This window comes from Parus major, chromosome 12, assembly GCF_001522545.3.
Source record: "Parus major isolate Abel chromosome 12, Parus_major1.1, whole genome shotgun sequence".
Classification (NCBI taxonomy): Eukaryota; Metazoa; Chordata; class Aves; order Passeriformes; family Paridae; genus Parus; species Parus major.
The window spans coordinates 12,716,446-12,782,145 of NC_031781.1; the positions used below are offsets into that span (position 1 = coordinate 12,716,446).

The window sequence follows — 65,700 nt, forward strand, 5'->3', positions numbered from 1 at the left end:
GCCATCACAGCACTTGTCATACTGGGATTTTATCCCACCTAAGCAAGTATTCTCAAAACAAATCAGAATTAACGTGACATGAAAAGTGTTAATATATCACAATACTAGAAAGCAATTCTTTTCCCTGAACCTGAGAAAGTGAAAAATAGGATAACATATTAACAGAATTTTTCCAAGTCAAGTGTACACAATGCTTGTGGTTTTGAGGTTTTTTGTTATAAAACATATTCTAATTCAAATACTCAAACGTTTCTCAGTTTCAATATTTTCTTAATTTTTCTTAAATCACACTGTCATGGCCTAACAGCTACAGCTTCAGTTGCAGAACTGAGAAGGCTACACTTCACAACAGGTATAAGACACTAAAGTTAATTAATGGACTAGGATTCAAACAGAAAAACTGATGAAAAGCTGACACAGAAATCTTTCTCATTGAAAACACTTAGGTAAAGAGAAATGACAGTGCTTGCTACCAGAAATAATGAATCAGTGGAGGGAAGCTTACAAATTATACTAATTAGTAAGAAGCAGGCAAGAAAAATAAGAGCCTCAAAGCAGGAGCAGCATCTTGGCAAAACTCACACAAGCAAAGGCACCCAGTCGAGGCCCCACCATCTTCTGTGTCCTTCAAAGGAGAAACCCAGCAGTCCAATGTTTGCCCCACGGAATTACAGCAACCAGCCTGGGCAAACGCCCCACTTACTAAAGCAGTTTTTAAGCTAAAAAGAAACCAGTGTGACCAATCTGCTGCTATGAATGGCCAAGCTTGGTTACATCCACAGAGACTGAAGCAACTGCAGATAAAATACACACAGTCTCTGGCAAGGTAAATGAGTGTTCTGCTTACAACGACATCTATTACTTCTGAGAGCACCACAACTGCTCACGTGAGATTTATATTCTCCTACACATAAAAAGACTCAGAACAATTTTCTTAACCTCTCATACAACTGCAAAATTTACCCATCCTTCCAGTAAAATGTGCATTAACACAGAGTTTTGTTACGTTTCCGTACTATGTTCATTCAATCAGCATGTTCTGCCTCGTTCAGATTTCACTTCCTTAAGTCAGAAAAGAAAATGTCAGAATGCACTTGACAGGAAAATCTGGTTTGGTTAAACAGCTCAAGGCTTTCCAAGTGAATGTAAACCTTGAAAAAGATACTAATTTTTAGTGAAACCACTCTTATTGTTTTGAAAATTTCTTCATTCCTACGAGTATCATTTTAAAAAAAAACTTTTTAGTGTCAAACAACCCCAAATATTTCAACCATTCTAGAGACAGAACTGGAATGCAAGTGGGACTTATATAACAGCCTCTTTTAGGACAAAAATCAGGCTCTTACAATGCAGTTCTTTTTGTATTTAATAGAAGCCCACTTCCTTACTAATTGTCACTGTTTCTGTGACTGAAAACTGCAATTAGTTACACTTCACAACACACATGAACCACACATATTGTGGTTATATTATTCAACCTGAACATTAATAGTAGGACTGTTATAAATTCTAGAGGAATTGCATCACCACACCTATTTTATTAAACCATTTGTGGCAAGAGACAGTTGAATGCTGTGTATCTTTTAAATACATTATTCTAGCTAGGAAAAGAGTTAGTCTACCAGATGAATTAAAGAAGCCAAGAAACCAAAAACCAAGACTACTATTTAATTTGTTCAAACAGTAGTTAAGTTTTAAGATCACGTAAAATATGAAAAAAATAAAATGCATTACTAACACTGTCCTATTTTCAAATGGACCTCATAGTTACAAACAAGTTTCACTAGAAAAATAGAACTGACAGCAAAACAAAACCAACAAAGGAAAACAATTTTCATTAGTTCAAATGAAACTAACCAGGACTACCAGCAGTAAAAACCCAATTCTTTTAAATTCCGAAATGAATCTCCTCTCCTGACCTTTATAGAGCTCAAGATGCATACGTACACAGAATAAACAAAATAATTTGAAAGCAAATTCACTGAGTGTGCTTGACCTTTGAAACAGCGCAGATAATTTTAATCAGATTTGCACAATGTTAGTCTGTCTCAGGTTCCTTGTAGTAACACAAAGATGATAAAACTACTTAAGGAAAATAAAAGCCAACATTTTACAAAAATAAAACCATCTTTAAATATTTTTTTTTAAATATACCTAGGAGTCTCAGATTCAGAAAAGATTCCTCTGAAATTCTACTCCCTCAATATTGAGCTAAGATGCATAACTCAGCTGTAGAGAGAAAAGCCCTTTCTGCCAGTTATGCAGGTTTCTGTCTCAGTTAAGATGAAGAGCTGACATCTAAAAGAAAAAAAAAATAAAGTCATTTACACGAACATTTTAAAAATCGGGTTTTGTAGGAGTGGCCTGTAGTTGCCTCCTTGATCACCTAGCTTGCAGTGGTTGCTTAAAGCTTCTGAGTCACATTGATTATCTTAGCTTTTTCAAAGCTAATGACTAAAAAATATCAAGATCTGCAGCACAAATAACCTGACAAGCAGTGCTGACTAGTAAAAAATCTCTAGTTACAAAAAGCAGAAGTTGTCAGAAGTACACACAAATGAGCCTTAGCTGAACTAGCTGGCAGCACCTTCCTTTGTGGAAGGACAGATGTTACACCAGGAGTTAAACAGCATTTAGAGCCACCAAAGCTGACCATTGCTTGCAGTGCTTGGAAAAAACAAGGAAGGAAACCTTATACTTCATACCAGCCCCAAAGCAGGTCACTGCAAGTGCTTCTATTACTTGTGCCTGATGAAATGAGAATAATTAGCGTGGGGAGCTGAAAGCCTTCTTTAGGTTCACAATGTTCAACCTCCATCAAATTACACCTTCCATGCCAACAGCAACAAGAGGGTTCTACCCAAGCCGGAAAAGAGAGCATGAGAATAAAATGCAACTAAACAAAGACACTTTAAAGGCTGAAGTTTGGCTTTAGTATTTTTGAGAAAAAGCAACAGTGAGTAGGACATAGATACTCATTAATTGTTTGCCCAGTTCAGGGACACAATAACACAACATAGCTCTGTCAAATAATGCACTTTATCTAACAGCACCAGTCCAAATTACTCCTGGCCTAGTTGCTTTTAAAGCTTCACTTCTTACTATTTCCAGAGAGATGTTCAGTTTAATAAACCACTTAGAACAGGTGGAAAAGAAATGTAAAGTAAATACTATTAACTACATGAATTTTTATGTATTCATGGCTCACAAATCAATTTTCTCTATTGGCTGTTTCCTTGTAGAACCTCCACTACCCTTGTAATTCTTATGAGCAGCAACGTGAGTCAAATGTGTTCCTAAAGAACTTGGTCCCCTTATCCACACTTAGACCACTGTGAGCAAACCTGGTACTATTTGACATGGTCTCTGAGACAATAACCAAGAGAACAGAACTCTGAAAACCAGCTTTTCTGAGAGCTAACACATGTTGAGGTGGGATCACGAACAACACAGCTTTCCAGAACAGCATTCCTCCATTTGCGTGTCACTGATTCATTCTCTGAAACTGCTGCAGGCCAGCAAACCCTTTCAGATTATGGCAACAACCACATTCCTCTTCTGCCACACTGTTTTGGTCTTTTTCTCTCTCTTTTGCTCACAGGCAATTTTACAGCTTGTCTGCAACAGCTATCTGATATCCACATCTTTTCCTATTAAGGAGTTTAATTTATTCAGCTTATCAGGAAGGCTGAGAAGGGAGCTGATCACTGTTCAGAGACACTGGCACAGTCTGTCAGTGTGAAGCATTCTGACCTTGCAAACAGAGTCACAGAGGCCCTGGCACCTGGAAATAAATCATACAATGATGAGCACAATGGGTGGTTCCTTACAATACTGGCAAATATTATTGATATTTGCCTCATCCAGCCTCAACACACGACAGAACCTGTTACAATGTGAGTGCTATAATAACAATAAAACATGTAAGAAATAATGTAGAATAGTTTTATCTTTCCTAATAAAGTCTTCATATTCCTATATTTTCCATATGCAATAAATGCTCACACACATGATCAAAAACTTACATTACACTAGAAAAAAAAAAGGAAAAGCAGCTGCTAAATGGAATAGAACTTTAAGTTTGATATTTTCCTTTCAAATTTTAAAGCAATCTTCTACATCTTTAGGCAAACAAAAACTTTTAAAAAGACTTGTTTTCCTGAGAAATTTTCGTTTATTTGAATAGTCTTATCAAAATATCTATATTAAAATGCACTGTTTTATCTAACCTTCAAATACCTCAAATTGTATCTTGAGTAAGATTCTTTGCACTGTTTATCTTCAATATCCAAACACCTTCTTCCTGATTTAAATCCTCTCATAGAACTTCAAACAATCCTGATTTTTGTTACAAAGCTGCAGACAAGCAGCTATTCCCAGCCCACAACTATTTGTGAACAGTCACATTTCTACAATTGGACTGCCAAGAATATTCTCCATATTCTCCCTTCTCCAATTCAGTCTGTAGTAGGACAACTGATAATATTTGCATTTATAAAAACTTCATATATATATATATATATTTCATTACCAATATTTCATTATTGTTTTTAATAAGCAAATAATCAGTCTTACACCAGTCTGTAATGAAAACTGAACTGAACACTTTAGTTGACAATAGTTTGCGGCAATACACGAACAGGCACAGTAGTTTGACAATCAACACTTCCCCAAACAATAACATCACTGCATTTTAAATCCAACTCCTATAAAGGCTTGCAAAGCAATGGAAGCTGAAGTCCAGGGTCATAAAATTTTCTAGAAAAATATTAGGTAGACCATGAGGTCTTCATTCGAGTTCTGTTTGTCTACATTTTGGGTTTCCTATTAATACGTGAACCTAACCATATTTTTAAACAAGACTACATATTTTCTTCAGCAAAACACCTGCCTAATCAAAAATAAGACTTAGAGACTCATAAACCCCAGATTTAGGCAAGCTCCCTTCTGTCCTTCCCCCCTTTCTTTCTAATATTGAATATTTTACAAACAAATTTCACCTGAAAATTTCCATGCAATGAACCGAATTCTGCTATCCTGAAATAGGATTCATCACAACCATGTAGTTCTTAAATACTTAATAACACAACATGTACTAAAAAGAGACTGAAAGCCTGAAATCATTAGAGGTCTCCAGCACAAGAAATAAAAAGGAGACATATATTTCTCTGCAAGTATAATTTTAAAGTCCTTTCAGAGAGGGAGAAAGGCTGTCAGCTTGCTTGTTCTGCAAGCAAGTAATGAAGCTCTTGGTTATGATTCATGGAAATGCCAAAATTATCGAAGATAACGTATACAAAATTAATTTTTTTCTTTTCTTTTTTCTATTGTTTCTTTCTTCTTTTTTCTTTTTGAAAGGTGAGTATCAGAAAGGCAGCAAAAGTCAGGTAAAGCATCAAAATGGGCAAAGTAGTATGAACAGAAAACAACAAAAGCAAGCACCTTTTCATTTTAAGTGACCATCTAGAAAAACATTACTGCATTAATGCTATTCAGAAGCTATTTCAAAATCCAAAGTCCCTATGAAACACTTTACTTCCTACTAGTTTAAGGAATCATTATTTTGTTTTCACTAACAGAACACTGATGTTCATTCCTAATGCCAGCTAAATGCAAATTTGAGCCTCATGTGTTACCTACTGCTTTCTAACAGACCTTCATTATCTCATAGTTCTCAGTTAAGACTTGTGCACAAATCCAGCAAAACAGTTTAGAAGATACTTAATTTTCAGTATTTGCATAATAACACTGAACAGGATAAATAATATGCATACTTAGTGCCAAGAATCAGCACTATGCCAATTTAAAGCCTTATTCTTTAACATTTCAGAAGTAATTTTGAAAGCAAATTAAACGACATATATAAAGTATTCCAACAAGTCAGTATGCAATGACTTTTGAACAACAAAACAACTGCCAAGGCCAATACCTACAAGACACATCCGATTTTTAGTGACTTAAGACCTTGCTAAATCTCTGCAAACATTAGTGCTAAAAACCCTTTACATTCAGAAGAATTGATATAAATGTTTTTGACTCCTCAAGCAGTAAGACAGAGCATTATTTTGATAAAGTAACAGGCATCACTGCAGTGCCAATAGAGAAATTCTGTACTTTGGCATATCTACAAATGTGAAGCAGACAAATGCAGCTGTTATGTGTTACAATGCAAATCTGATGAGCTACACTGGGAATATTCAGTATTGCAGTGCAAATTGATGAGAGGAGAAGCACAAAGTCTGAATAAAATAAAAAGGTTTATTTAAATCTCACAATTAGGACATTTTCTTTAGTATTGTCCAAAGGATTAAAACCAGCTTTTATTTTAAAGACCTCTTTACAATTTTTCAAGTTTGCTACTAGAATAACCACCCCACTTGTAAGAGGAGTAGAAGCACTCTATAGATTTGAAAAATTCTACCCTGTTCCTGTAACAATCTGGAGGGACCTGTGCAAAGACCAGCTCCCCTCTGCAGGTACCCTCAGCCCTCCCACCCTGACACGTCCCCATCAGGGATCATAGTCTGAGGAACCTCCACTCTGGGGCCTTTTATAGCTTGGGATTCCCCTCACAGTCAGAGCACTGGCAGAGATCTCTTTCAATCATTTTCAGTCTGTACCTTGTAGGAATACAGTTAGCAGACTACCTTGAAATTTAAGGAAAGGTAGGACGAATTTTTTTCAATTAAGAGCTGCTGCAGAAACCCTTTCAACAGCTGAGTCACTGAGAGAACAAGTGAAATCTAACTGCACAGTCCTCAACAACACTGCATGGACACTGAGGGTGAGGCACAATCAGGGCCAGACAAAATGCAAGCTTCCTTTTTACCAGTAAAGCTTTCTAAATGCTGATTATGAAGCTGCTTTTCCCATACAACCCAATTTTATCCATAGTTTGTGTGCACATTATTATGTGGAGAGGTAAACCCTTCAATACAAAAACTTACATGTGAATGTGAAAGGCCTCAAATTCTGAAACTGGATGTTTACCATGGATACTAAGAATTATCCTGTAGCTTTGTGACAATCACATTTACCTCCCTGGTACCCAAAGGAACCCAGCAGGCATTTTATCAGCAAACAAAGCAAACAAAGATCTGGTTAGGCCTTAAAAATAAATAAATAAATAAATAAATAAATAAATAAATAAATACCAAACAAGCAAACAAAAAAACACAAATTACACACTCATTTGAACACTGCACTTGGAAAACATGAGTTATAAACTACAAGGACGCACATGGAACACATTGCTCCAAACATGTCTTAGAGTTTTATTTGATAAATTACTGGTGGAGTAGAGAAAGACAAAAAGAATGAATGTAATTTATTAAGACTTTCTTTAAAGCGTCCATCTCCCCCTAGAGCTTATGTAAATAACAAAGCAACAAAGCCATGTAGCCCTAGAAGAATAACTTAAATCTAAGTGAGAAAAAATTTATGGAAAGGCAAAAAAGACACTTGAGATATTATTTTAATAAGGAGAAAATATGGATGATACTGATCAACTTAGATTGATGCACAAAAAAAACACTACCTGCACAGCACCATAATATCTGAAAGCAATCAATTTGCATTTTGTAATCATTCTCCTAATAGGATTTGAGCTACAGAAGTCAACAGGTTTTTCTTGGAGACTTAATATATCAACATTTGGCCCTCTGCGGTAAGCATGGCCAATTTGTCTGAAGTTGTCACACACTGAAGACATTCTGTACACAAATCAGCTGACAGTGTTGGAAAGTGACAATATTTTTAACCTTTGCAAAAACAGGCAAAATTATAAATATATGAAATAATATAAATAAACGTAATTGACATAATTGAAGCTGCAGATACTGTAGAAGAAAGAATGACTGACATGTATAAAACTGAGTAATTCAATTTTCTGCAAATTCACAAAAGGATTCATGTGACAGATGACAAAATGAATGAGAGGATTATACATTGTAACTATAAAAAGGCAAATCCTATAAAGTACATACACAGTTGTAATATGCAAGACAAGTGGATAATCCCATGTTCAACGTTAAGTTATATGAGTTGACCCATTGTTTCCGACAGCATCTCTATATCCTCCAATTTTCCCAGCATGTAAAAGTATTAACTTGGTCACTAGCAAAGTCAATGGAAACTGCAAATACATAGTTCAAAGGCTGTCAAACTGAAATATTTTACTATGATTACAGGCTTTGGGTAACACATTCTTCTCATTGCACTCTAAGACGGAAACATAAACCATAACAAGAAAACAAAATTATAAGAAGCTGAATAAAACCATCTGAAAAATGGATCCAAATAAATGTTTAATAAATAAGTGTAGGCTCTACAGCTTTCACATATTGCTGCCTTAATTCTTCTAAGTTTTCTCAATACTACAATGCCAATTAAATTAGCATTATTATAATAGCATATTCTGAAGAGATTGAATTAGAACTTGCATTAGAAGTGCTATACTTGGCAAAGTAACAGCTCCCATTGAATGAAACTAGCAGCGCCTCTGACCAAATGTCTCACAAGGGGAAAGGAAAAGAAAAACAAGCTGCAAGAAAAAAACTGAAGGTTTCATAGTAAGTGGTAGAATTGACAAGCAAACTAAACTCAGCTTTTGCCAGCAGTCTACCTAACACAGGAAAAAAGCAGTGTGTGTGTATGCGCAGAATATTTCAGCACACAGAATGTAACTTTTAAAGATAGGAAAAGTACTCTCCTGTCCTTCAAAGATTTAAAACTATTCAGAATGTCTAAAAGTGCACTTGAAGGAAAACATGAAAGCAGATTATCCAATCAGGGGGCCTGTGATTTATTGGAGATAAGAAACATCTTGTCCTGAGGAAAAAGGCAAAATATTTAATGCCATCTTTCCATTAGACAATTCAGTGATTTGATTTAAAATTACGGTCTTAGTACATGCACTGTAATGTCTTATTTGAATCACCAACATCCAACCTTCAAAAATTAAATACTTAACTGCTTACAGGTGGACATATTGTGCAACTGTTCTTTGAACTGAACTTTTTATTTTCCTCTTTTTGAGATTATGAAGTCATGTAAGACTTTTTACATTACACCCCTGAAAAAAAAAATTAAACCTAATTTTTTTTTTTCTCTCAAAACAACTTTCAGCTGAAAATCCCTGATCTCACACTTTAGTCTCCATCCTACAATCAAGAAGACTGCTTTTGGGAGGAGGTCGGGAGTGGGGCTATTTTTTGTCCTTCATCTTGATTTTATTAATTTGCAAAAATCTGCAATATGAATCTATTCCTTGGACACGTGATATCCTCGGAAAAAAACATAACTACCTTTATCTACTCTATGGTATTGCCACGCAGCCTACGCATGTTCAGCTAAAATCATTTAGGAACTGGTATGAAAGCACTTGATCCATCACTTCGACAAAGCCCGTAAGGTTTCTGAAATGGTTTTAAGTTTTACTGCCTTACACAGAAATTTAAACTTAAGCGATTGCTCAGTCTCAGCGATCCAAACACGAGCTCCTTGTTGCAATGACTGCCTCGCGTTTTGCTGGAGCATGGGAATTAATGGATCTGCTCTAACACACCTGCCTCTCACCAGGGGACCACAGCAGCGCCCACGAGGGGCAAATAAAAACATTGAATTACGCGAAACGTCCCCACGAGACATCTCAATATCCGGCGGGGAGGGACGGGAGGATGGCGGGGCAGCGAGGGGGCGGCGGGCGCGGAGGGCACCGGGGCGGCACCGCCTCAGCAGCGGGGACAGCGCTACCCTCGGGCTCCCCCTCAGCGCCCGCCGCCCGCTCCTGCCGCTGGAGCGCTCGGCGGCGGGGACGGGGAGAAGGAGGGTGAAATGAACACAAAATGGAGACTTACAGTCCCGCTGTGACACGCCTGCGCGGCCCCGCCTCTGGCGGCGCGGGGCCGGGGCGGGACCGCCGCGCTGTCAGGGCCCGCCGGGACGGGGGCTGAGGGGCCGAGGTCCCTGAGGACTGTGGTCGGTTTAATTGCCTATCGCAAATTTTCTCGTCTATCGCTGGTTTTCTCGTCTATCGCCGGTTTTCCCGCTTGTGGCGGGCACAGGAGGATGGTGAGGGGAGCGGCTCCGTGGCCGCCCAGCAGGTGCCAGCCCCCCCGGAGATGAGGGGACACCTGAGGAGTGCAGCAGCAGCACCGTGCTCAGGGCAGGCCGCGCCCGAGGTGGGCCCGCAGCGAAAAGCCTCAGCAGTTGTGTAGACGCTTCTCTTGGCGATACGAGTCGCTCACACCGTTACAAGTGGGAAAAGTAATGTTACAGTGTGTGCTGTGCTTGTGCTGCTGCCCTGCGCATATGGTTTAGACCCTATTGGAGAGAAGAGTTGCGATGCTATCGTCCATTTTGCTCTCATGTTGCCTCAGTTTTTAGTTCCATGTAGCAACAGTGAGACTGTGACTCTGCTTCCGTGCAGGCAGTGATGTCCCTGCTGAATTCCCTGGCACAGACTCGGGTGCTGGAGCTCCTTCAGTTCAGGATTGGAGCCACACAGGGCTCTGTAGCAGCAGCTCCTTCCAGAGCAGCACATCCAGTACCATCATCAGCTTCTGCCATTATGTATTTTGCATTATGCCATTTAGTACCTTGCTTTCATTCAGTTGGACTGAGCTTTTTTTTGGTGGTCTTAACAGCCAAAAGCCAGGTTTTCATTGCGTCTTTGGTTTACAGAGAATTAGATTTGGTACCCAAGAAAGATCTCTTATGCAGCTATTTTAGTGTATATCCACTGTAGGGGAATGAAACTGCTGAACACTACTGTTACTCCAGCACTTCGAGCGATCAGCAATGCTGGGTTCAAGCCCAAACCTTGAACTTTATTTTATATACAAAAGTACATCAGTATGAAGGACGTGTTTGATGTATTTGCTGGAGCCAGTAGCACTAAAAATGCAAGACACTCTTACTGCTGTATTCATGAACACTGCCAAAAATAATAAGCAATACTCCAGCTATCATAGTTTATCCTGTAAACGCACATTGAAGACGTTGTCACCAACCCATGAATGTGGTAACAAGTGTCATTGCTACTGAATTCCAATAGGACACCAAGATTGCCTTTTGATGCCACTGCTGTGCATTTTGCCTCAGTATCTGTACTTCCATACAGCAAAGACCCTTGTCCAGTCCCAAAAACCACTCTGTGCTGAAGTGACAGCATCAATTCCCTCTGCTGTTACACATTTTGTCAGCCCTTTGTGACACTGCACAGCAACAGGTCCCTTGAGACATTTGTCTGCAAAGCTACCCTGGATATGTCCCTTTTACAGTGTGTACACCTGTCTTCTAGGATTATGCAATTGAGTAGTGGCTGCTCCTCTTATATGCACTTCATCCTGAGAAACATCCTGACCACTCATTTTGTTTACAAAAGCAAATGCAATGGGAGCAATTCCCTTATTAGTACAAGTGAAGTATTTTGCCTATCACATGCTCACTTTCTTTCTTAATGATCACACTTTCCCCTTCCTGACATGTTTTACTGTCATTAATTGTTAAGGAGACCATATCATTAGTAAAAGCAAAGACCGTCAGACTTGTATATGGACAATTTCACTGGCATTTGCAGATGGAAATCCATCCAAATCAAGGCATGCTGTGTGAGATGATGTGCCCATCACACCCTGATGAAAAATACACTCGTTTTATGTGAGTTGTCTCCTGTTGACTTATGTTTTTAAAAAGGATTCAAAAACATTTCCTCTTTTAAGGTCGGCAAGAAAAGGTAAAAAATTAAGACAGTTTTGTTGTGCCAGGCACACTCATGATACTGTGAAAACACTGTACTGAAGTATATGCTGAAAAAGCAGACACTTCAGAATAGCAGCACATCAGAAAATCTGATTAAATATGTCAGAAAGCTTTGAAACCAACAAAAAAACACCAATAAACAATCCTGAATGTTATTCAACACTGTTGAAAACAAACTGCAAATTCTAATCTCTTTGAATAGCTCTAGCCATAATTCTCCTCTTCTACCTCTGCAACCTCTCTGTCTGTAACCAGAGATTATGTATTACATAAATACTTGCAACTGCTAAAATATGTGAGAGACATAAAAAGAGGTGGGCTACTGCTACATCAGAAGCCTTGGCTTACCAAAAAAACAGCTTTAATATTCTATTATTAATAGAGCAATATAATACATAAGCAGAAGTGAAGTGTGTTTCTAGATAATCTCCTTCTAACATTCAGCTGAGCATGAAATCTCTTAAAGAAAAGCCTGATAGTGATCCCAGGAAAACATTCCTTTAGCTTACTGCTGCTTCTTTGTTCGATGGGGCAGTTCACTTTGTTCCTTTATGCTGAGCTACTTTATATTTATGCTGAAAGTATTCTTCTTCCCTCTAATCCTAAGAGGAGCATGAGCTCTTAAAATCTTGACTTTGCCAATTTCACAGTTTCAGTAAGTCAAGTCCTTATAAAAAGTGTTTTACCTGCAAGATGATACATGAGAATCTCTCTTCTGTGATGCATGAAAATTGTATTTATTTTTCAGTGAATTCTATGGTTTCAAATATGTAACTGTCATAAATTATATTAAATTACAAGCCTTAGATTTGTGATGTTACATAGCATGTATTTTCAAACAAATTTTCTATTGTCTTTTACTTCAATATTTGTTGTGTATCCAAGAAGTAGGGACATAGTAGTTCTGAAGAAGTAAAAATGGCATAAGTAAGTGAAAATCCTCCAGTTTTGTTGTATAACAAGATGATTCTTCTCATGGTCTCTTTCTGCTGGGTTGTGCAATTTAAAGTGTGTTTTTATCTATTTTTTTTGTGTGAAATGGTACATCTCACAATCCAAAAGCTTCTGTGAGATCTTCATGTGTAGCCATCAGAAAATCAGCAAACTACCACAGGATTTTTTTAAGAAGTTTTCACTTCTTTCTTTGGTATTCAACTCTAAAGCTTGTTGGTTTTATTTAGATGGGATACAGAGACTGTAATGTGTTGGATTAGCACTGTTCTAAGGAGGCTGGGCTTTGTGTGCTCATGCACAGTTTCACAGCAACTTCTTTATAACTGTGATGCAGGTTTGTTCTCACAAAGTATTTTCTTCAACTCACAATGTATTTTCCACTGGTTAACTCATCAGCTACTTAGGACCAACTAGCTGTTCCTTCTAACTTTGCTTTTAGTCATTAGTCTTTTCCTCAAAACCAGGAACAATATTCATGTTTCTGGCAGAGTAACAATGATACTGCATCTAAAAAACCAGCCCCTTTTCTGAAGCCAGGCATTAATTCCTCTCACCCACCACCAGATGTCTGCTGAGTTTACACCCTGTGCATTTCCCGTAACTGCACCCACAAGGCATCCACAAATGACTCTGAATTTTCAATAATAGCACCACATCATTTTTTGAGCTCTCATTTTTCCTACCTCAGCAGCTGCAGCTGACCGCAGAACTGCAGCTGTTCTTTGTGTTAGGTGGTGTACCTCTGTCTGGAGTGAAGGACTACAAACAGCACAAGAGTGTAAGATTGCTTTTACTTTCATAATAAGCTTCATCTCTCAGGGTCTTGGGAAGTGAGTTTTGCACAGAAAGTAATGAGAAATATCCTACATCCAAAACAGAAAAACATTTCTGGGTTTATATCAACAAGTAAAGTACAGAATGTTCTGGTTTCCCACAAGAAGCATTGGAAGTGGAGCCTACCCTTGCCTATAAGGAAGCACATCTAAAGGAGGACTCAAAGCTCTATCTAAGCACAAGGAGTGGAAGCACATTTCCCTCCAGAAATCGGCACTCACTGAACGTGCTCACCAGCTGTAGGTGCAATTAGCTGTGTCCAATTTACATTTGGAGCACAAGGGACCAGCTTTCACAGCATGCTTAAAACAGCAAACACAACAAGCTGGGGTTTGTCAACACAATGCACAGTTTCTCAGTTCAATGGGAAACTTTACAAAATGTATGTGCAAGGTATAATTACAGCATGCCACAAATAAAATTTCAAAAGGATAATTGAAACAACACTCATATCTTGGAAAAATAAGCTGGTTAATTGTTGTAGGTTCACAGACGTGTCACAGCACACAATACAATTAATAAAATATAAACACCAATTTTCAAATCAACACAGCTTGATCATTTGAATTCAAGTTTTAAGAACAGCAAAAAAACTAAAAACCACCACAAGTCTTTCATCTCTTTCCTTTTTCATGCTCTGTAGCCATTGAGACTAGTAGGAAACCAGCCAATTTAGTCAGAAAACTTTGCAGCATAGCAGGGAGTTTCATTTGTTGTCACATGCAATAGCAGCTGTCTCCATCAAGAACGAAGTTAATCAGTACAGACTAAATAAATTATGTAATTCTTTAGATTGTTAACATTGTACTTTTGAATGAAGACCAATCTTTGTCTTCTGATGCTGGAAAAATTCTCTTTCAAGTAAATCAATTTTGTGGTTTGAAACTAAGGAGCAGTGAAATTCCTCAATGTATTTTTTTCCCAAATATTTTTGGTAGCTGAAGATACTCAGTTTACACAAGGGACACAAAGTGTTAAAATTGTAAAAAGCAGAAAAGCAAACAGGTTTATACACAAAGACTTCAGTATTTACTTTACTCTTATGATCACCGTTCATTACCCATTTCTAAAAAGCAAGTAAAGCTTTTCACTTTGTTTCAGTCTTTCTACAATGCTTGAAAAAAAGATGGTGTATGGTTTACTAAATTATTTAACTAAAGGAACAACAAAAACCTTAAGAGCACTTTAATATAAAAAACAATAGATCTTTATCACAAAAAAAACAAAAAACAAGCTTTCATGTAAAACAGAAAACTCATTTAACCTTCAAAATCTACTAGGCAAGTTTGTGAGGAACCAGAGCAACTAAAACACATATTACTATAATTAAATGTAAAAAAAAAGGTTGAGCATCACATATGTTATCTACAGAAGTTGTTAAACAATAGATGGGAATATTAATGCAAAGAATATTTATATTGTGATACTATCTAAGGCATACATCAAAGTGGAGTACATTTTTGCAAAATCAAGGGAAAATTGCTTTTGTTTTGGGACTTGGTTTGACATGTAATGTCAAAAATGTTTTCAAGATATACTGAGAGTATTACTTAGAAAATATTGTGCTTTACTAGGAAGGAAGAAGCAAAAGGCAGGAAAGTTGTAGGACACACACAGCTCTTAAAGCAGCATTGGTAGGCGTGGTTGCAACCCTTGGTCTTTGGCAAACTAGGCCTAGTCTTACAGACAAGCTCAAGGTGAGAAATATGGTTTATATGGATTTACAGGACTTTCATAAAATTCAATTTTTTTCCTATGTGAAGGGGTTTCATTTTGAAAAACTTGAAATTATATTTTCCTTTTGAAGATTTCATAAGTTAAGTTGATTTAGAGCTCTGTTTTACAGAGAAAAAGGTACTAAATTTCTCTTGTAAGCATTTCACTGGAAATAAAACCAATCACAGGTTTGCTCAAATGTATTTTAAATTGTTTGATGGACTAATGTTGAAGGGCTCAGTATAGCTATGGAATAATGTTTCTAAAATTTCCATATGCCAGTGACACAATGTCACTTAAGGACCTTTTTTTTCACATAAATCCAATTTAAATCAGTTTTTGTTTTTAATCAAATTCTGCTGGCTTATCTTATGGCTTGTCCTTTGAATCCATAGATTCACCGAAGGAAATTTATGTTTAGAAATGATACATATGATAAAGTATTGATAAAAATGTAACTTATCCTTTGACAATTTTTGTGCTTGTGAAAAACATTCAGTGGTTGAAACAGCTGTGCCAGCAGCTACTTAAATGCAGTTGCAGTCTTGACTAGGCCACAGAAAACTGACAGAATAACTTTCCACACTCCTGACAGCTTAAGTATTTTTTGTTTTTCTTTTTATGCTCTATTTTGAGTAGGTAAGGGATATTCTGATATTCTTAGATTTATTTTTGTTTGGTTTCTCTAGAAAATGCCTTTTTTGGGGGGATGAGGGGGTTTGAAAGTGACAGTTCATAAACTGTGTCTGCACCTAACTCTATGAGCACCCATGCAGTCAGCAAAGGAGAGGAACTAAAAAACACAGGAACAAGTTTTAAACTGTTCTAAAATACTCTCTCATAGTAATTTTTATTGCAGCATATTCTGACCTTTTAAGTCATAAGGAACTGATATTATTACAGTACTTTTGGTAAATGGGAGTCATCAAACCACTGTTCCTCAAGATCATTCGGAACAGTTGCAAGGACAGTTGATCTCTGGAGCTGCTGGTGGGGAAGGAGTGCACAGAGTAGCAGTCTCTCCCTGCTCCTGTGCCATGCTGCCCATGTCAGATAAAGCACTGGAAACAGCTGACAGCAGTGGTCCTCCCCTTCTGACTGCCAAGCTGTCTCTAGAAATCTCCTGTAACTAAGAGGGTAGAGCGATCCTCCACAATGGAAATGCCACAGCACAAATACCCAGTGCAAATTCAAACTTAGTGTGACTTCTGCAGGAGGAGGCTTCACACCAGATAGCACAATTCAAAAAATCAAAGCATATTTGGACATTAAGAAACTTGGGTTTGGTGCCATTTCTTGACCAATATAAATCACAAATATGTCCTGGAAAATCCTTTATTTGGCAGCAGTAGCCAAACAGTTTTCTCAGCCCTGATCAGAATGTGTAAAAACTATTACTTTAAGCATTAACTAGATGTCAGTCTGCTTTTGTTTGCTGACATAGGTTTAGGATCACTAGTAGTTTGAGTAATATGTCTTCTTGTTCATATTTGGGAGCTTTAATAAAGCATGTATGGCCCTGTCTTACACTTCTTTCAATAAGAAACCCATGAAGTTTTTAGGTGTCCATTGACTAACAAAAGACCATGACCAGTTTTCTCTGGCATTAATCTGGAAATATAGTCTGCAAGTAGGAAGGCAGCACTAGAAGCAGGCATGGCCCTGTGCAAAGACTGACAAAAATTCACAGCACTCAGTCTCGCCGTCTCACAGTCTCAGCACAGTCTTGTCACTTTATTCTCAGCTGTATCACTCCTTTGGGGAAAGGAAAACATTCCAAACTGGGATATCAGTAAAGTGCCACTACCACTGGTTGGAGAGAGGGAGAATCTAAAGGGGTCTGGGTTTATTGATGATTCACAGTAACTGAAGGCTGCCACTCTGCTTTCTCCTGCATCAGTACTCTGTGGCCATGGCTACTGTGGGCTCCCTAGCAAGAGTTTAGAAGTGAGCCAAACCAGATGAGACTAACCTTATAAAAATACAAGCTGCATGAATGAATCAAGAGCTATATTGCTAAATTCCAGGGGAAGACTGAGATATTTGAGGTTTCAGATCAGTCCTTTATATGCCTCCCAACTGGATTCATTATGAAACCGCTTGTCTTCTAGAACATAATAATTCAATAGAGAAACACAGAGATCCTTAAATTGTTGTTTTGCTTCATATCTTTTTTTTTTAAAAAAAAAAAAGATTAGAGTACAAAGCAAAATTGCATACCTATCACAAGAAACTTCCAAGCAAAGCAAAATTAGCATGAGAGGCAAATAGAGCAACACACAGAAAAATGGTAGCACTCAAGAAACAGATAGTACTGTTAAGATCCCTTAGTTGGCAAGACAGCAAGCCTGGACTGATTGCCAACAGAATGGCAACAAAAACGTTCAGATAAATTCCAGTCTCGCAGAAATGAGGCCACACAGGAACATTTAAATGCAATGTAGTATGCTTCCCTAAATAAGTGGTGAGAAAAAATCCCTTTATTTTGGTAGAGGAGAAATTTCTGTTTGGTAGAGGAGAATGACTGTAGGCTATAAGCAGAATTTTAACCTAGATTGGCATTCACTCAGACAGTGAGTAGGCATAAAGACTTGACTTAGCTGATGCGTTTTATGATTCCTGTAAGATGGGGAAGGATTTTCTAGTCTTCAGTCAGTCCTCACTCTGTCTCCAAAATGCACTCTCTGCTTAAAAGCAAAGCAGGATGCAGTTGGATCTGTTAACACCATAGCACAATACAATGGATAGATTGGGAAGAGGATATAGATAATAGGATATCTAGAAACTCAGTAAAAGACCATTCCATCTTGCAGCTGCAGTGTTTGAAGGAGTGCAACCCTATCCTTGGGCACTGAGGTGAAATTATAACCATCTTATTGTGCTGAAAAATGTTACCATGTTTTTTTCCTAATACCTATGTTCTCAATTGTACCCTCTGCTATGATCTGTCTCCACAGGGAGCAGAATCTGTCTCTGGCTGCCCTAAAATTTTTATATAATGTTTAATAAATGGCTCTTGGTTTCAGTCTCTTTTCCATAAGATGTCATTTGAATTTGAATATATTTAGCATAAAATATAAAGCCTGTCCCTGTGCAGGTATTTTCCCTATTACAAAACTGCAGACATTCAACTTGAATGCTATGGGGGATTATACCTGAAGAATACTAAGATATGTAAATATTTGTGCACTGACATCAACTTAAGCAGTACAGAAAAATTTTGCTAAATCAAACAGAATCTGATGAAAAATTTCAGTATTTAAAGTTCATATATTCGTACCCTGTCTTCAGTTAAACAAGCCAGTGAAAAAGATATCACTGGAGTCTAAAGGATAAATTTGACCTAAGTTTTTCATGTCAAATTCACATTTAGCTTTTTTAGATTTGTTTTCTACTTAAAATATGAGGAAGCCTTTCAAAGCATGCATTGCAACTCACTTTAGAAAATCCCCTTTCTCTGAAATATCCAATATGGTCACCCATGACTTAGAAAAACCTGAAGAATTTCATGTAGGAAGGAGATTTTTCATAATCTTGCCTGATAGGAAGCACATTGTGTTCAGTGTCTCATGTGACGAGCTGAGCATAACATTCAAGGGCAATGAGGGTTTTAACTTTGAAGTCCATACTGTTTCTGTAATCAAACATGAATAATATTAAATATGAGAGAATGGTTATCATGTTGAAATTTTCCACTTTCAAATAAACATGCTTTTAAATATGGTGCCTAGTGCAATTTTACTGCACAGCATAAGTTGTATCTGCTTTGTAATTTAGTATTCCGTAAGATTCAACATGAGTCTGCAAGAAATGGTTTGTAAGAATTCACCTGCATCAGTTTCTCCTCTCTTTGCTTAGCAATGAGATGTCTCACTTTCCAGACATGTGGAGGGATGTGAGGTGAAGAAATGATGGCCCAGAACCAGAGAACAGGGTTTGATTTGGGGTTTTAAACACTATACTTTGAAAAAGAACCTGTTACAGAGGAGCACCCAGTAGTGCAAGGCACCACTCTGTTTCCACTCCTTCCCTTTATGGGAACAGAGAACCTCTGGCAGCTGCTGGGCTTGAAATGCAGCAGTAATGCATTGCCACACTGGAGACAATCATGGAGATAAAGCTGCAGTGCAGTGGAAAAGTAGTGGGGATTCTGTTCTTCTTTCATATGTGTTTGTCTGTTAATGGTGTGAGCCATGTTGGTTGATTTACTTGAATAATGCTGCCATTTTGCAACAAGCCTTTAGAAAATATAAATATTTAGGAATATTCATTTTATATTTAGTTAGACCCAGTAATGTCTGTTTATTACTTTAATTATTCTTGGTATGAAAAGGCTTTTATATACTTAAGAAAGACAAACAAATTGGAAAGTGTCCTGCTGGCACACCAACATTTGGGAAAGGATAAAGACAATACATCCTTAGACATTTGTATTTATTTCCAAACTACAAACCAGCTAAGATATTTTATTCTATGCAAACACTGGCAAGAGATCAATATAAGCAAAATGATCCCAGATGAGCTCCAGTTCATTGTTACGGCCATTTCTCCTGCAACTGCCTGCTTGAGCTATTGAACAATTGCTGGTATTTCTGACTTGAAAGTATCTCTTACTTTCCTGTGAAGAATCTTGGAAGCATGGAGTAAGTGACAGTGGAAAATTGTGTACTGTGATGATATAAATGATACAAAAAATCATGGGGTTGAGGATAAATCTTTTATTCATAACTATAATTTTCATGCTATTGCATCTCTATTTATCAGCCTTCATTGCATGTCAGTTTTCACATTTGTTCTTTTGGCACTACAGCTCCAAGCAGCTCTAGCCAGTAAGACAGATACTCAAGATCTCTATCTAAACTTCCATTTTCTAAAGCATAAGTTAAAACCAGATGGAATTTGAATTACAAAAATACAGTAATCTCAATCCATATTAATAACCTATAAAACCAGACTTTTTTGAAATGTAGTCTGCATATTGTCCTTTTATGTAGTGTTTTGTTTGTCATTATTGATTCTGAATGAAATGATTAAGATAGCTTTTACAATAAAAAAGCTACAGCTAGAGCCCTGATATTTGCAACAAACTTTGGCTTTAGTGCAGTTAACATAATACCTTTTTTTTATGCTTAATTTTTTAAGCAATTTTAACTTTAATTTTTAAGAAATTCAATGTTTCCATATCTATCGAGTTGGCAGTAAGAAACTTCACAAAGAACTTGAAAGGGTGAGTACTTTCTTGTCATTGCTATAGAGAGACTTTTAATTGCACATTACTGTGCCATAGTCCCCCCATTGCAAACATGTATCACCATCAGCTGCATGTCCTGCCTGCAGAATTCCCTACAAATAGAAAACCTCTCCAGGCCCTAAATTCATATTATACTCCAAATAGGTACATGATTCAAGTTCTGATTCTGTGGAATAATCATTGTTTAATAAACACTTACGTACATACCCACCCATACTGTGAGGGTAGTAGTATTTTTAGGAATTTTTGTTAGCCATTACCCCAAACTTCAAACACAGCAACCTGCATCAAGCCATGTCAACAATAAAAACTGAAGTCCTTCCAGTTTTGAATTAGGGTTGCATAATGTCACAATTTAAGGATGATTTTTATTACTTGATGATAATTAATAAAATATTGTTTCAATTGTTCTTTGAAGAGTATTGTGGATGGAGCACTGCAGGAAAATACTGGAAAAAATGGGACTGTGGTTATATCAGATATTTTTAAATATATTAATATTTTGATACTGTTTTTTGAGCAAGTGCACATGAAGGATTCAATCAAGTTGTTCATTCGCTATAAAAGAGAAACATCTTCATTCTACATGAATTTGTTCTTTATGTGAAAACACTTCTTACCTGAAAAATATTGCCCAGTTCAGCAAGCTCTTAAGCAGAGGAATAATGTTTCTATGTTGCAACTTCTGCTAAAGGCATCAGTCTAGTTCCAGGCTTAAAGTTAAACCTATGTACAAATGCAGAATCAAAATAAAATCCTAACCCAGTTGAAGCCAGTGGCAAAATTCCCATAGGCTACAATGATGCCAGTATTTAATCACAGAGTTTTCATATTCAAACACCTGCATCCAACAGCCCTCCTTAAATTGCTACTTCTAATACCACTGTTTCAAATTAGCAAAAATGAACAGGCATAATTCTTATATAGCTGCATATATGACAAATATGTAAAGCATGTATTTTAATATTTTTATGAGGCAGTCTACAAATTCTACATAGAAAATCCCTTAATCATAAATATGGCAACACTGTCCATTTACAAACTGACAGAATAAAATATATATGAGATCTAAAAATACAAGCAGCTACATCTGTAATACAGAAATATAGAAATAATAAGAATGGAAGAGGACAAAATAGAGTTCAAGTTAATGGAGTAAGTTGGGAGAAGAAATAAAGAAAATAAATGCACTATGGATAAAAGAAAACAAATATCTCCTAAATCAAAAGAAAGGTCAACTGATACTGGGCAAAGAGAAAAAGGATTGCTCAACATCTACATTTTTTCCCTATATTTAATATAAAAGAAAAGGAAAGCATGGAGCTCAGTGAGATAAATATTAATGAGGTTTGGGAATATCTAGCAACAGAATTAATAAAAAGCAAGTAAAAGAATATTTAGATAATTTAAATATTTATTATTCAGAAGATCTAAATCATATTCAACCAAAGGATCTTAAGGAATTGACTGAGATGGATCTGACAGACATCTTTGAGACCTCACTGAAAAAAGGTTAGGTACCAAAGGATTGAAGAGGGATAAATCCTAGGAAGCAAAAAAAGGTAAAAACCAGAGAATTTCAAGCAAGTTCCCACTTTTTTTCTGCCATACAGAATGTGACAGTATATAATGTAAATAATAGTGCATTATTTAATGCAAAGCAACGTCTTTTGAGGCTCTAAATTTTGTGTTTCTGTCCATCTCTATCTATTTTGCTAATGTCATTCAGTCTTAGTCATTGCTGAATAACATAAAAAGTTAATGGGTGTCAAAAAAACTCAACCCAGATTAAGATTTGGAGGTAAACAGATTATTTGCACTATAAAACAGAATATTTAGCTACAAATTTGCAGAAACTGAAAAGTTAAAGAACAAAGATTATAAAAAGAAACAATCAAGAGGAGTACAAATAAAATTACTTAGAATTACATATTTGTTTTAAAGCACAGAAGTACTATGTGCAAAAGATCAGCCCCAGTATAACTCAATGAAATGGAAACCAATATGAGTTCTCATGGAAAGTGACACAAGACATGACACAAGTCTGTCTGAGTCGTGTGACCGTGTTCTAAGATCATGGATCAGTCACTCAGAGGTTAGTTAGTAAGATTACTGTTCAAAATCTGTTATTATCACATCTGGGACACAAATGGATTCCCATCTTGGGAGCTGCCACCACTGTCTCCTGTTCATCCCACTGAGTGTTAGAGACCACTTGGTGTTTGACACTTATTCCTACTGGAACTTGTTCCAGTATGTCACTTCTCCAATGGCCAAAATCTCCTAATTTTCAGCTACAACAAATGTGTTGCCCTTGTGAAATATTAGAAATACTTTTTAATTTAAACAGTAACCCTCTATGTTACATGTTTACCTCTCTTCATTTTTAGCAGACATTAATCAGAACCTTTCCCAGCCTTTGTTTTTTTGACTAGACAAATCAAATTCTATACATTTTCTTTAATCACATTACTAATCCTGTCCTTTCAGGCTGTAATTCCCAGTTGTATTCAAGATCAGGTCTTACATCACTGTCTAAATGCAATACTGTTTCCCATACCTTCCTGATGCATCCTAAGATTAAGTTGTCTCTACTGTATTTTACATTAGTTGTTACAGTTGTCTTGCAGTGTTCTTTTGTAGACTTTCACCACTTAAAAGCAAAAATCCTCTTTTTTGTCTCTGAACTAATGACTTTGCAGTGTGCAATATCAAATATCTTTCTATTTGTATTTCTGAGATCATCAAATCATCTGACTTGACCCATATGTTCTTCTAGTCCTCTTCTGCAGTTGTTATGTCTCCCAATTTTCTGTTTTGAGGAAATTTCATACCACATTTTCCTTTCTGTGTCATGATCATTAATGACAATATTAAATGAGTCTTTGAAGAACTCCATTAGCATGCTCTTTTCATTGCAATGCTTTCCCTTTAAATTGTTATCTCTCCTTTAAATACTTCCTTGCCTACTTTAGATTTCCTCTACTATTCCCCAAGTTCTCTTGCTTAACTGGTAATTTCCCAAATGGTATTATATCAAAACCCTTTATGAAGTCCAGATGAATGAGACCTGCTTTGTTTCTTTTGTCAAAAAATCAGTTACTTTAGCTGGGAAAAAGTATCAGATGCTGCTAAAGTTGTATTTTGCTGGTGGTTTATTCTGCATTCTGATGAAACTTACAGTGCTGTGTTCTCAATTTTTAAAAACAACTGTATGCTTCACTTATCCACTATCTGCATATTTCTTAAATTTTCATGAGAATTTCTAGTATGCAGAGGCAATACTTGTGCTTATCAGCCACATTAACACAATGGCTCTTTTGGAGCCATTACAGCTGATCGTGCCAATGATCCATGGATTATATACTTTTATAAGGTCTGGTGCACTTGCAAACAAAAGGGTTTTTTCTTTGTGTTTCTGTTTCTTAAGAGACACTTTTTCTTCCTCCTCAAATCATTCTTTAATATTCATGCAAAGCAGCCAAAGGAAACCAAGCCACAAAAATTCTAGCTAAGATGATGTGGTGAATCCTGAAGCAAAAAAGTGATTTCTGTCTCTGATGTAGGATTTTTGTGGCTTTCCTGTTGTGTGCTTCTGTAGTACAGAAAGACCCTGACCCACTCTGGGGATCATAAGCACATGTGCAAATTCGGTCCCGTTTTTACCCACACATCCAAGGGAGAGATTGTTCCCTGAGAAGCGCAGTTGTGCTTTTGTCTCTTTCATACCAAATGTTGTCAGTTATCTCTGACTCTCCCCATTCCCAAATAAAACTGTTCTCAAGCAGGTCCGTGTTTGCTTCTGACCCATCCTGGCAGCATTTGTCTCTGACCAGAGAAACCCCTGGAGACTCAGATCATGTCTAGCAATGCCAAGTCTTGAAGGTGTTTGGGAATTTGTTTGTCCTGCCTAAAGGTAGTTTTCAGGCTATGCTCTAAAGCTGGGACAAACCAGGAAGGGAATACAAGAGGAATGATGCCATTAGACAGCTTTTCCTGGATGTCCTTTCCTAATCCTTTCTGGTGACATCTGTGAGTGTCTTGGAGAAAAGGCCATTCTAGACCCAATTGAAAGCAATCCTGTGCTGAGTGGAAGGATTCAATTAGCATTAGCTGCACTGCTGTGTTGATTCATCTCAGTCAAAGCCTCCCCATTGTCCCCAGCATTTACACACTCGTTTCTTACTTAACCCCATCCTGGAGAAAACCAATTCTTTTGCTGGACAGGGAGACCCTAGTATAGATTAAAGGGCAGTGTTAGAATGTGTAGACAGTGCAGGCTGGGGTGGGTTTTACTCCTTCCACACAATACAGAGCTCAGTGGGAACTCAGTCCACACTTGCAGTTCATCCCAGATTCACTGCAGACACAGCCAGCCTGCACCTGCAGCATTTCCTCTGCTCATTGTGTGCACAAGCCAGTTACCTGCTGCACACATGGGGAACAGAGTCTTAATGTAACTAAGGACATTTGCCAACAACAGGGAGATAGGGAACTTTAATAAAAACAAACAAAAAAAAATAACCTGGAGGAATTCAGGTAGGGTTCATCATACACAAAACCAAAAAATCCCAAGCTTGGTAATAATACAGGTACTGAATCTGCAATGATGAGTCTGGAGATGATTAATTAGGATCATAGAAGATTCCCATAAAAAGCCCTGTTGTAAGTTGCTTAAAAGAGAATTTAACAAAAGAGCTTTAACATCCTTGCAACTCACAGTTCATAGACTCCTCACCAAAGAGTGAAGGCTTTGTTTGGAACACGCCTGTGCCAAGGACCTCCTGCGTGACCACAGGAGTGTATCTTACTTTCCCTGAACCTTTGTTACTTATCTATAAAATGGATAATATATTATTCCTTTCTCCATCCTTTATTTCATCTGTTTAGATGTTAGTTTCTTTAAAGAAAAAAGTTGCCTCTCACAGCAAGAAAGAAAGAGTGCAGGCTCAGTAATAATAACTCTGAGACCTAGACATTGTGTGACAAAGTAAAATGATTTCCTCTTTGTCTCCTTGATCATCAGCCAGGAGTATCAGGATGTGCAACTCTTATGAGTCCATGGCTATATAATGGAAGGCTGCATAGCTGGAGAACCACAGGGCATTCACAGGCTTTTACCAAGGGATATGAACTGTATTTGAATTAGGAGCAACTGACATTCAGGGTCTCCAACAATACAGGTAATTTGGACTTGTATAAGGAAGTAGGAAGTACTTATTAAAAAGAGAATTTGTGCAGAATACTGACCAGAAAAAGAATAGATAAGGGCTATTTTCAATAACTACTTGAAGTCATCATCCCAGTGAATTGGAAAAAAACACACACTTGCTGAAATGCATCCATAGGAAGAAGAAAATGCCAACACAGAGAATACTAATGAGGACATAACATATAAAATCTAGTTCCACCAACAGTATTGCAGTCAGTTTTGATTACCTTATCAGGTATGGGATACTATCACTCCTGGAAGGGTGCAGTGCAGGAAGTCAGGGTAGTTCCTGCTTACTTTTTACTGTACTCTTTGATGCAGAGCAATTACAAGGAATTAGGCTTGTTTTCCCTGATAGATTTCAAGGACACTGTAATAGAATAGAATTCAAGGTGAGACAGAGGTATTAAAGTTACCTTTGTACTCGGCTAGAGACAACCAGACTCCTCTGAAGAGCACACAGCTGACAATCACAGTCTCTAAAAGAGGGGCTGAAAGGGGGGAAAGACTTACTCAGGAGAGCAACTTTCTCATTTCTGCAGGAGCTGCCCCTCTCTTTTGGGGACCCAAGTTACTGATTGGTGTCCCTTGGGCTGTGTAGCTCCATTGGCCACTCTACTGATGAAGGGAGCCCTAAGGGAGCATTAAAGTCATCAAAGCAATTCCCATTATAAAAACAGTACAATGTCTATATAGAAGTACTATATTTTTATATCTTTTTCTTTTGTTATTGCTACATAGAAGCTAGGCCAGGAGACAGAACTGTCACAGAGGCATTTTAAAATGTGAGGAATTTTAAACATTTTAAAAATGTGAGGAACAAGTAAGAATTCTTTTCCTTTGCTAGGCAGATAAATTCTTTGTGTGACTAATAAATAGATTATAATTTCTGCAAGTCTGAATGTTAAAATCTCACCAGTGGCCTCTTTTTGTCTATTTCTAACAGCCCTCAGCCCAACAGATTTTTTTGTGCCACAATTTCCTATGCTAACAAATTTTTTGTTTAATATTCCAATCCTCCTTGGCCAGATATGTGTCCTCTCAAATATGTAACCATTAACAATTTCATGTGTTTGGTGATTGACATGAAGTTGGTAACAGTAAGAAAATACGTATTGCATCCTTGTAGACTTGTCAAGACTCTGGAATGAACATATGCTGTTAGGACTGATTTGTCTGGCAGTCCAAAAACACTGATTGTTATGGCAGGCTCAGATTCAGCACTGAGTTACTTCACCATCCTTGCTCTACTAAACCAGCAGAATTAGTAATTGAAGCCTCTTTGGAGGGGAAACACATTTCCATGTTCATTTTTTAAATTACTGTGAAGGGACCATGGACACTTAAGTTTCATGTAACAAAAAAAGGTAACACACCGGAGGACTGAACTTGCTAATCAGTACCTTAGAATCCCACTTGCACAAACAGTTTAACTTTTACAGCTATAAAAGTCAGTATTTTTTGTATAGTTTTAACAGACTTCAGACCTTCCTTGCTCATTAAAATTACTGCATTTTTTGTCATTGTCCTAATTATAATATATTAAAAAGTTAAATAATTTATAGCTCCCATTCTATGGAATTGAAATGAAGGTGTCCCTTTTTTGTCAGCTGGTACAAGTGGAATTATTGGATTTACTCATACATGGCTTAGGAAAAGCACAGAGTTACACTTTTTTGCAGACCTAATTTTTCATCTGAGAGCAATTCAGGAAGAATAAGGTCTTCTAAAGTGCTTACACTGGCCTTAGACACCTCTTTAGAGGTGACTGAGAGAGACTTTATACTCACACCACATTTAATCCTCAGATTCATTCTTCAGTTAACACTTGGAGTCTATAACTGTAAAACTCATCCACCAGTAATTGATCATGATCATAAACAGCCAAGAAGTAATTGATCATGATCAGAAATGCCTTTTGCCAGCCCTGAAGAGTTCAGAGTTTGTCTCAATTTTGCTGAAATATTTGAATGCACCAATTGGAGATGTGACAGATCTATATTGAGTGACTCGACCCTGCAAATTCCATCATGTTGTCCTCATAACCCAATTATTGATTATTCTAAGAGAGAATACTTGTCTTTTGTACTTGTAGCACATTGCATGGAAAAAAAAAAAAGATTATTAATTGAAAATTCAATATATTTGTATTTAGAGGGAGATTAAAAAAGTCACTGCAAATAAAATCTGTCTTTTCACTTGGTAAATGAGGAGTCTTGGACTCTTTCTCCAATGACTTTATATTTTTGAATTAAGTATATTAATTAAATAGAAATCATAGCAGTCAAAACTGAGATCAACTCTCAAAATCAACCAGGCTTCAGGAAAACAGAAGGATGAAGAGATCTGTCTTAAAATCTGCAGAAGCTAAAATGAGATTTGAGTCTGTATTTTTCATGTCCTTCCTGCTCTAACCCTTGATCACCAGATAGAAGGTTGTAGCAACACCATTGCTGCTTCTCACTCTGTTTTGTGCAAAGGGATCTGAAGCAGAGAGCCAGCTCCTGACATCTGCAATGTTCTGAGGGGGGAAAGTGTCAGAGGAGAATGGAGATTAAGAAATAATTTTTTCTCTCCTTGGCATTTACCATCAGTTCCATTTGGCAGTGTCTTATTCAATAATGTAGCTTTGGAAGATACCTAGTTATTCCCTGGCATTGGCACAGGGACGCTGGTTATTTCCTCTGGAACAAGAAATTCCCATGCTAAGCCAAAAAATTACGTATTGCATGCTGAGCCTAGGTCACCTTTGTAGAAGACTTATTAATTATTTAGTGTTCAGGGGGATTCTACCAGCTTCAGTTGTTCAGATGAATTTTTAATAAGTCACTATTAACATAAGTGGAAAGTATAAATTGCTTCCATTATCCTCTATGCAGTGGTAGCAATGAGAGGCTTCTGCACCAAGGTCCAAGATGTGCTGTTTACCTAACAGGAACTGACAGCTGAATGATCCCATTCTTCTGGGAATGGCTTGAAAAAACAAAACCAAAATCCACCATAGAGAAGCTCTATTTTACAGTAGCCAAAAAGCACCTGAAGCACTTAAGTTATCTGAAGAACTGAAAAGAAAAAACAATATCTCAGTGATGTGCTCAGAAACGTACCTGGAGATGGAACTATGTTCTAAGAGAAAATTTAGTTCAGCCAAAGCTCAACATGTGGCAAAAAAAACAAACTTCTGTTAGGAGAGTGTGTTATTTCTTGAAGCATATTACTTACTGAATATATTTTTCTAAATACAATTTGTTGTTCTTGAAAGAAAGGTTTAAAGACCAAACTTGTAATTCAAGGATTCATTATCATTGAGAATTTCGAGTATTTCTGTTTTCCCAAGGAGTAAGAAAACATTTAATAGGTATTTGCAGTAAATTAGGTTGTCTTAATGATTTTATATTTTGACTGTTGCCAGGATAGTGAGTCAACCGAGTACTACACTTGATGTACCTAGACCTTCAACCCAGTGCAGACAGAAGGATTTTCAATTCAGAAAAGCCAACATTTACTTGAAGAAAAACTAGAAGTGAAACTTTTTTATTAAATGCTATTTAAAACAGGTTGGGGGAGACAGAACTGCATTACAAGGTTTTGTATGTAGCTGTCCCATGTCCCTCTGTCCTTGAAGGTTGTTGGATGATCCCAGTTAACTTCATGACTTCCTAAGTCACTGAGCAAATTCTGTTCTCTTGCTCCTTGGAAAGGAACATCTGTTGTGAGATTTGCCTGGTTTCACCCTCCTCATCTCTGCAGTGTCTTTGCATGAGCTTCAAGCCATCATCTTCATTCTGTATCTCTTTTGCTGGCCCCATGAAGCCTGGAATTGTTTCTATCTCAACACACTCCACAGCTTCCCTGAGGAAGGAGCCTGTACAACCTCTCTGCAAGACTCCACCCAGACAGGCTTATTGAAAGAACATAAACACAGTTGTGAAGGCATAAATAAAACAAATACCATCTGTCATGCTAGCATTGCCCCATATGTGTAACCACCTTTTCTTAGTCTTTTCAACTGATTTTCCGACATACCCAAATACACATTTGGCTTATTAGAGAATTTTAGCACCTTATGGATGCTATTCCCAAACATTCTAAGTGCAGTCCACGCAAGTACCAAAATAATTCTGGATTTTTCTTGTCCAGCTACAGTCATTTCTACTTCCTAATCAACTGTACAGTCAAGCTCCTTTCATATGAATTATCTGTGAATGTGTTAGTCCTTTCTGACTGTCAGTTTTGAGTATCCCTTACCCCCCACATAAGAGAGAAGCAAATGGGCCAAATTTACTTGGCACAATTTTCCTGAAATCAGTGGTGTTACAGCATACATGACTTTTCTGAAATCTTTTTGCTTTGTGTCTATCAAATACATTTTCAGAACTACTCTTAGTCCTTAATTTTAAGGACTTGAATCTTGGTAAATGTCCTGTTATAGACGAGGTTAAATATTTATAATTTTTTTGCCACAAAGGATCATTGACTCCTGCTGAGTAGTATCAGAATCACAAATTCCAGAAGACAAAAGGCAGAATCCCATTTGCACTAACAGGTTGCAAAGCCAGGAGAATGCCTGAAGGGTAAATTGGTGCCCCACCACCGTGCTGCAGTCCATGTGGGCAGAACTGTGAGTGAGACAAATCAGAAAATTAAACTGCTCAGTATTTCCCAGGTGTGGTAACCATGGTGAAAGGCATCAAACTTCCTCAAAGTTGAGTAGCCATGACCTTATTTTGAGGCAGAAGATCTCAGTATGAAATACAGATCAAAAGGCAACTTGAAAACTTGTTGGTTGTGGCACAGAGGTTTACAAATTACTATGAAGTACAGAAAACTGTCACAGCCACAGACTACTTGTACAGCCTTGGAGAGATCATTTAATCTCATGGAGACCCAGAAGGCCTGACTAGAATAAAGATTCTGCTTTTTCCTCTCTTTTGTCTGTCCTGCTATTTACATTGCAAGTGTCTCTGCTGAGCAGTACAGTAGAGTCTCTCATCAGTGCTGTAATGCAAGTCCATGAATGAAGACAAAGGCTGTACTGTCCTAGTGTGGATCCTAAGACATTAGAATTTGTCATACTTAGATAGCATTCTTCTTACCACAATCTTATTAACGTGATAAACTCCTGACTCTCATGATGGAAGTGCAAATGCAAATGGTCACATGGCCTTTCTCTGCATTTTGGCTCTCTGGGACTGTAACTGACAGTGCAGCCCTTGAAGCTGATTGACAAAATGAACAGCAACAGCAAATTAAATGTCCTGCCCTAGAAGAACAAGAAGCCTCCTACTTAACTGGCCACAGGCAGAGAAAAGGTAGAGATTTTGAGGAAAAGAAGATCTACTGGATGATATTTAGATAGAGGAGGCTTAACTTTACCTTGTTTTTACCAATGGCAGTTGATCTTAATTCAAAAGTGGTGTTGCATCAGTGTTAAACGAGACAAGTGATGGAAGAGTGAAGTTAGGCAGGCACATGATCAGCAGAAGTGCCCACCTTATTCACAATTACCACAGAACAGACAAGAGATATTTCCCTTTCTGCCATTGCTCGTGGTTTATCCTGTTGTGTACTGATATGTTCTACTACTGGCACTAATTTTCTCATTTATTACTGCAGTACCAGAACACATTATAGCATCAGATCATAACATGAGAGAATGTTTGTGTCTCTCTCAAGCACGGCCCTGGTACTGTGTAGGGTGGGCGGGAAAGCAGAATGGTAGTAAATAATAAGGGAAATAAAAACAGATATAAAAGCATGTAAAATTTTGGTAAGGAAATTTTTTTATAGCCATGGCTGTGAGGAAAATTACTTTTATGGCCAGCTTTTCAATAGGCCTGCACAAATATTCCTATACTGTTTGCAGGTGCAACCATACATATGCAAGGCATGACTGTCTAAAGAAAAAGCTTTCAGCAAGCTGAGTTTCATTTCTTATTCCTACTTGCTTTTAAAACACAGATCTTCTAGGAAAGAAACAACAACCTCCAGCTGAGCTCCTCAAGCTATGTGTTTGTAAGAGTGGGAAAGGCTCAGTATCTTGGATCTAAACTTCCCTGAGAAATGAGTGAATCTTGAATTCTTATGGATGTTACATTGGATGCAATTGGGTGCAGAAGACTGAAGAATCTGGCCTGAACATCTAAATCATTCCAGCTTTGTAACTTAGCTTTAGTTCCTCTTTCCTGCTCCCCACTTGACACACACATTCATGTGTGTATGCACACATATGGAAGTTTATACTGGGACATGGATAGGCAGAGACACACCTACAGAGAGACACAGAGGCTGTGTACTTCAAAAAATGCAAATCTTTCCTATTTAATCATAACCTGCCTGCAAGCAATGTGTTTAATCATGCTAGAAAAGATACAAGTTGATAATTTTATTCAAATGCAGGAATTGAACAGAACTTAGAGGTTAGAAATCCTGAAGGCTGATTGCAAGTGTTGAGAACATGTATTTATAAGCAATTAATGGCATGCTTGGGGTTTCTTCTCCTACACATTTTTTGCCCATGATAAAGTATGCCCTGTATGGTATCAACCAGTTCTATTATCAAATAGAAAAAAATAGATGAAAGAAAATCACAAAGTCCTGTAATACACTTATTCTCTGCCCACACAAAACTATTCTCTCCTCCTTTTCTCAGTGGGCTGTAATTTCTCCTTACCCTTTGAAAGAAAGCAGAATTATGAGGAAAATGGTAAACATGTTAAAGAATTGGTCACAAAATGCTAATATATTGCAGTCCTGTTGTGTCACCATCACACATATGCAATAGCACTAATTATCAGGGACTGACCAAACGTGGAGGAAAGCACTCTAATAATTCAGGACTAGACATGTGCACATTTAAGAAAGGACAGATAAGCAGGACAGGATTTTGGGGGTTCTTTATTGGGGGGGGAGGGCAGGCTAGGGGGTGGTTTAAAATGTTACACTGAAATTAAATCCACAGTTTTTCCTCCTTTCTTTTTTGCCACACAGAAAACCATAAACCTTCTCCCCACCTGTTGACTGGAAAAAATTTGGGAACAAGACTGTTTCTTGGAAAAGTATGGTTTTCAAAAGCAAAAGTCTTCTCAGGAATGTACCATATTTTTGACAAGCAAATTTAAAGTCTTATGTTCAGAAATTTCTGGGAAAGGGCAGAGGAAAGGAAAGAGACTGTGATTGATCTCAAAATATCCTCAAGGTAGAGTGCTCGCACAAATATGGGAGACCATTCCAAGACTTCATTTGAAGGAACAGTTAATTACTTCTAGATTATTCTACCATGAGAGACTCTTTTCCTTAGAGTCCGGTGTAGAGGCCTGTCTTGTGGCACAGGAATATTGACCTACTCCTATATCTTCCTTCTTAAGGGGTGAAGAATTAATATAAATAAACATTGCATTAATTCAAACTCAAGGACTACAATGACTTAAGAAAGAAATCTGAAGATTTCTTAAGAATTCTTAAGAAAGAAATTGAAGAGAATCTCAATAGATCATGTATTCCACCTCCCTGCACTTCCCACAGGAAGTGGGCTGGATTATAGAAGTTTGGAGCAGGGATTTGTTTGTGTGGTAGCCCTCTTCTTTCTCTTTTTGGAAGAAAAGTGCAACATTAGTAATGATTAGAGTGGAGAAAAAGAGAAGAAAGGAAGATGCTTGTTTGCATCAACGCTCCAGAATTCATGTTCATGAAATTGAATTCATAGGGTTTTTTCCCTTAGTTATCTTTAATTTCTCATCAGAACATCTGACAAAAGTATTTTACCAGAAATCCTGAGTGTGTCAAGAAGTGTTCATGAAATAATGACAGAATCATCAGTGTTTTTCAGTCCAAAGCATTCATCAGTACCAGTGTTCTTTAATCTTCCAATATCTTCATAGAGCTGTAGAATATGTAAAGGTCTACTCTGCTCCTGAAGTCCCAGGAAAAAAGACTTGTGAAACTGAAACATCAGAAGACATCTGATCTCAAAAGGATCCTAATTTCTTCTTGCACCAAATACCTTCCTCAGACATTTGGATTTAGTAGCTAGGTCCATGTTTTAGCATTGAGGGTTGCTGGCCTCCACCTTCTCCTACTTTCTACTTTACCTGTACAAACACCAGGAAACCATCCAGCTGCAGAGCCTTCCAGTGCTGGTGAGGCTTTTGTCCTGCTCAGCAAGTTCCATCTCATCACTCATGTTGGATGGAGAAGTCCAAAGTCACAGAAATTCCATGTCATCTCTTGCCTCTATGGGGCTAGTCCTAAAATTCCTGAAACCTGTGTCTCCAGGAAGTCTTAACCCATAGCAAAATACAGGTTCCTTCCTGGATGTGTGTTGCTGTGCTGTCATCTAGTGGCAAGGATGAATTGGATGTCATTCAGTGACAGTGGATGACAAGGTGTCCCTTTGCTGGAGGTAAATGCACGATGCTGGAGAGTTCACGGCTTTGTAGGTGCAGCCCCGAGGCAAAGGTCCCTTCGTTGGTTTGTGCTCTGCAGGAAATCACTGCGGAGAGCCTGTGGAATGGGCTGAGCAATGGACATCTGGTTGCAGACAACAGGCTCTACAACATCATAGCACCTCCTGCCACGTCCTTCCTCTCCATCCCCTGTCATCCATCTTGGCCGTTAATTGTTTGCAAATACTTGAAGCTGAATTTCCAGCAGTGATTGATAGTTTCTTAACAAAAGCCATTCGGAGCAGTGTCAGCTAATGAAATGAGTCATTAAATCTGTAATCATCTAGGATCAAGAAGATACTTCCTTCAGCAAAAAATCCTTCCTCCTGCATTCATTTTTTAATTGACTCTTGGGGAAAAAATAAAAGTGCCACAATGCAGTTTTCCAGGAGAAACCAGAAAAAAAATAGCTTTCAGAATGACCCACATTTGGTTTGGTGTTTGGCAAGCTTGCTTATGTCAGCAGACAGACTTACTGATATTGACTTCTGAGGGCTTCACTCAGATCAGGAATTTCATATGCCAGGTGATGCTACACTTGGTTCTGCTTAGTTTGGGTTGGCGACATTATTATTAACACATATGAACATTTACAGTCCTGAGTTTATTTTTAAACTTCAAGTGCAATTCTTGATTTAATGTCTTGGATTAATGTTTGAAAAATGATTATAAAATTCTGTAGAAAGTAATAAGAATATAACAATATAACTGGTCACAACATCTGTAACACCTCTTTGGCATCACCTGCTGAACACTGCTGGGCTTGGCTTGATTAGGTAAAACAGTTGTAGTATATCCTTTGCTCCTTGAAATACTGATCCCAAAACCATTTTGATAGGAACAGCTGCTTTTGAGAACTTGCCACCACAAAGGAGGGCTATTCATAGGTATCAGACTCTGGAAAGAAAAGCTCAAGAAGCAATCCTCAGTGCAAAGCACCATTGTCAAAGCAGTATTCTTGTATCAAATCTTCTTTCATCCCTGATACAAAGTCAACAAATAATCCTAAAATTCTTTTTTATGAGCAAGTTGGAATTTTTTTTTATATTTCCCTGTCTTACAGTACAAATTCTGTTCTATCTCTGAATTTAGAATGATTCCTCAATTCAACCAAGTACAGCAAAAAGATACCTAAATCTCCAAGAAAAGAGAAGAATGTGGATGTTCTTTAGTGACAAGGGACATTTAAGCACATTCTTAAATGACTTGCTTCTCTGAAGACTTCAGTAGATTCTCAAAGGAGTGAAAGAATGATGCTCTATTTATGACCTTCCTTGTTTTGTCCAAGTCTCAGACCTCTATCCCTATAGTAAAGAAAAATATTAATGAAGGTAAGAAACATTCTGTTTTTCAAGTTATTATAATTAGTCAGAGGCAGTAAATCAATGACCTTTCACACTGGAATATGATAAGACGTTTCTTTATGAGTTCCAGAGGAGTTTTGGTTTATTTTTGGCTCAGAATTTCATCTTCCTTGGGTGTTCTATAGAAACAAAATTGCATCTTTTTAATTAAAAAATTGAATGACAAGCTGTAACAAGGTCAATCAGGTTGAAATAGCTGCATGCTCATTATAATGTAAATGCTTCTTCTATTGACTTATAATATCTTGATATAGTAAATTTTATACATAAATAAAGTGTCAAATAAAAACAGAAGGTTTAGGTCAAATACAATGAGTGAAAGTGTATGTGCTTATATAAAAAAAGGAGGGCTAGTCTTTCATACAGAAATAGAAAAAAATACCAACTCTTTGTTAGCAACAGTTAAGAATGATTTCACACATATACATCAAAAAATAAAAGTGAAAAAGAAGTTCCAAGCATTCCAGTGTCACCTTGAAACAGTTGGTCAGGGCGTTTTGGACAATGACACTTGAAATAAGATTGGGTTAAAAGCAGTGTGTGAAGCAAGGTGAGAGCTGTGCCATTCTCTGCCACGGTAACTCCAGGGCTATTTCAGCACTGAATGTTGCTTTTCAGGAATGACCATTTGCACGTATATTTTACCCTTTTAGCAGCCATTCTTTATATGTTCCCATTTCTTTGAGTGGAGGCCCTTTGTGTCCATTCATAAATCTAAACCATGCCCATGGTCTGTGTTGGAGTTGCTCACAATCCCTGCACAAATAGGCACAGATTGGCAGTTCCAACACTGGATGGAGGAATATCTTGTGAACTGTTATTTTTCTTCACTTGTAGAGTTGCAGTTTCCTCATTGGAGTAACAAAGGGCAAAAAGAAGCAGGGATGTCTTGAGTTTGACTCGATTGTTTCTCCATTTGATTACCTGGGGAAATAAAAGCATAATCATTCCGTGTAATGTCATAATCCTCTCTCAGGTTCCTACTTGCACATTGATTTCTCTTTGTCTGAGCATGGAAGAAGGCCCATAAAATTCTATCCTTGCTGATGATACTTTTGTATTGATAATCCTTGTTTTGACTTAGTTCTTTCTGACGATGCTCTTAAAATGCAGATCACAGAGAGTGTTACTTGCTGTATGAGGCAGCTTTCAAATTTTCTTTCTGTTTTACCTCTTTCTCAGCATACAGAGGATTTTTTTCCAATTCTTTTCAGTTCCAGAGCAGACATTAAAACTTTTTTCTTTTATAAACACATTCAGTTTGGGCTTTGCAAACTTTCTGTCTTTGTCCTACAAGAACATCACCACAGAATTTTTAATGTAAGCTATATATTTTGGTACAATTAAGCTCATATAATGGATCACTTAAAGTGTACTCATGATAAGGATGGATTATTTTTAGTACTTGTAAGAAAAAAATTATATATATGTGTGTGTGTGTGTGTGTGTGTGTGTGTGTGTGTGTGTGTGTGAAAATACTGTCTACTTCATATAGATGAATTTGGATAAATTCCAAAGAAATTTAATTTTCATATATATAGTTTCCTTTATTCTTCCTTTATTCCTTTATTATTCCTTTATTAGATGAGTGTGCATTCCCATAGAGAATCTGTACAAATTCATCTTACATTCCTTGGGTGTGCAAACAACACAAAAAATAGTCAAAGTTAGTATATTCTATATAAAACACATTTGAATCTGCTACGCTCAACTTCCTACGCTCTTCATCTTTAATTTAGCAATGGCTGGATGATGAAGTCATCGAGCCTTAGGAATGTGCTCAGGTCAGGGTCTGAAGCTTTATACTTCATCCAAATACCATTTGGTTTGGCCCCTTTTACTGAGCTGCAATCTATCGTGCTACAGAAGATTTAAGTGAGCACCCTCAATAAATCAAGCTGAAATGAATTTTCCACTATGAATTATGTTGCAGACAGCTGCAAAAGCTACATGACCGACTTTTTTTTTGTAAGTTTGAGGCCAAATCATGAGATTAAGGATTGAGCTAAGGTTTGTGGCTGTAGAAAGGAATCCAAAAAGATTTTGCATGCATTAATATCTCTGATGAGAACAAATACTTTGTTTCATTGCCTTTGACAATAGCTACAGGAAAGACTCTTCTGTCTCAGCCTATGATTTGTGCATACTTAATGAAAGTCTGTCTTTGTAAGTAACAAGGCTTTTTACTTCAGCGATCGATCTGGGCTGGTTCCATAGCCAGAGTTAATTCTGGTCCATGCCACCATGAAGGCTGTGCTGTGGGTGACTAAGATTCTATTGCTCTGAAAGGCTGATGAAAATATGGACCAAATTTTTTTTACTCAGAGTAATTAAGTGTAACAGTATTGACTTTTTGAAAGTTATTGTGAGCTACCACCGCCAAGGAAATGGCTCCAACTTTCCATCACATTGTTTTTATTTTGCAGTGGCCTCCACGACTTTCAGCAGCCTCTTTTCGGTCACTGGAGGAAGACAACAGCATCCAGCATTTCTTATGGAAACATTTCAGGTTAGACAGTGACAATGTCTCCCAGTGTGTCAAAGAATCCAGCTTAAACAAATGACCAATTTGTCCTGGAGAGTTGGGAGAAAAGGACACAGCTTCTGGATGGAATTCTTTAGCATGCTAACTCCTCCTGGAGTTTTCACCAGGATACAGGGTTTTCTCCATCTCTCCTCAGGAAGCTGTAAGTAGGGATTTCCATTGCTGCAGCAAGAAAAAAGTGAAAAAGGATTCCAGCTGTTGGTATCAAAGTAACCCAGCACAGGTGGTGTGTTCACTGCCAAATACTCAGAGCTCTATACCATCAACTGGAAGGAACAAATCATTAATGTGGGAACCTTGCAACATGCCAACATACTCAAGGCTGAAAACAGGACAATCAGTTGTGCCACCTTTAAATTTGCAACACAAAATCCCAAGTCAGGAAACTACTTAAGTTTGGAACTTAGAGTTGTGTGCTGAAGATAAAGAGGGTATAGCTTTAGACACATAAATAATCTGAACATTCCTCCCTTGAACATGAAAACTTACCCATTCTCACAGTGATTATGTCTGGGGTTTGGTTGGGGTTTTTTCCAGGCACATATTGAAATACAGGTCATTATCAGGTATCCAGGTTGTGAACACAGCAATTGGATAAGGAAAATTAAACCCAAAAACTGCTGAGAAGTGGATCAGCTATTGTTTGTCTATTGCAATGAAGTCATGTGCTTCAACATCAGTCAAAATTTGCATTTTTCTGCATTGTAACAGACAACCATTTAGTAGGTATTTGCCAGCAAGTGTGACTTGCTAATGCAAGATTCCTGTATTAAATTAATGGGAATGTAATTGTGTTGTAAAATACATAATCTGAAGTAACCTACTATGACATTTACATTTGATTACCATATCAATGCATGCAGATACCTTTGCATTATAGATATCTTTGGAGGTGTTCTTGGAAAAGTGCACAGGCTTAATGCAGTGTGCTGTATTTCAAGCAAGGAAGTCTGCACTAGGATGGAGTTAGGGTGGGAAATGGCTCTCCAGTGCTTCAGCACCTAACTGGGATGTTTCACTCATTTTTTCCTTTCTTAAACAAAGAACACAGATGATGCTTCACAAATAATGGTACTTGTTTCCTGCTGCTAATGTCACAGACTCCAGAGGAGTGCTGGAGCAGGTAGCCAGGTTGTTCTGTGTTCCACCTGCTTGTGAGTGCATTATGACCTTGTAGCATGTATATTTTTCTTAATATTCTTATGCTTTATGTCATGAGATTCATAGTAAGAGAAAACACAGCAGGCAATGTGCAGCTGCCTAGGGAACACTTTTCATTAACCTAGAACAGAAATAAAGGTAAATTAGACTTAAATATTTCCTGAAGCACCTTGTAATCATTATTTTGGGAAAAATTTCATTATGAGATGTTTCACATCAAATACTTTTAGACAATCATCAGAAAAGATATAACTTTCCATGTTTCCTATAAACTATACAGTTTGTCTTTCACCTTAATATTGCCCAGAGGTACTTCCAGACATCTTCAAATTAGTCAATTCACTTTAATTAAATAACTTATTTTTCCTCAGCAAAACAATTCACTGAATATAGTGATATTTCCTGTTCTCTTTTTCCAAATTAATAGTTCTTTTGCGAGCAGAAATGCAGTATGCAATGCTGGAATGGAACTTGTGCAAAATCTCTGGCCATATATTTGCATTACTTAGCCTTTTCAAGAATGTTTTAACTCTGTAGCTTTCATTTCATTGTCCTATTTCATCATACTTTGAGTTCTAGACAACTGGATATACAAAACAAACTTTGTTTAATATAATGTGTCTGCAATGGCAATAACAGAGTGTGAATGCCATCTTTAATTGGCAGATGTTTGGCCCTGCCACAGGTGAGCAGCCTCAGGTGACTTCATCAGAAATGTCACTTCCCCTGGATGCAGGGCCTGGCTGAGGGTTTCACTGTGGGTTTGGGTTATTTGCTGAAATAAAAGCAATTGCCCTTTTAATTACAGACCTTTAGAAACCCAAGCATAACAAAAAGTTTAGGAGTGGCCCAGTTCTGCTGTTGAAGGGATTCTAAATGATGCAGAAGACCTAATAACCTCTGTAAAACATTTTTTTTTTTTTTTTTTGTGGCAGATTTCTTCCCATGCAGGCTGACTCACATGAATTGAAACAAAATAAATGAGTGTAATATTTTGAAAGACACAAAGCCCTAAGGTCAGCTCAAACTTTGACTCATCTAATATGCCACTTTCTTCAGAGAAGGCTTCTCTTATGCACAGATGACACTGCTGAATGAAAGAATCCCATTGGCAGAAAAGTGCCCAGCTTGATTTTTGTGTGCTTTCCAAATGTTTCCTGGAGGGTACACAGGTGCCTTGTCAGGTGCCTCACCATGGCTTGGATGATTCCAGGTATTTGATCTAATTGAGCTCAACTGAGGCTCCACCACAACGTAACCCAATAGCATCTTTGAAATGTCTTCTGTCTGCAGGATTTGTCCAAAAGAGCCGAGCAGCTCAATGAAACCTGCCTTTCTCTCTTTCTTATTGTTATCTCAAAGCCATGTCACTCAAAAACATCCTAGCTCCACATCTACCCAAGATTGTTGCTGCATCTTTCGATCCTCAAGGAACTGGACTCTTATTTTACACTAGGAGTTTATTTGCAGGGACTTGTAGTTACATAGCACTCTCAAGAATACTTTTAGAAATCTGAAATCTGAATAAATTCATATATTTTGTGCCTACTTTATGTGGTTTTTACAAGAAAAAAGGCACACCTGAATAAACTAGGATCTCAGATATACAAAATCTTTTTAATGAGTTTTCTAAATAGATGATCTTGGCATTTAAAAATCATCCGAGGTTTTTCTTGAAGGTTTTCCTTCCTCATAGGGAACTGAAATTAGTTCCCAGACCAACTGGTATTTTTTGCTGTGCAGTTAGATACATTTAACCTCTGGGGTTCTGACTTGCATCTTTTCCTATAACCAAATGATCATTAAGAGATAAGGTCAGTGGCATAGATTTTGCTGTAAATGCATATTAATAGAGAAGCTGGAAATCAGTTTTTCAGGGCCCGACATCAGGGCTGTCAGGAGAACCAGTGCACTACATGGTTAATTATTACTGCAGTGCTGAAACACTTTGACCAGCTACCCAGTTCTAAAACTGGAGCAATTCAATCCCTTTAGACTTCTTGCACCAGAAGTTTGGGAGCTGTTTGGTTATGTTCTTTGGAAGGACAGTCAGGGGTGTTTCTGGCTCTGAGTCCCCACCATGGTGTGCCTTGATCACCAGCATGTTCCTGTCTCCCACAGCCCCAGGAATACAAGCCCAGCATCACATCCCTGGGTTGGGATGTCCTTTGGTTTGTGCTGCCCTCAGAGGGGCTGTATTTCATATGCAAGGCCCCTTCCCGTTGTGCACAGTCCATTAAAGCAGAGCATTACTGTATATCTATAGCTACTTTCATCCAGGCACAGAAAAGTACTTATAAATGCTAATAATGGTATTAATGATAATAAAAACCTAATAACACCCCTAGGAGGGAGATGAGAATTTCAGCATACACTTTACTGGTGCAGAAGCATATAAAGAACCAACTTCAGATGGTGGTAAAAGGCTGAGATGATGAACAGAGTTCCTTTAAGGGTAAGTCTGCATCAGAGGCCCTGTGACTTGCCTGTTTCCTACACTAAGCAATGACACGAGGGGTTTTTTATTTTACAATTATTAGAGTACCCAGACATTCCAAGTGAAAATCAGGACCCCATAGTTTCATGGTACATGGTAAAGCCTCAAACCTAAAGAACTTAAAGCCTAAGTAAATGAGATATAGAAAGCTTAAAACTGAAAACAGTAGAAAGAAGTGCACAAAGTTGAGCTGAGAACACAGTCCCTGAGTCCCAGTCCAGGGACCTTGCCTCCAGACATAATTCCTTTCCTTTGTAATAGTCAGATGATAACTTGCCCCCCTCTTGAAATTAAACACGTCCATTACTGAGGCAGACAACTCTCCTGATATCTTGTAACATTAGGAAAAGGTTACTTTTAATGTTTTCTGAACTAGAACATGACAAGGAACAACTTGAAAGAATGAAAGGCAAGGTTGAAACCAATAGTTGAAAGGCGAGAATTACATAAAATCACCTAAACCTAATTCCAAAAATTCAGGAGCGTTTCTTGCTTTCTAGACACTTTCTGAAATCTTTGAGATTAAAAGCAGGGCAGTCAGCAACCTGTAATCTTATGATGCCAGAGCAAGGGTATTTTCCAGTCTGCAGCCAAGAGCTCCTGTGTCCACAAGAAGGGACAAATCTCTCTTGCAGCAGGGCAGGAAGCCAGGCTGCAGCCCAGCTCTCCCCGAGTACAACCCCTCTGCATCAAATATTCACACACAGCTCAGCATGTGTGAAACACTGCCTGGGGAAGTGGGAAACCCCACCACGGATGTGGTCTGGGGTTTAGACGCATCCCTAGAGGAAACCTTCTGCTAGTCTTTTATCTTTTGGGTGTTGGCTTTCTGGTTATAAATCTGACCACGGAGGGGAAGCCCAGGGTGCCTGTACCTGTCTGAGTGCTGCTGAGTCATTCCCCAGCTCTGATCCATGTACTGGGGGAGCAAGACAGCTCTCCAGCCTCATGGCTTTGTTTCTTTGAGGACTGAGAAGTCCTGTGATAAGGAAATCTATAACCAGCTTATAAAAATGTGGTTGTTGCAGTTAAACACAAGAAAAATTATTCTTTATGCACCAAAGGAAAAGTATATATACTCACATAACCATGTTCATGTCAGCATTGTTTAATGTATGAGTTTTGTGTATATGTGGCCACATTTACTGATAAAATGTAAACTCATTAATCAGAGTTTGTACAATATTACACTAAGTAATGATGCACTAATCTGCTATCAAAGTTGGGCTTTTATGATACTCAAAATCAAGCTATAGGACAGCTGTTGAGTTATACCCATGTCATGGATCTTTGCCAGCTTTCACCTGTCCAGCTCACTCAGGCTTGAGTGAGAATCCATTAGCTCCATGAAAAATGAACCTAAACTAAACTACAAATAATGAGATGCAGTATCCTGGTCAACGTTAAAGTCTTCAGACAGATGATACTGAGGCAAAAGTGACATGAGTTTATGTTATTTTCTTGTTTTTGTGCTGAAACAACTAAACTTCAGCAATCTAAAATATATAGACTAACAGAAATCTCTTGGGAGACCCTCTAGCAGCACTTTATTGGAAACAAGAGACAGATCTTTACTTTCCATTTTATCCACAGGACCTTATTCATCCTCTTCACCTGAATCTTTATTTCTTAGGAAATAGGGGCCTTTTTTCCTCTCATCTGTGACCTCACCAGCTTCTTAGTACATTAGCATCTTTTCAGATTTAGTACGATTTTCGCTTGGGGTTATCTGATTTTTTTTCCGCTAGTCAGAAAAGCAGGATTTGCTTGCATGCTCACAGTAACATCACAGAGAAAAGTATTTGGCACTACAATCAGTAGTTATTAACCTTTGGGCATAACTCTGACAACCAAAAGTTCCTGTCTGATTTGTGTCCTGTTAAGTTACAAATATAACACTCGCAGCAGATGATTTTCTGGCAGCAAAGCAATAGATTGAACAGTGGGAACGCTATGCTGCTGGAGGTTAGGATTTTTCAGTTTTATATTTTTCTTCCTTCTCTCAGGGAATTTTGTCCCATTTGTTGCCTAAGGGATGATAACAGCCAGTACTCAAGAGAGACAAAAGAAGTGGCCAAGTTGGGGAAAGAGGTGCAGCCTCTTAGCTGGGGGCTTTTCTCTGAGAAGACACTCAGAGGTGTCTCCTTGGCAGACACCTGTCCTCTAAACTAGGACACATGGATAGCTTTTACCTTAAATTAAAATGGAAAATAAGTTAGAAAATCAGTACAGCATAAGAAGAACTTGGCATTGTCTTTTAATGGCAATGGTAAAATAATCTGTGGAAGTGATGTTTAGAGTATAGACAATGTGAATTTCAATACAGTTGAAATACTCGACTTTGTGATAGCACTTTTTGAGGAGCCACCTCATCTTGCAGGGTTTTTTTTTGTTTCAGGAAAGGAAATCTCAGATATAGAAAACTAATATTTTAATCTGATTACTCTCAGAAAGCAGATGATTCAAATCATGACAAAGCCTAAGCAATGGGAACAGAAGGTGGCAGGGGGGAATATTAAGGAAATTGTGGAGCAGATAATGCTTCAATCTTATGGTATCAAAATAAAGCTCCTTGTTTCTCAGAAGCACCGACAAATTTAGTTTTTGGTCTTCTGAAGGAAATTACCAGGACTCAGGAGCAGGAGGAGATTTGCAGAGAGTAAGGCAGCACCTTGTGCTTTCGTGGGAGGAGCAGGAGGATGGTGCTGTTGCCTTGCCCCACGTCCTGCTTGCCCTGTCCTCTGCTGGGGACAGAAGGAGCTGTCAGTGTGGCTCTGGGGTCAGCAAAGGACAGATGTCCCACAGCCAAGGCATGGCAATTTGGACACCAGTGATGATCTGCCACTCGACATACTTGGGGGTTTTTTTGCCCAAGCCCAATCTGGATGGTGCTGTGAGCACCACTGGATACCAGAATAAAACAGAGAGAACCTGGAAGCTAGATCTGTGGGCCAAAATAGTAGTCAAAGATGAAAGAAATGAAAGCAAATTTAGGTCTTTGTGAGAGGAAGCAGCAATCTCTGAATAGGAGCTTAACAATTCAGACACATTTGGGAAGCAGTGGAAGAGATGCACATACAAAAACAGACACCAGAACACAAATCCAGCGTGGGATAACGCTGCATCAGATCAAGGTGTAAGAACATAGACAAATACAAGATAATGTATTCAGCAGAGGTGTTTGGGGGAGAATTATAGAAATCATCAAGGGATGCTGAGACTTGTGTAAGGATTAAAACAATGCAGCAAACTTAGAAAAGCATTTATAGAGCTGCAGTTCCAGCACTGACTTCCAATAGGCAAACTTTGATCAATCACGTAAGATTTAAGAATCACATAAGAATTAAAAGTGAAAATTAAAAAGGGGAAGGTTCAAGGTTGCCAGTATGTCAGAGTAGCAGGGGAGAAACAGGAGGAAAATGTGAGTTGCCTACATCTCTCATAAGCAAAGGCAGTTCTCACTGATGTCAAGAGAAGCAGCTTGCACATAACTGAAAGCAGACTGTGCCCAGGAGTCATCCTCTGAGACCGTGAGCTAAGCACCTTTCAAAAGCATTAAATACACATGCTAAGATATATCCCTAGCTGTATGAAGCCACTTAGCAAGAACCAAGTGACACTAGACTGCTATGTCTACATTTTTCCCATTTGGAGATTAACCCAACAGTGAAAATCACTTCCAAAACACTTAAATTGGGAGAACTGAATTTTCAGATCTGTGTTAATAACGAGGATCTCCCTGAGCAAACAAAACTAACAATGCCTGGTGGAGTATGCTCAGATTACCTCTGTGTAGTTCCCAATATCTAATAAGATATGAGATGTAATAGAAGTTTTTCCTCCTAAGAGGAAACTTTAGGATCACCTCTTTCCACTCACTGCCTACAACTGTGTAGGAAAGTCTTAAAGATGTCCATCCCTGTGCCCATCCCCACAGCTGCATGATTCCAGGAATGCAGTCTGAAACATCTCTTGACTGAGTTTTACAGTCCTGTGTGCTGGTCCATGGCTTTCCAGTGGACATCTTGCAGTGGTCCCACATTCAGTCACCACATGTCCAGAGCTCCTGCTTTTTAAGAGTTTAAGCACTAAATGCTTAAAAATTAAATTTTCAGTGTGGTGACCTAGGAATTGTTCCAGGATACCAAGAAAAAGCTATTTAATTCAGAGAAATCTTCAACTTCACTACAGAATTTACAGGGCTGTTTCTTCTTTTTGTTTTTTGATATGTTCATGTTTTTCTCTGTTTTAGTTTTCTAAGTGTTTTCATTGATTTCTTTTTCATTTTCAGCACAAACTGAACACAGTTAATCAGTAGATACAAAATGCATCCTGCAACATTGCCAGTAGCCTAACATAAGTGGATTCAATTGCTGAATTGTCGTAAGATTAGACCTAAGCCACAGTATAAGCTTCATTGATCCAAGCACAGCAAGATGTCCATTCAATAATATGTGTTTTAGCAAGGTTTTCCACTTGTAAAAACTTCCTGCAATTTAGTGCTCATCCAATATGTGCTATAAACACGGTGGATCAAATCTTGTATCAGTTTAAAGAACATCCCACTCCTTCAGAAGGAAGCAGGGGAGCTGGGTGTGTTGTGTAAGCAGAGACACACAGGGAGTGAAGTTCACTGTCAGAAGAGGAAAATGGACACTGGGTTTCCTGACAAGCCCTGGGAAGACAGGGGATGAAAGCAGGAGTGATGTGCTGGCGTTCACAGAGCGCCAGGCTCAGTGAAGCTCTTGCTGTTCCCAGCTGAGGGGTCCTTGCAGGGGAGAGGTCACAAGGAGCTGCCTGGCTCTGGTTGCTCTGCAGTCCCTCCCATGGGGTACCTGAGAATCCCTGAGTGCTGTGTCCCCTCACACTGGCCTGCAGTGGGACACTGCTGCTGCCATGCTGTGCACACAGGAGCTCTGGGAAAGGATTGTTCCTGCCCTCACAGCCTTCCCTGTGCCTCTGCCTGTCTCTCCTCACAGCCATGCTCCCCACCTGTTAACAAGAACACGAGATTTCAGTGGGAAGCAGGGTCTAATACCACAAGAGATAAATAATGTGGGATTCCAGATTGCTCTGGGGTGAGGAAAGCAGGGCTATGGGACACCAAACAGGGCTGCCAATATCACTGACACTTACCTGTGAATATTAAGGGCCCACATAGCCTTCAGCATGAGCACTGACTGATTCTCTTTGGGCTGGAGCAGAGACAGGTGCCAATATGTGATCAGTTCAGAACAGACTCCTTGTGACATTAGAAGTTGTTGGGTTCCTCCACACAGGGATCTCTCTGACAGGCAAAAACCCCAAATGGCAGAGGTGATCTAAATGCATCCAAGGGCTTGTATTGCTGCTTGGAATGTCCATCACCTGGCACAAGTCATGAAATGATGTGGCTGTGATTAGACCACAAATGAAGTGGGGATACTGATGCCAAAGGAAGAATCTGAATTGCAGATAGTCTCAAAATTAAATATCTCTATCAGGAATATAGTGATTTAATAGCATTAAATAGCATAGATTTAATACCTAAGGCTGCTTTTTCATTAGAAGGTTTTCTTTCTTTGGATTTTTCTCAGAGTGCAATTCTTATTTGGTTCCAAATGCCAAAATGTAGAAAATTTTTTCAATCCTTCATCTTAAACCCTTAAATGCACAGCATGCAAACTTTGGTGTCAGAAAGGACTGACAGCATAATGACTTTACAAGTATGTGAGGCTTAAAATTACAACTAGCATAGCCTTATTCACTCGATGTTGCTCTTGAGAATAAACTTGGGTACTGGTAAACACATTCCTGAATGCAGTCTCAAATGCACAAATACCTTGTCATCTTTCCATGCAGATTAAGAAAGCCTTTTATTATATAAATGTCCCCATTTTTATTTTCCAATTGGGAACTTAGAGCATATATATACATTATTCTTGGTGTTGCTTGAGGAATGAGTCATCCTTATTTCCACTGAGAATTGCCCCCAACTACTTTAGTTCCATGTAGGGAGCTGTGTTATTTTGCTTAATTACATAAAGATTTCAGATCACTAAGATTTTATGTTATTAACACAAACATCAAATGATTTAAGTGAGTTCCTAGAATACCTAAGTGAAAAAATCAAAACAAGTGCCTTAGAGGAACTGCTTCTTAAGTTTTGAAAGAGTGGGAAAATGAAAAAAAAACAACTTAGTCAAGTATTTTTCTCACAGGAAAATTAATAAAGAGACAGCACAGATATCTTCCTTTCTAGGTGAAGCCTCCTGTGGCTAATCTTTCACCTTTTTATTTAGCCTAAAACCCCACCCTGCAAAACCAGAAACAGATCTTTAAATTTATGATCCTGAGAAGTCTACCCACATGAGCTTTTGCAGGATCAAGACCTGAGAGAATGATTTCTGTTCATAAAGCACTTTTAAAGTTTTATGTGCCAAATTTTGAGAACAATCTATTTTCACCCACCCACTCTGACCTTATTTGCTCAGCAGGCACTATTTCTAGAACTGCCAGAAACCTCAACATGGCCGTACATTTTGCTGTCGACTCTTGAGGAGATAAGGCCAGTGTTTTCAAATGCTTTATGCACTCATGTGGCTGCTTGAATGGTTCCTCACAGACGTGCTGGGTACGGGGTTTTTCAGTGAATGCAGACTCAGGGAAGCCCTGCATAGGTCTATTAATTCCATGATTACAGTCCTGGGACAGATTTCCTTTGAATACAAAGTGTGGCTTGCCAAGAGTCAAAGTGGGAAAAATGGCCTTAGATAAACTTTAGTAGAGCAGAAACATATGAAGAGCTCATCAGAGGGTGTCTGGTTCCCCCTCCCTGTCCTCTCCCCAGGAGAACCAGGTGGCTTTTGTCACAGCGAAAATCAATCACACTGCTCCCTGCTCCCACCTAGTCACTGTGTGTGAAATAAACCCTATTTCTAGGGTTTAAGTAGGATAATAGGGGAAAATGTAGTTTGCTTCAGCCTATGGATAATACACAAGGTAATAATCTAGAGCAAGATCTAGATTTAAGGTAAGAACCTAAATATATCTATTTGTCCAAAACTTCCTACTTTTTCCAGGAGTTCCAAGAAAAGGGCCCCACTCCTCCCTAAAGTCTGCTGTAATATTTGGAAGGTATCAGTTAATCACAGACTCATAGAATATCCTGAGTTGGAAGGGACCCAGAGGGATCATCAAATACAACTCCTGGCCCTGCACAGGACACCCCAACAATCCCACCATGGGCCTGAGAGCATTGTCCAAGGGTTCCATGAGCTCTGGCAGGATTTGTGCTGTGACCCCTGTCCTGGGGAGCCCAACAAGTCCCTGGGTGGAAAACCTTTCCTGGTATCTAAACCAAACCTTGCTTGACACAGCTTCACTATACACAGCCTTGTCTCCAGTACTTTGTGCTTTACTATTAAGTATCATGAGCTTCAGAACAGAAAAGTTTCTTAAATATAATTTTGCACTTTATGGTCAAAAAGAGTGAGATGTGAGTAACTCCATTATTGATAATGGAGTTTACAGGAATGTTCCTTCATCCATGATTGCTTTCTTTTCTTCTTCTGAAAGGTGCATTCACTGCACAAACTGGTAGATGAATAAGACTGACAATATTTGATTTGAAACTCAGACTAGTAGCTAGTTATTAAAGATAACAGCTTCTCTTTAGGAAGATAACCTTCCTAAAAAACCAACTCTGATAAGCATAATAGTTTCCCTTGCCTTTTAAATTCAGGGGCTCAACATTGTCTTCAGTGGTAATTCAGGACTTCAAACAGGACACTACCAAAGCCTCTGCTTAAATTAACTGTCACACTAATAACATTCAGCTCTTGAAGGTTCCCTTATATGTATCACAAATACCAAATTGAAAACTAAATTTTGAGCGTACAGTCTGTGGGATTATTCCTACGAGTAGTCACTATAAAACTTAGCACATTTCTGGGACATACTGGCAATTACCATGACATATTTGTGACACATGATATTTTGAAAATATCCTTTGCAGACCCTGGTAGGGTCTCTGGGTACAGTGTGGAAAAGGATGTCTTGTGAGAATTCATTGAGCCTTTTCGTTGCTGAAGCACAGGTTGGGAAATCCAGGGGGTGCTGCACAGGGCACAGCACACAGCATGACTACAGGATCAACCACAACAGGCTCACATTTTACAGATCAGTACCAGTTGTACTGTGAAATTTTGCAAGGCTCAGGCAGACCCTTTGTGGTGTCCATCCATCCAAATTCATACTTTGGCAATGTGGATATTCAACCTGGTTTCAGTGAGCTGAAATCGCTGCAAGAAAACACAGAACGTGGATAACTCAGTCAAACCATTCATATGCTGCAAGTAAAATTTTCTCCCATTGGTTTATCCTGCAGAAAGCAGGAGTGTTTGGGCTACAGCTAAAAGCTGAAAAGAGAAGCACAGAGGATTAGAAAAACTGGAAATTAGAAAATTCCTGGCTATCTAATTCACCAGCCTCAATTAATTTGAATATTTTAAAATCTGATTTTAAAGTAATATAAAATATTTATAGATTGTAATTACAATTGACAGATTTGGTTAGTTCAGACAAAAGTATCAACAGACTAAATTGGGGAGCAAACACCTCCTCTGGGGGAGGTGTTTATAGCTTGATAAAATATTGATATCGAAAACCCAGAAGCCTTTCCTTTGCAGCTCCTGGGAACAGATTATTTCCCAAGTGTATCCCCCTGTGGGGATTGGGCATTCCTTTAATGTGTAAGTAGCTCAGCAGAAGGTGCTGTGCCAGAAATGTGAGCACAGTTCCAATCCCTCTGCAGGGCAGGGCAGGATGAGCCGTGCTGGGAGGACCCGCAGCTATCGTGCCCTGCCAGCCCTGTCCCTGAGAGAGCTTGTGCTTCCCATGTGGAAGCTTCCCGTGTTCCCATCAGCACAGAGCTGCTGAGGGGCTGGGAGGGGAGATGAGAAGGGGTGGTGAATGTTGCCTGATGCCACAGTGCACTTCTCTGAGCCTCAGCATGGGTAGGATTGGAAGGGATCTTTCCTAGTTAAGGCATTTACACCATGAAGAAAAAGAGGACAGTATTGGTCTCTTCATCCCTCAGCTGTGAAATACAGATATTTTCAAACAGGGACTTAATCTGTAGGAACCACTGCTTGCAACTTGTCCAAAGAAAATCTACACCTCTCTTGGTGTAACTGAGCAAGAAATATAGAGTGTAGGCTCTGACTTTGATGTCTTGCTGGGTGAAACTTAAAAGCTATGATGGCTTAGAAGCAAGTATCAACACCATGAGTTTTCAAAATGAAAAGGCATCATTCAGAAAAGCAGAGATCAAACTCCAAACATCCTTAGATACCTCTGATAACTCACTTGTGAAATGGACATCTGCTGCTACTGAGACACTGCTGGATGCCCAACAATTCAAAACTCTGCTGAAAGCTTGTACCATAAAGGTGGGAGCAGTGGCCAAAGTCTCATCAGCAACAACAAATAGTTGCTCAAATATTACATGATAGGCAGCATTATAAGAACATGGAAAAGACAAATGGCTTTAGTGGAGATATAAATAATGCAGACTGACACAAACACATAGGCTGTGTGAGCTGAGAGAGGCTGCCTTTTTGGACAAAACAGAAGTTATTTGCAAAAGGGCAGAGGACTATGGATTATAAAATAAGTGTTGAAAAGCTGGTACTTCATAAATATGGTAAGAGTAGTTTATCTGCAAGAGGATTCAAAGACCAAAGAGAATTTCACATGCTTAGATGAATGTATTCCTGAAATTCTGCTACTCAGCTGTGGCTTCCCTCAGTGCAAAAATTGAAAGCAGAGACTTGATTTATTTATCAATAAATCCACAGTCTAATTGAACATACAGGGGAAAAAAAAGTGCCTGAGGATAGTTAAAGAAATATTAAACTACCCCCCAACGTTGGCTGAATCTGCCACTTTTGTCCCAGCAAGTTTCTGTGTTGGGACACCAGTGTGTGGGGAATGAGCTTTCACAGTGCGGGGCAGCAATCTGCATGAACCACTCTCTTGCTTTCCTCTTTTGCTGCCTTCACACATCCCCTGGGCTTCATTCTGGGGATCCTCTGTCTCAATCCACAGGCTGTGTGGTGCTAGACAAGGATATGGAAATGCTGGCCGTGATGTTCAGAGGGACCCCTTGGTGTGCTCCTTTTAGTTCCAAATGAGTTCTTGGTCATGCACCTCTCCCTGGACTCTGCAAAAGCAGAGAGCAGAAAAAAAGAGAACCACAGCTTCTCCTCTCTTCCAGGAGATACAATACAGAGTCTTAAAGGATGGGTAGCAGAACAGTTATTGCTACTTCTCAGTTCTGCCTTCCCACCTTTGGCATCCTCCATAGTTTAAGTCCTGCACTTCTGTTAAAACACAGCTGGATCTGGAATCAGCAGAATCAGCAAAAAGATACTGGCTTGTTTTACTCACCTCCGATCTTTGCAATGCCAAGAAGCACCTTCTCAAGTTCCTTTTTGCATTTTTTTTGTTGATTGATTGTATGTTTGTTTTTTATTAAAGTTTGTGTGTGAGTGCAAGAAAAGTGCAACTATGGCATTTCAGGAGCTGAGGAAGGTAGGGCTGACAAGGAGTTTAGAGTGTTTGGTGTAATCCACCTCTGCTGAGATATGTGGGTCAAATATGCCCAACAAGGCTGGCAGCTCTTTTATCTAATCTGGTTTTTAAGACCCTAAGTAATAGAGATTCTACAGACACTCTAGCAGCCTGTTCCAGTGTCTACCTAAGTTTATAGTTAGAAAGATAACCCAAATCTCCTTTCTTGGAAATTAAAGCAATATTTCCTGCACTAACCTCAGAGGACAACGGATTAGTATCTCCTTTTAGTGGCTTCTTATATGCTGGAAGTCTGTTATCAAACCCTCCTCAATTGTGTACAGGAAACAAATTCAGTTTCTCCAACCTTTTCTCATAGTTTATAGGTTTCTATTTATTCCTGTTCCTGTTCAGTGGGACTGAACCTTTTCTTTAAAAACATGGTACTTAAACCACATTTTGGGTAAACTGGTAAACCTCCAATAGTTCTGAGCACAGCAGAGTAATGATGTTTGACATGTTACAAACAGTGCTACTGTTAGTACATTTTACAAGATTTGCTTTCTTATGAGTACATCTCACTTCTCATTTACTGTGGATGTTATCACCTTCAGATCTTCCAGGCTTCTCCTGCCTTTTTGGTGTGCAGAGATTTGGCTTCTCCTGCCTACATATAGCTCTTTTTATTTCACTTGAGTGAATGTGACCTTGTTAAATTGGAATAATTTCCCTGGTTTACCAAGAGCACTAGTTCTAATTGTGGTGCTCTAGTATTTCCAGCTCCTTCCAAAATGCTGTCATTTACAAATGTGATAATATCTAATTTATTCTTTCCAGTTATAACCTGCTTAAAGTTAGGCTGAGAAATACATGGTTTCTTTAGAGTTCCTTTTTCCATTTTCTTGAAAGCAGGTACTATATTTGTCCTCCTCTGGTTTTCTGGGACTTGACCTATCCTCCACAGGTTCTGAGAGATGATAACTAATAATTATGAAATTGCACTGGTTAATTCTTTAACCGCTTTAGGGGAGCAGGTCTTGCTGTCTACAATACATGTAACTTAACTAAATCTTCTCTAATTCTTTCCCTATTCTAGTTCACACTCCATTGCCCTGTTAAAACAAAATGATCAAGTTACAATTAACCTTTTCTGAGGAAAGACCCAAAGATAGCATTTCATGAGTGAGCATAATTGCCACTGCACCCTCTTGGCTCCCTTCCCCCTTCAAAGAAAATCCCACAAAGCTTTTGAGAGGGAGAATTATCAAGAAGTAAAGTAAGAAAATAGCAAAAGCTGTTATGGCAACTTGAACTCTTCCCTGTTTATCTCTCTGTGCTGTCTGCTAGACTTCCCTCTTTGTTCTAATTAATTGGCAAACTCCTGCTAAAGTCATTCATTTCTCAAAACTTATTTATTTTGCCTCACAACATTTATTTGCACAGCACTACTGTTGTGTACAAAGATTACTCTTTAATGGAGTTCAGAACACCCTTGCACAGCATGCGATTCTGTTCAGTCCAAAGAATACAATGTACTGTATACTGAGTCTGTAACTTAAATTAATCTTATTTGGTTTTACTCTGCTTGATTACTCTTTATGTGCTTTCTTAAAGTCATGTGATTTTTACTTTTTATTTTGACTATTTTAATTACTTGCTTCCACAATATATTTACAAGGATATTCCGCAGCTCTTTTCAAAGCACTTTGCATTAACTAAAAGGAGTAGATTTGCTTTTGCAATAACAAAATTAAACAAATTAAACAATCTTTTTAGATCTCAAGTATGTATTTAAATAAAAATGAGTCAAAACCTGTAACTCCATACTTTAAATTTAGGACATCAGATAAAATGTTGGCATTGTTCCAGCATGTCTGGATGTGAACAAACCCCATGTGAAGGTCTGTTTTAGAGGCTATCTGGGCTGCAGCCACACGAAGCACAGCAGGAAGATACATCTGTATATTCCTGGAGAACAAATACAGACAATTACTGGCGGTGCTGGTCTGAACCTCCACCCAGGTTTGATCTTCAGAGCTGGCTTACAGGCATAACAGGAAATAAACCTACAGGACTTTAAGCATCACCTGCAGTAATACTGAAATCTGTAACCTTGGCAGAGGACACCAGGACCGGGCCATTCAGACCTGGTGCACTGTTGGAGCAGCACCTAGCCCAGTCTGTCTGGGCCTGGGGGAAATAACACTAAAGTTGGCCCCAGGCTGGCTTCTGCAGAGCCTCCAGCAGATCCTGGCGTTCAGTCAAGGGCTCCAGTCAGCTGCTGTCAATGCCCAAAGCAGCCAGGATGAGCTGTGCTAACGTGTGAGCTCCCAGGGCAGCCCCAAGCCCAGAGCACAGCCTGGCACTGAGGATCTGCACCAGGTGCTGCCCTGGGAGCTGCCCCAGCCCCTCAGCACAGCCTTGGACCTCCAGCTGACACAGAGCCAACACCAAGGAGACTGGAGGGAGTGCAGCTGCTGGGAATGCTCTTGCTGGCCAAAGGAATGCACCTCCTGTACTCTGACTGTGCTGGTTATTTCCCCGAGGACAGCGAGTGTCTGCAGAGCCACGAGGGGAAAAGAGATGAAGCTGTGTTTTGGATCTTATCGTTGTTATTTAAGTGACCGGTTAAGCCCGAGTCTGTCAGTGATAGATAGAAATAACACCTGCCTGATCTGAAAACAGGAGCCTCAGTGACTTTACCATACACTGCAGATAAGCAATATCTTGCCTGGTCACAGATGCCCGTGTTAACACTGCTATTGCTGCCAGTGTCTAAGAGGGCAGCTGCCTCCATCTGCACATCCAACAGATGCACAGATGCCACTGGTACCTCTGCCTGCTAGATAAAGCCAGCCAGTAATATCAGCAGACCCCAAGCTAGCTTTATTTAACCAGCATGGGCACTGGTGACCTGTGGGGGCATGCAGAGCTGCTCTCACACATACTGATGGTGACACTGTCAAGTGCTCAGTTAAGGGTGGGGATGGCTGCTGCCAAATATTTCACATGCTGAAAGAAAGCCAAGTTATTTATCTCATTTTATTTACAGTAATAGGGGACTGTTGAACAGCATGGAAGTGCACTACAATAAAACTGATAGAGAATATTAAAAGCAAAAAAAAAAGATCAGCCAATATAAGGAAACTACTAACTTAAATGGAAGGATCTAAGAGGAAGGCACATTCAACAGCTCAGGAAAACCAACCCACCAAAATAAAAGAGAATGACTCCCATGTTATTAGATAAATCCTCAGCCCCTCACTAAAAAAATATACCCTTGGCACGACTGCTTTTTTGAAGCCTCCAAAAAGAATTTTTCCCAGCATATTTAAAAAAATTCCATAATCAAGGACCTGAAAATGCATAATCTCTGCTTGGTCTTATCTCAGGTGCTTAATTCCAGAAACTGATTTACCTGCAGGACTGGAACCAAAGGAGAAAATTTAACAATTCAGAAGTCAGACTGTCCATTCTAAGGTCAACATTAGTTTTGCTATTGGTCTTAAAATACTGGAAGAAATTCTTACCCCATGTAGAGGGATGCTGGATTGCTTTCCTTTCAGATATAAGCAGTAGATGGCTGGTACTGTAAGCATGACTGAAAGGTTTCTCTGTTGTAAACATACTCAGATTTTGAGACAAAGTTTAATGGGCAAAGCTCAAGTCTAACTGGATAAGCTGTTTTCTGGATCACTGACCCAAGTAAGTCCAGTTTGTGAATGATCTATGTGATAATGTACCAAAAAAATGTTTCAAAAAAACAAAGCTGTGTTTGCTGTCAAGGAGAATTTTGCTGCTTTAACTGGACTTCGAAAGATCTATCAAAGACAGTCACCCATTAGTGGAGGTTACAGCAAAAGCCACCACTGTGCTGAAAGGCAGCAGCGATTGCCTGAGCTCCTCAGGTTGTTTGTAAAGGCTGCATTAAACCGGCTCCCTCAGCTCTTCCTGCTGTCATTGCAGCACTGCTTTAGAGACAGCACCTGGCTTCTTTCTAACCGAAGACCACGTAAAATGGGGAGAACAATATAAAGAAGAAAATTAGTGAGCAAGTTGAAATCCTTTGCCTGAAAGTGTATTTGATCCTGAACAATCCTTTTGTTTGAAGATATGACCCCCTTGAAAGTTGCTGTGCCTTTCTCAAAGGTAGAAATTTTGAACTATCATTGTTTGATAGTGGCTGGTTTTTAACTGTTCTTTCCTTCATTCTTTTCTGCCACAGAATGTCTTAAAATGAATGATGTGATAGTTCCATTCTTTACTTTTCAATTTTTCTATTTCACTATTATTAATTTGTCTTGTTCTGCTGCTTTTCAAATTTATTTTTCCCCCTCTGGTAAAGTTAAAGGATAGAATGAAATATTAAAAATAACTATGTCAATCTCTTGGCTAGTAACCAAAGGGTTACAAGTATTTTCAGTTGCACATTCCAGCTCCACAGATCCCAAATTATTGTCCAGGTAATTGTATTGAAAGTGGTTCACATTCCTATTCATAACTGCTAGGCCCCAAAAAACCCAGAGAGTAATGAAAAATACTGTGGTCATTTCTCATACTGAGAGTGGCCTCTGCAGTAGAGAATGAGAGGTAGGAGGGGGAAAGGTCCAATGAGGAAATAATAAAAATCAGCTTTGGAAAGTTTTTATTAAAGCTGTAAATTAATATTTGCATAGAAGAGAGAAAGTTTTAAAATACGAACACACAAACACACTTGTGCATTTAACGGAATGCTTTGATTCCATATTGCAGTTCAGCTAAAAATCCTGTGCCACAGAAAGCAGTAATTATTTCAGCTTTGCATATTGTAAACCTGGTCACTGTCATTCTTTCTTTGCCTCCACATGCCTCAATGCCACATTTTCTACAATCGTGGGGAGATTGCCTTGGCTCTCACTCAGCTGGCTCAGCTAATGCAATTCACAGGCCTTCAAATGTAAGCTTGTAAACTATTTAGTTCTTTTTCTCTCTAACAGCTTGTCTATTAACAGCTCATTGAATGGAGGAGGGAGAAGAAGCTAGTGAGACCTCTCTTGGTATTGTTCAGCAGTGACCCCGGCTCTCTCGGATTGGTGGCCAGTGCTCACTAAACAGCGTTTGTCAGTACATGTTTTGCTGGATAATGGTGTATTGTGCGAGCAGCCTGTCTGGATTAGTAGCAGGTAACAATAAGCTGGGAAAGTAAATCTCCTGTGTGATATGGAAAGGTCATAAGAACGATGTATAAAAATCCGAGGGAATGCTCGTTAGGACGGCCTGAGTACTGCAAGAAAATCTGCGCCGCGTTGAGACATCTTTGTCTGAACTTCCTTCTGTGCTTTGGTAGGACCCTCATCAGTGCTGTGTCATCCTCCGGCTTGGGATGGCTTGGGGGATGAGGGTGGTTCACTGCTGCAGGATTTTCAGGCCGTATGTCCACTGCTCATGGCCTGTACTTACTGAAGGTGGCTTTTGTCAGGATACCAGCATCATTAAATCCCGGGACAGGAGCACCAGAGCCTGCCCACACTGTGGCCCATGCCCATTATTGTGCAGCTATGTGGTAGAAGGCTGTGGAATACATTGCAGTGAGAAATGTGATGCTCCAGCCCTGTTGTCCCATTGTGGCCGTGCCGAGGTTCTGCGTGGCCATGTCAATGAGCCTGCCACATCCTCCGCTTTCCTAATGGATCACACAAACCCGCTAGCATTTTATTACTGATATTACTGATACTGAGCTCTCCTTAACTTTTCTTAGCGTTCTACATGGCATTACCAGGCAAGCTGGTGGCTCAGCTCTCAATAAAGAGAACCTTGCTCGGCACAGATTTCTCCCCCTCCAAAAACCCCGACCCGCCGTCCTTACAGTCCGCTCCGTTACAGAAACACCGCGTTGCCAGCTTTGTTTTTTGCCGTGCTAAGCGTTGCAGATCTCGTGTTATCTCCCAGCCAGACTGACAAGGCGGCAGCACGGAGCAATCGGGTTTCCAAGGAGTGATTTATGAGACGCGAACTTGGCCGTGCGCGCATTGCGACTCCCCCGTGTGGCTCGCAGCCGCCGCCGGCTCAGCCCCGCACTGCCCGGGCTCGCCCCGCAGCTCCCGGGGAGCCACACAGCAATCAGTGCTGACCCCGAGAGAATAATGCCATTCTCTGGTGTTTCTGCTACAGGAAAAACAAAACAAAACAAAAGATGTCATATTTTACGAACTGAGATGATATGGGAGGAATTACGAGGTATATCATATTCCTTTGCTATGAATTAGTCTTAACAATTTAATTCTCAGTTGCCTTTTCCCCCATCGATGTGTCTTAAGGTGATACCTTTAATAGATGCTAAAATCTATTTAGACATCATTAGTTGTTTTAAAACTGGCATTATAAATTTGTGTGGACTTACACAACAGTTCAAGGTTCTAAACACATTTAGTTGTACTCCTCTTCAGGTCACTTCTGATAAACATTCCCCCTTTTTGGCATAGCTATGAAAACCTAGCTTTCAGTTCAAAATTTAATATTTTTACCCAAATCCACAAAAAAAATTAAAAAATTACTGTTTCTACTACTATATTATGTATGTTTTATATATATCCTTGGGCATGGGCCAGAGGAAGTAATTATCTTCTTCCAAATTAAAGGGTTTGACTCTGCCCTGTGTTACACTGTCTCAAATTACCTGTCAGCTGCATGAACAGGGGTTAGGCTTACACCAGCATAGACAAAAGAAGAATTGGACTCAAAGTGTTTATTGTTTTCTTGGAACTTGGCATCCTCTTCTCCCATTCATCTGAAATCAACAAAAAGAGATGCTGAAATTCTAAAATGTTTTAAACCCTCCAACACTAGCTGTGAGCAGGATGCACTGTAACCACCAAACCTTGATGGCACGAAGATATGCATCGTGAACATGAAATCTGGGAAGAAAAGATAAGGGCACAGCCTTGCCACACTCCCACAGTAGCAAAACACTGTAGTAAGTAACAACTGCATTTCTGTGGTATTTGGTCACATCCCTCCTTGCACTGGCAAAACTTTGACTTGGAGCTGAGTAGGTGCAGTTCCAGGAAAGTGAATGCCCAGTGGAGTTTTGCCCAGCTGCAGTGGATCTGTACTCGATGACAATTGAAAAGATGAATGAAAATCATTTTGGTTGCATTAGGGATGTAAGCTGTCAGGGATTTGGATTACTGCTTATTCAACTTTCTGGACGGCATCTTTACGCTTCCAAGAAATCCTTTTTAGGCCAGGCATCAAGAGGAGACAGGATGAACTCCAAGCAAGAAACGGGAGTTTGCAGACAAGTAGCTCATGCTCCTGACACTGGAGAATAAGGGAATGGAAAGCAAAAGTAGAGAAAACAAAGGATACTTTGTGGGTGTGCTGTACTGCCAAACCTCAGCGGCCTGGATACATTGTTGTTGTTTATCTATCTCCATCGGTGCTTATGGCTATGTATTGATCTGGATAGCTCATGTCTGAGGGGTCACTGGGGCATCTGATTTTATTCTTTTCTTTGGGAGGTTTATTAATATTGACACTTCTTCATTTAATTGGGGCACTGACTATGGAATCCCTTTTTAATGGAATCATATTAGCTAATGTACTGCCTGTCCACACTCAAATTCAGAGTGCTTTACAAAAGCCTATATTGGAGTGACTGCTAGTGATTTAAGCAAAAAAAACCCACCCCAAACACCAAAAATGCAGATATCTGAAACCAGAGAGGAATAGCAAAGAGAGAACTATGCTGTAATCTGCAATCTGCATTTCTCTGTTGCAACACAGGGAGCCAAAATAAAGTAAGAGTTACTTTTCTTGTACCTCACAAGTGTTATTTCTTTCCTTGTTCTGTCAAGGCCATTTCTTCCCCCCACCCTCCCACCAGGGGCTGCATTAGTTTCTGGAATGTAATTATTCACATCTGTACAGGCTCTTGTAAGACATTACCAACTAAAAAAGATAGCCAGAACATGCAAGTTTGCACATCATCTTATTTCTGCAGTCAAAGAGAGTGTATCTCTGAGTGAATATGGGTATGGCAAATGTCGCTCTTTAACTTTCTCTTCTTTCCTTAAACAGATTGGGAGTCTGCTTCTACCATTTATAGAACAGATTTTTGTTTCTTGAAAGTGCTCTCCTGGGATTGACTAGGAAAGTGTTTTTTGCAGTCTGCTTGATTGGTCTTCATTGTGGAGCAATTTCAGGGGCCTGGCTTTGGACCCCATTTGCAATGGGTTTACAGCAGAAGGTCATGTGTTGTTACAGAGTCATTACTGCCTCTCCCCTTGGGAGCACAGCACACCTGTGTCTGTACCCTTCACCAGGAGCTTCTGGCACATCTTTCTGACCTCCTTGCAGGAGGGCAGGGACATGTCACACTAACTTCCTCGGCAGAAATCAGCAGGGGACAGGAAGAGGGGAAAGGAAGAGCAGAAATTGCACCTCCAGTGCATTTATTCATTCTCACCAATTTTGTCAATGTTTTAAATGATGTTTTGGTTGTAATGCATGAGGCTTTTAAAAGAGTAGGTGTCTCTTTATGATAGTGGCTTTGAGGAGTCCAGGAAGACAAGGGGGTGGAAGGTGACTTTACCAGAGACAAGATTACTCATAGTAACTGTGTCTGTAACATGTCTAGATCCAGCACACCACACCCCTGCTGCTCCTTACAGCAGCCTGAGTTCACACTGCCTGCAAACCCTGCCTGTCCTTGAGTCAACTTCACGGTGGAGAAAAACCCAACAGCTGCAGTTATCTCCCTGGCAAGCTGCACCATAGTGGAAAAACATCGAGCATGGAGCATAGAGCCTTCTCACTCCAAGCATTTTCGCTTTTCTGCAGCTGAGGATCCCAAGACTTTCATTGAACCTAAATAGTGTTGAAACCCATAAACAACATTTCCAGCAATAATGGAAGACTTTAAGTCTGTAGTCTCATTAGCTTCCACCTTAAATTCTGCCTAGACAGTAATTCCCACTGAGTCACAGACACGGTCACAGACAAGCAGGACAGAAAACTGGGTCTTTCATCTCATCCCTCAGCTCTAGCCATGAACATGCTTGCTCTGCTCACTGCCACACTGATGATAGATTTTTATCTTCTTCCTTTAACAGGAGAGGATTTGCGAATTAAACACACACTCAGTGCCCTAGCAAGGTCGTACCACAGGACTCTGAAACACATCTGCTTTTGAAAGAGAAACTCGCTGCTGATCGGTCCAACTCTCCACACACACTTTTACAAACACAGCCATTTTGAGGCCATTTCGGGAGACAAAAGAACTGTTTGACTTCAAGGTTAATTCGAAGTTTTCAAGTAGGCATCTCAGCATGTGACCAAGTGTCTGTTCTGAGTGATTTAGCCTAGGGCTACCCTAAGGTGGTGGCTCTTTTTTTTTTAGAACACAGGAAAATAAACGTATTGGTCTTCCAAAAAAGCCTTGTGCAAACCCTGTGGGACACTTCCCAGCCAGGACATCTTGGGAGTACCTCTCAAGTCAGTGCTCATTCCTGTCATGCTGGTTGAGCTGTAGATGTGCAGCCCTGTAATCCTCGAAGCAATCTCTGACCCACTGCCTATGTCTTAGCCAGAGTTTGCATCACCCATTAACATTTTTCATACCTTTTGCTTTACCTGCATCTCTGAGTTAATTTATTTTTATGTCTTCATAAATCAAATAACACAGCTCATTGCTATGATTATATTGAAATAAAGCCCTCTCTTTTATCACAGCACTTTGCTTGCCCTCCACCTCTCGTTCTCAGCAGGTTCTCAGATGCCTTGTTAAGACCTTCAAAGCCTCACAGCATATTCTGAGAAGAATGCATCTGTCCCGAGGCTACGAAAAACTAATTCTGCAATAGTGTAATTTATGAAACTACAAGTTCAGCATCCTTTTTTTCCTTTCCATGCAAAACTGAACAGGAACTAGGACTGCTGAATTAACCTGGAAGTTTACACGTCACATTAGTTATAATCTGAACTGTAGCTGCCTCTTCATACTTCATGTTAAATTATCCTTTCAGGGCTAGATCCTCACCTGGTCTTTTCCCCACAGGTTAACCATTCCAGTGAGGCTGGCTGTAAATCAAGGAAGATTCATCCCTTTCTTTCTAGACACAAAAAGAAGTGTAACTTTGTGTATCTGACTTTTTTCTTTGATTTTTATTTCTCCAATCCTTTACACAATCATTATAGATGTTAAGAAGCCTGTTTTGGAAATGATTAATGCTATTAATAATTTTCTAATTCAATAAAACCTCTCATCTTTGAACTCCTTGCAATATTTTTCTGCTTTCTTCAGCTTTTCACTAATTCAAACATATGACAAATACAGCTCTTCATTTCAGTTTTCTATTATTTCTCATGTCTGATCAAATAAATTAACAGACTTTCATTTCTTTCCCAGGAGTCATGCCTGTATGTTGATGAAGGCAGCATAAAAATATTACTTGTTCAAACAGGAGGGGTGAAAAGAAGGATAGAAGTTATCTTTTATTCACTGTTCCAAGCAAACCAGGGCTGCTGGTTCCATTCCTCTCATCCTGACATCTTTGCTAACCATAAATATTGCAAGATTTGCAGAGCACCCATTGGTGTGGTTTAGGTGCACTGGGTTACAGTGTCCCCTCTCAATCCCTTCAGTACAGTAACAGTGATTTTAATCACATCACGGTACTTCAGTCACTGGGAAGAATCAGCTGTCCTGTCTCCTGTGGCCGCTGCAGCCCAGCAGAGCAGAGTCCTGCTAATGCAGTTTGCTGTGTTTGGGTAGTTAAAGATCCGTCTGCAGGCCAATTTGTACCTGTGTATTGTTGATAGACAGCGTGCCTCGGGCACAGAGATACTGCATGCAGGAAATGGATTCTCATTTAAGCGTGTTTAATTTTGTTCTCTGCATCTCCATCATCCATCTTTCCATTTCTCTGCCCACCCAGATTGCTAATGCGAAACAAAGCTACTTCTGCCACCACAGCTCCTAAACTGATGTGTGACGATGCAATGATTGATTTCCCACTCCAGGAAAAGTGGGTCATTGTACATGTTGTACCACAGCAGGCTGAACCAAGCTGGTCGTGCTGACATTGGGCTTTTACAGATTTGTTTTAAGAAGTTCAGACCTGAGGCAACTACTGTGAATATCCAGCCTGAACACCTCTGCTTTTTGATGGGAGCACTGCCATTCTAAAATCTTCCTTAGCAGCTTAGAGAGATCTGAAGTCATCTGTGCTCCTCAGGAGACAGTACTCTGATTATGCATTTTATATCTTACTTTCATGTTTGCGCCAAGAATGGAAAATGCAAAATTCCTCCAATTCCAAGATATGGGTCCAGATTCAGGTTTGTCATTTTCCAGGAGAGAAAACCCTAAACTAATTTAAAAATATGTTTTAAATATAAAATGGTGCAATTAACAGCTTTTGCAAAGGATTTTGAATTAGTGAGAAAAATACTAATTCAAACTGCTCTTTGAAAAAATCTCCGCTGCTTTTGCTCTTCTTTTGTGATATTGCAATATTGTGTAATAACTTCTCTCATGTAATGAGACCTGTTGAAACCCACTTTTAGATTGAAACAGTTTAAGATTGCCTCTTAGGATAGCAGGGAGACATCATTTGAAGAGGCGAGTCTCAGTATTGGTGTAGAACCTGTCTCCCTATCTGCTGAAATAGACCAGCAAATCAGGAATCAGTTGCTGAAAGGGGAATATTTTGCAGGTTTTTCTGAGCAGTCCAATAGGTAACTGAGACTTTTTATTCATGGCAGAATACAAAAGGTCAAGGCAGGTGGGGATTTGGTTTTGATTTTCATAGGAACAAAAAACACCAGGAAAATTTAGCTATTAAAATTGTATCTTTGTTTTTATGAGTGTTGTAACCAACCTTCAAACGCCACCTGTTCTGGGAAATGATTTAATGAACAGGTTGGATGAAACCTTTCTTCAGGGCCTATAAATTTTTGCTTTTCTTGAGACAAATTCTTACACGAGTACCTTCTCTAATTTTTTCACACCCCAGTGGGGGGTGTCCTCAAGGGCAGAAAACATCTAATCAGGTCCTTAAATCCTTACACTTGAAAAATTCCTACTGGGACGAACAGTTTTGGCCAATAAGGACTGCACTTCTAACTTCCAAATGTGATTTTTGGCAGTCATGACCTGCTATGTGGAGAGAAATCCAAAGGAAAGCTTACAAATGCCTCCTGATGAGGGGCCTTTTGGATGCTGCATAATCCACTGCCTCGGCTTCTTGTGCTGAGAGGGGCAAACCTGGATGGACACAGAACCACTTGCAAACAGTGCTGAGTACCTGAGGGCACTGCTCTAGTGACCCCTAAACTGAGGAAGGGGGAGAGAAAATCACTGCCATTCCACAAATGACTTCTGAATTTTCCTACTCTGTTCCTCCTCCTGCCGACCATCTCCTCTCCTCTGGAAACACCACAAAATGTGGAAGGTTTGCAGGTAAGCAAAGAGGAGCATAGCAAATGACAGAGCCAGAGCTGAGCACTACTACTCACTGATAAACCTGGCCAAACCCTTTCCTTTCTGAAATAGAGTGCCTGGAATGGATGTAATTAACAAAGAAACAGACAAAAACTACCTCTGAATGAAATTTAAGCATCAGCAGACCACAGCACAGCCAGGAAATACAAAGTACAAGCAACCATCCCTTCATCCTGAATTCACACCATTTTCTGCTTCTGTTTCCTGTGCAAAATTATCACTCATTCAGAAACTGCTGCCGGGTGGGGGGAGAGGGAGGGTTGTGGATGCAGAGCAGCTTGGGACAGCCTTCATCTGACTTTGCAGAAACACCAATTATCTCATTTTGAGGTGGCTCTCTGGAAATATGTAGCGAAATGCACGATATTGGGGGGAAAATAGCAATTTTGTGGGATGCTTCCAGCAACACCCAGAATGATGAATATTATTGGGGGAGGAAAATCTATGTGATTCTAGGGGTAGTGGGGGCGGAGGTGTCTCTTGCAGTACCCAAAAAGACACATACCACTGGAGGAGAAAAAAAATCTGTATGATTTCGATGAGGATTTCTGGAAATACCCAGCACAGCACTGAGCTGTGGGATTCTGTGGGGGACCACAGAGTCATACAGGGTATCGAAATGGATGAAAACTGCGTGGTTTTGGGGCGGGGAGGGGGGTCGGACCCCTCTGACAGTACTCCGAGTGATGCACACAAGTTGGGGGGGGGGGACCACGAAGGACAGGGCCACCCATCACCGATCTGCGCCCCCCCGCAGCACGCACCGGAGGGCGGCATAACGAGACAAGTAACTTCAAACAGACACCGCCGGGGCGAGAGCGCGGACCCCGAAATTGCAAGCGGCGAATTTCCGCGGCTCGGTGACATACCGTCCCCCACAAACACACGCACTCGGGGCGGGAGCGTGCACGGGAGCGGGAG

General features: G+C 39.3%; 1 protein-coding gene and 1 long non-coding RNA gene across 3 annotated transcripts in view; both read right to left on the reverse strand.

The window, feature by feature from the left end:
• Positions 1–9,876, reverse strand: part of FHIT (fragile histidine triad diadenosine triphosphatase) — a 530,102-nt gene extending 520,226 nt beyond the window's left edge. The window contains exon 1 of one of the 2 annotated variants that reach the window (XM_015641001.3): positions 9,858–9,876. The gene's annotated coding sequence lies outside the window, so the exon portion shown is untranslated. The remainder of the gene's footprint in view (positions 1–9,857) is intronic. The other variant, XM_015641009.3, reaches the window with a different exon arrangement.
• Positions 9,877–29,248: 19,372 nt separating this feature from the next.
• On the reverse strand, positions 29,249–56,526 carry LOC107210321. Its single transcript, XR_001523904.2, has 2 exons — positions 55,826–56,526; positions 29,249–36,462 (listed from the first exon to the last, which is right to left on the reverse strand). It is a non-coding gene; the product is annotated as an uncharacterized LOC107210321 (long non-coding RNA).
• Positions 56,527–65,700: the final 9,174 nt, after the last annotated feature.